The following is a 72,089-nucleotide window of genomic DNA, read 5'->3' on the forward strand; positions in this document are numbered from 1 at the left end:
GAGTTAAAACCTTCCCACTAAATTTTACATGTTGTTCTAATGTTGAGTTGGTTTCAAATTGTCTAATGAAAGGGCAACTGTTGAGTGCCTTCACACATATTTTATCTTGCCATAATCCGTTTCTGTGTGTCCCAAGTCAGAAGTTTTTAATTCCTTGGTGATTGTTTGTTGCTATCTATTTTTTTTTTAAATTTTAAACACAACAAGAGTGCACACGCTGAAATGTCCCGCCTTCTTTCCTAATCATTGACATTATTTTGATAGTCCTAAATATAAAGCCTTACTACACCTATCACGTATACTTTCCAAGCAAATCTGGTCACGGTCGTATAAACCAAACAAAAGATACATGAAAACATGACAATCATTCAATACACTGAATGGCAACTGAACCATGAAAATGAGGTCAAGGTCAGACAACACCTGTCAATTGGACAAGTACACCTTACAGTCCTTCCATAAACAGAATAAACTAGACCTATTGCTTATAGAATCTGAGATAAGGACTTGATCAAGAAAACTTAACCTTGTTCACTGATCCTTGAAATCAGGTCGAGGTCAAGTGAAAACTGTCTGACGAGCATGAGGATCTTGCAAGGTACGCACAGACAAAATATAGTTATTCTGTTAATAATAATAAGAGCAAAATTTACATTACAAAAACCTTTTTTTTTCAAGTAGTTACTGAACAATGAAAATGATGTCAATGACAATGAACATGTGACAGACGGAAACTTCTTAACATGAGGCATCTATATACAAAGTATGAAGCATTAGGTCTTCCACTTTCTAAAATATAAAGCTTTTAAGAAGTAAGCTAATGCCGCCAACGCACTAGCCGCCGCCGCCGCCGTTATCCCTATGTCGAGCTTTCTGCGACAAAAGTTGCAGGCTCGACAAAACGTAAAAACGAATAAAAGTATTGAATGATTGGTATTATATAGATCAACTTACCCGAAACTGGCATATGTAGGTAAGCTATCAAATACATCTTAATCCAAATTTGTACATCCATTTTTTCTATTTTGTAATGTACCAAGGAAGTAAAAAATCAATTCTTAGAACTCTGTCAAAAAAACGATAATTTATAGATAACAAGTATTATTTTATAATGGTATCGGGTAACAACTGGATGTTTATCAAGAATGTGTCAACAATATATGATTTAAATAAATAGTGGGTTAATTTATTGAGAAGTTATCTTCAACTATAAATAATCTTATATCAAAATCACGAGTTGAGGTAACATTTAAATGAACCTAATATTCAAAATGACCAAAAGACGACTATGATGACAACTTCAGGTCATCACACTACGCTCGTCGTGTAAAAATAAGTAGATTTTACTGATTTATATATCTACATAAGACACAAGGAGGTGAATAAACAATAAGCAAATACTTTCGGTATTACTTGATTTATTTCACTTGACTGGGTGGAGTTTAACCAGTTAGCTTATTAAAGACAAGTCCTTCTATATACAGGTGTGTGGGATAATTTCATCAATGATGTGGTCAGTTATTCATCCTATTACATACACTCAGTGATTAGAAATCAATAATTGTAACGGGCATCATAACATATTACAACCATCAAATGCACAATAAACACACATCAGCAACATTTTTAAAATGATGACATGAATGAGTAAAAAAAAGTTCATGTATTTTCTGAAAGGTTTTTTTTTATTATTATTCTATAAGACGTTTTTGACAAAGTAGTAATTGGCGGATAATAGCGGGGGAAAACCATACACATTTTATACAGATATAAGTGCACATACATGTTATTGAACATATTTGTATATAATAAAACATATCAGTTGGGTGCAATTTAATGACCGCTAAGTTATGCATATACGAAAATTGATGAAAGGAAAGTAATCAAGTTATGTGATGCCGTTTTTTACCTTATTCTTTATTCGTTGATTTATTGAGGATTTTTTTAAATTATGTTCTACACCGTTTTTGTCATAGCCAGAATAACATTGAATTAATCAATATTAGCAATGATATTCACATTTTCATTTCGAAAAGGGGGTAAGCAAATTTTTACTAATACTGAAATCATTCAGACGATCATTAATTGCAAAAAATGGCACTAAGAATTTCTTACTACAATTTGAAAATAAAGGAGACATAATTATTTGTCTTGCCCGTGCGTATTTGGATTAAAATGTTAACACTACAAAATATTTGTATAAAAAAAGATTTCCCTAAAGCTTTTAAAAGACATGTGTCTTTCAACAAATAGTTGACAGAAGTAACAGTTCGCATAATTGTATTAAAGCTTACAAATGTCCTCAAGAAAAAAATTTCAAATAAATCTACTATTTGACTACTAATCTTTATAATAGTTTTAATAAATAAATATTGCTCATGACTAGTAACTTGTTTGTTCTCTGTGCATTTTAAATTACATATTTTTAACTTTACTTAAGCAAACATACAAATGCACAATATATTATTAGTCATGAATTAAAAGTAGCTCATTTAAAGTGTTTTTTCTATAACATGGAGATTCTCAATTGGTTTCCAAGGAAGAATACTTCAAAGATATAAGAAGTCGTTCAAATCATCCTTTGAGATGAAAGTTCTCATAGTTCATATTGATTACAAATGTGGGATCTTGATGGATAATGTCAAGAACATAACAAACATAATATGTACATTTATATATTCATTTTGTAATTGTTGTATTTGATAATAGTCCAATGTCTGGACTTAAATTCATCCAAAAAATACCCGTTTACATAAAATACAGCAGAAAAAGTATGTCAAGTCCGTTTTCAGTGTATTATCCAAATACTATTGAGTATAAACACAATGTTGATTTAACAGAAGAAAATGTTATGCGACTCTTGTTTTTGTGTGCTAACTTTGCTATTTAAAAACACATATTGTCTCTAAACAATTGAAAGCCTAATGGTGGAATGTTTAATGGGTACCTGTATTTGGGGTGATCCATTGCCACTGATCTTTTTAGTTCTCTGCATGTTATGTTACATGAGGCTCAGGATATGATGTACGGCTCTTAACTAGTCCAAATAACATATAACAAATTAGTTTTCATTTCGACGAACCATACAACATATGTTTTGACAACGCATTTACAACTGTAATAAAAACGATCAAACGAAACAATCTTAAACAAATAAACTTGTTACGATATAAACGTAATAGAAAAGGAAATGCAGCTTCTTTTGAGCCAAAGTGTTAAAGAATAAAAAGATATATTACACCAGTAACAAACATGAACTATGACAATGTATGACAAATGCGTATTTAAATTCTTTTTCAATTCAAGCATCGTAGATAGATCTTCATAACCAGCACTACAGACCGGTCACCTCAACTGTAAAGCTAGTAAGCAAATTCAATCATTTTGCTATTTTAATTAACTAGTTTACAGTTTTAAACATTAACATATTATTCAATATCTTCATTGTTATCGGTATCGTTATATATCATGTTGTTTTTTGTTCCTGATTTTTTATTTATGTATTTCTAATTTGTATATATCTCCCAATTGATACGATATTCCCGGGCTTGTATTCCCTATCATGATTTCCTCGATAGAGGATTGCTTGTAACATGGAAGCTATAAAACCAAGAGATCCAAATGGTGAAGTTAAAATCCTCCTTTCGTGAATTTTACGGACGCCATCACGAGTTGGTTGGCCGTTATGAAACATCGTTTCATTGATGATATCGGATATTTTCCTTAAGTCGTAACTATACCTTTCCAATACCTTTCCCATTTCACGAATGTGACCTACCGAATTAGACTATTTACCGGATTTGTGATAACATATGCAACACGACGGGTGCCATATGTGGAGCAGGATCTACTTACCCTCCGGGAGCACCTGCGATCACCCCCAGTTTTTGGTGTGGTTCGTGTTGATTAGTATTTACTTGTCTTTGTTGTTTCTTTTGTACTTTTATTTGTCTGTTTGCCTTTTTATTTTTAACCTTGGCGTTGTCAGTTTATTTTCAATCAACGAGTTTGACTATCCCTCTGGTATCTTTCGACCCTCTTGTTGTCTGTGGCTAAACGCATAGGAAATCTTCATTATGCTTATCGTTGTAAACTCATGAGAAGTTGATATGAGATTGAGTATGGTAAAAGTGTATCTTATTAGATTTTTTGATGACGTAGGTTGATAACGTCATGCAAAAACTCACATGTTTCATATACTTTCTTTGTATTATAATAAAGAAGATGTGGTATGATTTCAAATAAGACAACTCTCCACAAGAGACCAAAATGACACAGAAATTACCAACTTTAGGTCACCGTACGGCCTTCAACAATGAGCAAAGCCCTCCCGCATAGTCAGCTATAAAAGGCCCCGAAATGACAATGTAAAACAATTCAAACGAGAAAACTAACGGCCTCATTTATATAAAAAAAAAAAAAGTGAACAAAAAACAGATATGTAACGCATAAACAAACGACAACCACTAAATTACAGGCTCCTGACTTGGGACAGGCGCATATATATTAGTTAGTTAACTGTATATAATATTTCAACTTATACATGTAATCAACTGCGAAAGTATATATTATGTTTAGTAGAAAGAAAAAAAACATCATAATGTACCTGAAAATTGAAGATTGATAAAATAAAAGCAATTTATTTATCTTTTTATAAAATTTATTTAAAGAAATAAAGAAAATGATGACCAAATATAAACAAAATAGCAATCTATAGTCGCCGTCAGGTAAAATTGGCACATTCCCTTTGGTAGAAAATTTTAAAACTACCAAACGCACTATTTCTAGAAGACGTATTTCTATTACTGGAATCTATAATCTTTCCAAAAAACAGTACTGTCCTACCTTTTGTAATTACGATGTAAAATCATGACCTTCACATTATTTAAGAATATTTTAATTGTAAACCACCATCTTGGTTTCTATGAAGATTCGTTCTTTACATAGCATTTGTTACTCTCCGGTAATATCCTTGTCATTGACGTTATACAGTTTCCTGCGCTTTTTGCTTATAAGCAATAAAGATGATGAAAAGTTCCGAGAGACTCAAGAAAATAGAATGCACGTGGAACTCCAAGGCAACTCTTACGGTAATAAAAATGTCGTATTCCCTCATTCAAAATAATCTTGGATTATGTCAAGGTCAGAATAATACAGTGGAATCGTATTAAAAATTAGGACAGTAGTTGTTTTTTGGAAAGATATTTGAATATGCTAATTGAAAAACGTCATCCCGAATGAACGCGGTTTGTAGTTAATATCATTCAAATGCAAGGTGCCAATTTTACACGACGACGACTGTACACACAAGTTGTGACAATATCTGTGATAATGTCTCAACATATTTTCCCATGTCCTGTTCAATCACACCAAATCAATAAAGTACTTTTGCAGATTTTGCGTATAACTCATTAACACTAATTTTGTACTTGTATTGAAAGATTGACGCAGTCATTTGTGATCATTTACCTTTAAGAAACATTATAAAGTAATCATAACTTTATTGCCTATATATGTTGTGATGATAACATGATGATTGCTAAATAATCAACAATACATCGAAAACGAAGAATCGAACTTAAAGACCAGCAAAGGTAACAAACACTGTGGTTACTCGCACCGCACTGCAGTCTTGTATAACCAATGAAGAGATATGCTTATATACATCCAACTATTAAGCATCTACTATCATGTAAAAATGACTCATTTTGATATTACGAGCACATCATATAAAAACATAACATTCTGTGCAATCGTTTAGATATCAACTGTCTGAATTCTTTGTTACTTAAATGCATCCTTATCAAATAAATATGTTTGAAATATTGCCACAATTAATTTCCAATGCCCTATTTCGTTCAGACTCTAGTTTTATTTGACGTCTGTTTGAGTTAACATGGTCTATGATCTCCTTTTGGGTTGATTTTGGAATGGAATTTACGAAAGGTAATGTGTATTAAGACTAGATGTCTAAGTCAACTTAGGCAATTGACGTTTTGTCACGATGTAACTAAGACATTATTTCACATCTCGATAAGGAAAGACAAAACTATAGTATATGTGAGCGAAATGAAATAGTATAACTGTTTTAAATCATATGCATAACCTCTTGTTGAACAATAAGGTCAGATTTCATACTTACTGTATCCATTGGGTTTTTTTGCATGTAAAGTAAAAAATATTCTCTGATTTTTATGTCAATTCCTTTCTTCTAATTGTTTTGGGGGTGGGTGGTTGTTTCTGGATTTGTTTTCAATTTTCACATCCGACCAGTGTTCTTCTGTGCTTATTGTGTGAAGAGTGCCTCGACCGATGCAGGCTAAGAACCCTTGAAAGAAACCTTTAGAGGTTCGGAGGTATCCTTTTGAAATGGTATTTTTTGGTGTCTATCAAACATTTCAAATCTACCATCATTTTACTGTCTTCAAACTGGTCGCCCCCTTATACTGGACCACATATTTTAAGTATTGTTGATTTGTTTTTTAACAGAACATGCAATACATTTTTACTACTATATACGAAGCAACCAAAAATCAATCAACCAACTTTCTTTAATGAACATATGATTGTTGATTGACTGCTAGTAACTTTGATAATTACAAACACTTCAAATAAGTGAGGGCAATCTGTTAAATCTTTTCCTTTCGTAGTTCGTTGGTGACTTAAATGCAAACTGATAGTTAAATGTGCATTTGGAATCTTGCCAATATTGACTTAGCGTGCAATATTTCTTTCACGACAACCTGGAATAAAAATAAGATATTATTTCTTTGCTACGCTGTAAAATTATTTACGTTTACTAGTTTAAAGTCCGGATTTAAGACCTCCATACCCTAGTTTTGATGCATATCTTCTTCATTTATTGGCGTATTCAAAGGTGTTCTTGATTTGCCCATAACCAACTTGCATAAACGCCTTTTGTTTTAAGTTAAAGACACTGTTTAGGGAATTCATTTTGAAGTGTTTTATTTTTAATTGATAACCTTTAGAAATAAGATCGTGTCTAAATTGACCTGCTTTATAAACAACTACAAAATAAAATGTGGATGTTATATCACGAATTAAAAAGAAATGAACAGATTCAGCAAAACTGTCCAACCAAATCTTTGAATTATAGAATTTGATAAAGGTTTTTATCGTTCTGTTGTAACTAAATTTCAAAATGAAGAATTTACCAATTATACATAAATTGCGTTAAACTATATGTGTCATGAACGTACATATCAACATTTCATTATTGAACGTACGCTTACTTTATGTTAAAATGATTGCTATAACTATCATACCATTATTACATTACATTAAATATGAAAGATCCCTTAATCAGGTCGTGTAATAAGTAAGCTTGCACCTGTAATCTTTATGTGACTGTTGCAAAAGAGGGACGAAAGATATCAGAGGGAAAGTCAAACTCGTAGATTGAAAATAAACTGACAACGCCATGGCTTAAAATAAAAACGGAAACAGACAAATAATAGTACAGAAGACACAACATGGAAAACTAAAGACTAGGTAACACGAACCCCACCAAAAACTGGGGGTGATCTCAGGAGCCCCGGAAGGGTAAGCAGATTTCGCAAATGTAATACATGAAACTATTATTGATAAAACTTTAAGAAATAAAAATCTTATTTGAAACAGGATATTACTTTTGTCGTTAAAATATGTGTAACATGTTAGCTACGCTTCATAAGACTTTACAAATATGATTTTATGACATCAAATATTGCATTGCATGGCTAATGTTCGTTTGTGCTTCAACAAAATTTTATTCATAATAGGTAGATTTCAATAGCTGTCGAAATATAAAGATGTACATAAATAAAGAATCATAAAATCGTAATTTAATTTTGAGAAACTCGTGCATACATGTATTTTTATGTACTAAGTATTTTAAGTGGAGAGATTGTACTGATCAAATAAAGTATCATATAGGTTTAACGAAGAGATAGGATTATGTTTGTGAATAATTATTATATGGGTAAAAATTTGAACTTTGTAAGCATGCAATCTATATAAATATATCCTGAGTGAACAGATCATTTTGATCAAGTACACTTTTATAAAGATTTTTAAGGAGATAGCCGTGTCTATGTAAGTATTCAAATATTTTACGGATTGATGTTAAGACTGTTGATACATGCAATTTATTACGTTTTGTTTTAGTTGGCACATTTATAAGACTATAATTCTATATATATTAAAACATAAATAAGAGTGGATTTGTTTTGTAAGGAATTCGTAAAAAGTTTCCATACAATGCATTACAGGCTGGTTTGTCTTCAAATGTATAGCTCAGCAGGATTGTATCAATATACCACTTTCCTAATTTACTCTTTGAATCTCATATTAATTTTACCTTATGTTATGACCACCTCTTTCTAACGATACTCCATATCTTCATTGTTGTAACTATGTTATTATTTTTGTTGGATTTTTTTCGTTTTTGGAGGGGGCTGGTAGGGGGATTTTATTCTGTTTTTATTTCTGTTTTGTTTTTTTAAAAGATGAAAAGCAATATGAAAATTATTTATGTTTAATTAATAATTTTGCCGAGGGAACAGTTATAAGAGTTTAATGCCATTTTTGAAACAGATAACGGGTATTGTAATACTTAGTAGTTATTTTCGTAGGCAATTTTAATATTTTTCTCCTGCCTTTTTCAGAGCCATTCCTTTTTTGTATTTTGTTTTTAACAATTGCAAGTCTTGATAATTCATTTCATATAAGAGGATACGACAATTTCAAAAATAGCTTGAGCCAGTGCTTAAAAATAATACAATAATATGATCAAAATCAGATAGAACTGGTACAAAAAACCAGCCTTTTACACACTATTTATGATAGTTTTCAAATACTATTTATGATAGTGTCGTCTACCTATGATCTTGAGATGAGAAGACACGTTTAATCACGTCAATTGAAGATATTCCTTTGATTTGTTCAGATATTGTTTAAGATTGTACTTGAATATATACAGATCTTTAATCTTTCGTAACCGCAGTCGAGTGTTATCAGGTTATGGTATCTATTACAAGTATTTTGAAGTATGTATAACTTCATTTTCCACGTTGTGTTTTAACAAATGTTATTATAATGTTTACCGCAATCGTATATCAACTATTTTCCTGTAAACCCACACTGTTTTCAAAAATAAACATTAATTAGTTAATATGTTTACCACATAAGGAACATAATTCAATTCAGCTTTCAGTATGAATTTAGATTCCATGCACGCATCTACAGTTTTAAATTTTACTAGAAGTACTGTTTAACAGTTGAAAAAAGATTTTCAAATGCTGTTCTTATTTCCTAGAAGGACCTTTTTGAAATATAATAGAACGTAACTGAGCATTACACAACGTTTAATTGTAGTTGACAATTCAATGAGAATGTAATATCACATTTCACTGACTGCAACCGAGAAGACCCCATGTCCAATGTCTTTCATTATTTTTTTGGGGTTTCATAAACATCTTTTAACCTTGTTACATGTTTATAAGATTCTCTACCAAATATTAATGTTTTTTACCACTATTAACGACCGACCTTATAATATGTGATTGGGTGACTTTAATAGCTGCCATGTCATTAACCTAATAAAAATAATAAAAATATGAAGGTGACATTTTTATAAAAAAAAACATAATTGAGTAAGTATATCTTATTTGACTATGAGTGATTTATTTTATTTTTTTAATACTTTTCATCGTTACAATTTCGTTTCAAATATGAAAATTTGTTCGTAATATGTTTATAATTTCACTTCTGTCGTCATTGTTTCGACAAGCCTGCATGGATGTTTTTGTTGGTACTAAATTCTTAAGAAAATGCCTGTACAAAGTATGGAATATGGCAGTTGTTTTATATTCGTTTGAGCTATTGGTTTTGATTGTGCCATTTGACAAGAGACGTTTAGTTTTGAGCTTTCTCGGATTTCAGATTTTTTTAATTTAACTTTTTTCTTATTGTTCTCTTGTCTTCTCCATCTGTTCCCATTTTTTGCTGTATAATTGATTAAGAATACAAAAAATAACTAGGTTGAACACAAAATTCATCCATTCACTACTGCTGTTTGAAGCCGAAGAAATAAGATCACAATATTTTAACAATTTGAAATATTATAATATGAGCATCAGTGGGTATACCTTACAATATTATCTTTTATACTTAAAAAGCACATGGATAAATGTCCTTTTGATATATAGAAACCATTTACTAACTTATAATGATATCCAATTGATTAGTTGATATAAGCATATATACTGAAAAGGAGTTAGCACACTCTTCTATTTATCTTAACTTTGAGAATGGAAATGGAGAAAGTGTCAAGGAAAAAACAACCAAAAGATTACATAACAGCCGAAGTTATCCAATGGGTCTTCAATGCAGTGAGAAAATCCCGCATCCGGAGGCGTTCTTCGAGTGGCCCATAATCAAAAATGTATACTAGTTCAGTGATAATGGTCGTCATACTAAACTCTTAAATATATAAAAGAAACTATAATTGAAAATCCTACAAGACGAACAAAGGTCAGAGGCTTCTAACTTGGGACAGGCGCAAAAATACATCGGGATTAAACTTGAGATATCAACCCTGAGGCGCCATATACCTCTAGCAAATGAAGAAAAATCATTACATGACAAAAGCAAAGTAAAACTCAGTCTAAAAGAAATCCGAGTCCGATGTCAGAATAGGTTACAAAAGAAACTAAACAAAATGTCAATGATACATGAATTAACAACGGACTTCTAGCAGTTACTGACATGCCAGCCTGTTTGTTTTCATAATTTAGGTCGCAGCCATAATACTTTTTCGTTATTTACCTATCATTATAAAATGACTAAGTTTTTCACTTACGTCACATTTATGTAAATCGGTTAAATCTATTTCTGTCTTAATTCGTTTTTGAATTAAATGCATACTAATCATTGCTTTTAAAATATTTTTGAAATATTGCCAATATCAATAAAGAATGTCATATCTTTTTCACGACAACGTGGGATAATAAGTAGACATTCTTTAATTTAAATTTAAGAACGTCTGTTTGTTTAGAATGCAGTTTAGATAATTCTTTAAACAAGGAATTCGTTCTGGAAACGCTGTCCAAGGTTTCATATTCAGTTTTTACGGAGGTCTAACGAAAAAAAGATATATAAAAACTAGTTGTCTGAGTGCTATTAGACGCAAGTCAAAATATAATTGATATTGTCACCACGTGACAGATTCAATATTTTAAATCTCAATAAGAGAAGACAAAATGCAATATGTCTGTGTGAGGTAGAATAGTAGACCAAGTTGAGTAAACAAAAAACTTCATTTTGACCAGGTAACTTACTTAACACTCATTTTGCATAAGTTGGTCGTTTGCTTTTGAGTTGAAACAGCATTTATATTTATTTGTTTACATTGATTAAAGAGATTATTATCATGTTTAAACCTTAATGATAATTTATTTTTAAAAATCTAAACGGATATGCGATTCAATTTTAAAATACATTATATTTATGTTTTTACTTCTAGCTTTGAACTTAGACTTAGACAAGGGAAAATGAGCACTTCGTCAGATGGAATTCCAACAGAAATGTCTGAAGACGAAAACAAAACACTTCACAGACATATTGATAGAAGGTAAGGAACGAATCAATTATCTATCTGCCAAAACATATGGAAGGCAAACACTTTCGCCGTGATGCTGGAACTAATCTTAATACTGATGTGAACATACATATGTAATGTGCATGTGACTCGAAATACCGTCGTTTCTAAATTTGATAAATATTGGAAACGAGTATAGTGCTAGATGGTTTATTTGGTTATAAAGTTACTCGTGGATTGTTGCATAACAGTATACTTTCTCTAGGGGTAGACTCTCTATAATTATTACCAACGAAAGTGAAAAGCTCATGTTTTTTCAGTTTCCGTTTTCAGTTGTTGTCCTTGTCCTTGTCGTCAGTGACTGTCATCAGTATCTAGGCTGCAAGGGACCCTTGCTCTGGCTGTATTTATCCTTAGGACCATGCTGAGCTCAGGACAAAGCAGTTCTCCTGACAGGAGTACAATGTTAATCATTAGGACTTTATAGAATGAGGGAAATAAATTGTTTATATATTAGTCTGACCGTCTATCACTACACTACTGCACTCAGAACAAAGGAGTAAGAATGCATGTCTGCATTTCCTGTGATATCATTTGTCTCTTTACCAATTCTCTTACAAAAATGATATTTTTGCCATGATAGCTTTTGTTTTAAATGTCGTCGAATTCTATAATCCAACTACATGTTGCTATTGAGAAAATTACCGATTTTCTCGTCAGAAATTCTACACGCATATAAATTGTTACAAATGTGTAAAAAAAACTTCCAATAATATTCCTTAATATAATGCCTCTTGTATAGATAGTGCTATGCCTTCTACATGTTAAGAACCCTTATAACTAAATTTTAAAAATCAAAATGGCAAACACATCAAGGGAATAGAAAATTACTTTCATATTCCTGCATTGTTACAGGCATTTACCTATGTACATGTTGATGGATTAAACCTGTGTGTATAGCTCGCTTAATTTCTCACTTGAAAGACAGTTGCACAAATATCCATCATTTCGATAACGATGTACCGAAAACAAACCGACTCATTAGGTTAATTGTCAAAAATCAGGGTACAGTGGTATGAATTGTTCTTATTTAACCTCAGTTTACGGGTGCCACATGTGGATCAGGGTCTGCTTACCCTTCCGCAGCACATGAGATCACCCCTAGTTTTTGATGGGGTTCGTGTTGCTTATTCCTTAGTTTTCTATGTTGTGTCATGTGTACTATTGTTTTTCTGTTTGTCTTTTTCATTTTTAGCCATGGCGTTGATAGTTTATTTTCGATTTATGAGTTTGCCTGTCCCTCTGGTTTCTTTCGTCCCTGTTTAATCATGATTAACTTCTTTAACTGGACTTACTTTATAATATATCATTTACTTGATCTCACCATGAAAATGCAACAAACGATACAGCATCCACTTTAACGATATTAATGTAAAACGACTAATTTTGATATTCCAGTAAATTGGTTAAATTTTTGTTTGTCTTAACTATTTGTTGACTTAAATGCATATCATTCAAAGCATGTTTGAAATAATGCTAGTATTGATTAAGAATATGATATATCGTTCACGACAACTTGGGATTAAAACAAAAATATAACACCAATATATATTTAAAAAAAATCAATTAGTTTTATTTGACCCATGGTTAGAGTGGCCATGTGGTCATGGTTTTTTTTTATGGTTTCTTGTGATTGTACGAAAGTCAATTTGTGTTGAGACTAGTTGTCGGAGTAGACACATTTCCGCCATTTTCGTCTGTAAATGACAATTGTTTTCCACTTGTTTTGTTGATTGTTAACATTTTGTTTAATGGTTTTTTTATAGAATACCCCTTTTTCAATTTGTCTTAAGAGTTTATTAATTTGTTGGCCATTTACTTTCCTATCTCTTTTTTCTGAATTTAAACACAACAAAATGAAAAATTAAAACTGTGCATTGATTTAAAGAGTCAAAACATAGTACCTCTTAATGTTTAAACACTTTCAATAACATAGTTCAACAGATATCAATGATAATGCGTTTCAACTTAAAAGTACATTATACCTTTGTCTGCATACTTTTCTTTAACTTAAGGATTAGACAAGAGAATGTGAACGTTTCATCGGATGGAACTCCAACAGAGACGTCAGTAGACGAAATCGTTAAACTCGACAGATATAATGAATCAAGGTAATGACGAATCAAGTGTAAAGCTACTAAATCATAAAAAAAAGGAAAAGCTGAAAAAAGCGCCATTGGCTTTCATTTATTTTTAAACTGATGTTTACTTTTCACGCATTGGAAATAATTCGGAAGAGCTCATGTCTGCATCTCTGGGAAAATCATTCTGAGTATTAACCAGCTCGATTGCAGTAAACATCTTTGCATTAATTATGGGTTTAAATTACAGTAAACCAGCTGTTTTCTGTGAGCGAGTTAAATAAAATTTCCAACTTTCACGTTTCGAAACATTTGGCGAATATTAATTGTCACGCTTAGGTTAAACATGGATTTTCTTTTATAATATATCACGAAAATAAGCAAAACGTTATGACATTTTAGGAGCGAAGAATTTTAAATAATAAATCATAGATCATTAAAGAATTGAAAAAAGTCTTGCTTTACATACAAAATAACATAAAAATTATGTGGTTATCTATTTTGTCATAAAAATTGAAATTTCATTACTAAACCAAATTCCTATTGATGCATACCAATAAATGATATGTTTATTTTACCAAGATAATTAAACATGCTATTACGATTTCATATATATATGTTCATTTTTTCACCAAAGGTACGCAAATATTGTTTTTCAAAGTTGGGTATTTTAGAATTGGAAATAAACTATTTTGTCTAGTCAAAATAATTTTAAAACAGCTTACGTTTACAATACATATCTGTAGATACACATTAGACCTTCAAGGCAGCTGTAAGGAAGAATGTGGAAGTGACTATATTGGTGGCCTAACAATAAAAAATAAAACACTACCACGCGATGTAAGTATGTGGGATTTTTTTCAACATATTAATTACCCTCCCTTCCACAGACATGTGGATTATTTAAAAATCATACCATACCATAAGCAATTTCTTAGATACAATTTTATACAATGAATAAATATATACTTAATACTATCTAAACGACATATCTTTAACTCATTATTAACATGAAAACATGGTATAAATAATTGGTTTTAATTCAAAGGTTATCATGTACTTCTTAGATCGCTGTTTTCCATTCTTTCGAAATAAGTCGTTTCCTACACAGGGTTTTATTCAGACAAAGTAAATATTCAATCTTAAAATAATCCAACTATTTCATTTAATATAGACGTTACTGATTTAGAAACACTCATTTTAGTTGAATGCATATTGATTAGTTTTTTATTTGGTAAACGACAAGGACCTAGCACTGTCAGGAAAAACTATCAATTTTTACTTTTATTGTATGTATAATCTCATAACAAATTATTTATAATCTAACACGACAATCAACTTCAACCATATACGCTGAGAATGAATTGATATCCGATGTCATAGGCATATAACGTCGAATATAATTTTGCATCTAATAAATCGCTTCTAACACACACAAAATCTGGAATATTAGTGAATATCGCTATTGGTATACTAAATTCTAAGCGGTATGATAGGCTCATTCCATCAGTTCTCGAATGATTTTTGAATATTTTGTTCAGTTGTATGTTAATTAATTTTGAAATGTTTAGGAAACTAAGGTTCCAACTCTCTCTTAGTTAAGGTTGGAAGAATTTTAGTCTCTGCTCAGATATTTATAAATCCGTGGCTTTCAATTTTTTGGGCTTGAACGTTTCTGATGCAAGGAAATCTAGAACGCTTCGGATTCCCAAATTTATTTTATAGTGGTGTTTTATTTGCTAAATAATTTAAAATTAAAATAAATAAATTAACTTATCAAAGAGATACAATGTAGGGTTATGTTTTGTTTAAATTTGAACTTGATTTTTTTTACGGATGTTACTCCGCAAGATATTTCAGAAGGTCTATAAAACAAAGTCTATAAAACAGGTGATACGTGTGGATCAGCAGTTGCTTACATGTTTGGTTAAATTGCCTTTATCTCTATTTTATGTTGATTGTTTCACTGAATCTTCGTGTTTCTATGTATGAATTTGGGGAATAGGTTAGATATTTGTCGTCTGATCTGTAAGAACATTTTATTTAAAAAAAAAATCGACCTATATTTATTGTGGTTTTTGGTTTATTACTCGCTGTTATGGCATACAAGTTAAGCTTTCTAAACAATTCGCGTTTTCTAGCTTTCTGACAATTTGTTTTAATGTGATATTCAGATATTGGAAGCTTAAAAATGTACCAAATTCTTGTTTCATTCTACATCAATTGTAGTCAAAAATGGTATAACTCTATCACAAGTCAATAAAATCAGTAGGTTTCTGGTGTGAATGATGTAATTTATGATAACGGTCTAAAATTATATGTTAGTGATACAAGTTCATGCTTCATATAACAAGATTCAGTTTTGGTATTTTAATGACTTTTTTCGTGTAAATAATAGCTGTTAAAATGCGGACTGTTAATGTTTTCCAGACGAAACAACTACCTTCTGTTGATGAAAGAAAAAGAGATTCAAGACTGACTTATGAGTCGAACAAAGAAGATAAGGATACAGTTGATATAAAATCCATAAAATTGGTTGTCTCGGATGTCGAGACAATCGGTAATATCACAAATGAGGCGACATCTCAACAGAATTTAACGTCTATTGCTGCATGCTCAGAAAATGTTTTAGAGACGGAGAGTATGAACTACCCTATCAAGAGAAATCCAAATCATGATAGTTCTTACCATACTGATAGTAATGATCATAATCAGACTACCAATGCAAATATGACACCTAACCCACAATCGTTTGAAACGTCAAGGTCACTAAAAAACACGGAACCCAAACCTGCAGAACCACACACACAGGAAAGTCAGGATATTAAACCGATCAACGAAATAACAGATGGCTATCTAAAAACTGCCTTGACATTAGATTCAAGTTTAACAGACCGCCAACAAAGCCTTGTGGAGTCACAACCACATGGAAACCAGAACGTTAATAGAAACAATTTCGTTATAAATGTAGATAAATCAAATGACGTTTCGGAAACAACACAAAACACTTCTAAGATTCCAGATCGTGATGATAATAACCAGTCGTCACAGTCAACAAGAACAACCACAGCACAAATCTTGGAGTCGCAAGAAAGACTGGACTTTGATAAGAACAAAGTGGAAACAGAAATAGAAAACACAGATGACGACATAAACATTAACGAAGATATTTCGGAGAAAAAAGAGTGTAAAGATTACAATCAGAAAGTAGAATCCGGCATCGCACATAGCTCACCAATTACACAGACATCAGAAAAACAAACAAACACGGAAACAAAAATAAAAACAAGAGAGGACAAAACAGAGAGAGAACTTCATTCAAGACCAGAACAGTCTAGTTCATGTATGCATACATCAGGTCAGCAGGATAAACCAATATCTGAAATCAAAGATACATATATGGGAACGCAGGAACACAAAACAACAATGACAACACGACAAATAGCCATCCTCGACTTTATGAGTAAATTCGGTTTAGATACAGTATATCCTCAGAAGATTACACTTGTGGACGTTATGAAAATACGGACACAATCAGAAGAAATCACTCTATCCCAATTACCATGGATGGTTTTAGAAAATTTAATGATGATGAACTCTACCTGTCGTGATAAAATGCTGCAAGATTTTCTTGAGAGAATCTCTAAAGAAAACGATACTGATAAAAATTCCAAAATATGTGTTGACGAGGAAGATAATTGGGCAGAATTAAGTATGTTTGACACTGACACAGAAGACACGCAAATCAATGCGAATCCGCTTGACCTTTTGGTAGCCATATTTCTCTGCAGTTCTCAATCCCTTAGGAATGTTTTAGCAGCAAAATTATTCATGTGCAAACTAGCAATCCCCGTTGTTGTTCCATCTGCAATAAACGAACTGACTCTAACAAACTCTGTTTTCCATACTGTTGTATTAGACGAAACAACACCTAGTAATCTCGTTAGACAAACATTAGCGATAAATTGTCATTGTCACATTGTAAGCTTTGTTCGATTTGGGAGACCATCCATTTCAAAGTCAAAACTAATAAACACCTTACTTTCCGACAGCAACCATGAAACATTCTTTAACGAAAACTGTCCTCTAGGAACTACACCTAAAACAATTAGCCAAGGTATTATAGAAGCTGCTTGGTTCCTTCCATCAAGAGAAACAAAAAACTTTGACAAAATCACCATGTTTTTGAACTTAAGAGGGAATTCTCAGACGGAACAAAAACAGTTGCAATTGCTCTCAAGACTTTCATCTGTTATGGTAATTTTAGTTGATCTAGACACTCTTCAGGACACAAATACGCAAGATACTTTGCATAATTTGCAAACTGTAGTTACTGGTGGAGTTGTTTTGGCTTTAGATGCCTACAAATATGACAGTAGAACGTCTAAAGAAATTTGTCAAAAGTATTCAAAACAGATCCCTGAGCAAAACATGAAAACTAAACTGTGTCCTTTGGCAATGAATAAACAAAATGTGCCCGTATCTGAAGTTAAAAGAATCCTATTGGCGCAATTGTCAGCTGTGCTAAAGAAGACAGATGCGGAACCTCTTTCCACAAGGATAGTTGTAGAAACTGACACAGATTTTAAACGGAATAAAGATTCGGATGACCTTAGAAAAGCAAGAGAAAAGGCTACAGATGTATTAAAACTAATTCCTAAAGAAGTAATCGATGTTAAGAAACTTATAACTCCTTTACAAGGAGAGCCATGGCATATCTGGAGCGAAAATTCTAAAATCATTAACAGAGCATCGAAATGCACCTCCCCTCAAGAAAGGTCATCTTATCAAGAAGAGATGAAAAAACAGCGTCAGTTACAACTTAAAACCGTAGCAAATATGCATGAATTCATGCAGATGACAATAGATATTTTTGAAGAGTTTTTAAATAATGATCACTGTTTTGGTGTGGTCACTGAATGGATGAAACTTATGTTGAATGATCGATCAAGAACCGTGACGTCTAATTGTTTGGCACGCTACCAGTCTGATTGTCAAACACTTGAGTTAGCTAAAGGTGTAAACAAAGATATTAGCGAAGCAGAAGAACAAGTTAAGAAAAGCAAATCAAATCTCAATAGTGCTCCCTTTCGGTTCGAACATTTAATGAGAGAATGCGGACAAATTTTTGAATCAATTGAAACATGTAAAAGTTACGAGGATGGAATGAGTAGTGCAATTGAAATGTTATCAACAACGCTCCCAAAAATTGCAGCGAAACTTCTTTTACTTGGTGAGCCCTTGGAAATTCTTGATGGCGATACCACACACGTTCCATTAATGTGGGTTGAAGCTGTTCTTTATCAAGTCAAACAATTAATACATGATAAAAAACTTTTGTCTATATCCGTTGTTGGCCTCCAAAGTTCCGGAAAATCAACACTACTCAACACACTGTTCGGATTACAATTCGCAGTAAATGCCGGTAGATGTACAAGTGGTGTTTTTATGCAATTAGTTCCTGTAAGCAAGGGGAATTATGGGTTTGACTATATTGTTGTCTTTGATACAGAGGGATTACGTTCTCAAAGGTATGACGGAACAGGCGAATTAAGACATGATAATATGCTCGCTACGTTTGTGATCGGTTTGGGAGATATAACAATAGTCAATGTGAAAGGTGAAAACACTTCAGAAGTCAAAGACATCCTTCAAATTGCAGTTCATGCATTTTTGAGACTAAAGCTTGTCAACAAAAAACTAAATCTTAAGCAAAGCTGTTTATTCATTCATCAAAATGTTTCGGATGCCGGTGCAATTAGTAAAATGCTGGAGGAAAGACAGATATTTGTTCAAAGCTTAGACGAAATGGCAAAAGCAGCTGCCGAACAAGAAGACGTCGCAGATATTCAAACGTTCAGTCAAGTTATTGATTTCGACTGTGAGAAAAATGTTTCGTATTTTTCAGATCTCTGGCTAGGAGATCCACCAATGGCACCTGTAAATCCAGGTTATTGTAAGCGTGTAGGTGAAGTTAGAAATACAATCCTTAGCAATCTTGCATCAAAAAGGAAGACATATTTGACTATTACAGACACAATAACGCGTATAAAAGACATCTGGAATGGAATTTTAAAAGACGACTTTGTATATAGCTTCCGTAACAGTTTGGAACTAAAGGCTTACAACGAAATTGAAAGAGTGTATCATGCAATAGTATGGGAACTTGAAAAGTTTCAGTATGAATTTGTATCGACAGTTACAATGGGCAAACTCAGTCAGGAGTGTATCGATAATTTGGACGCCTCCGCAAATGACTCTCTTCGTACCTTTTCATCAGAATTAGAAACAAAAATGAAAGCTCAAAGAAAACGGTTGGTTTCTTTTATTGAAACAAACAATTTAACGGAAGTCATGATTCAGTGGAAAGAAATGAAACTAAAAAGGATGAATATTATTTCTGAAAACTTGATAATGAAATCCAAAACTGACATGAATAATATAAAAGAGGAAATAAAAGCAAAAATGATTCAACGAAAAGAGAGAGTTAAATACGAAAAACAAATAAATGAACTTGCCCAAAAATTTGCCAGGAACTTACAAGGTATAACGCCGAGTAAAGAAGTAATAAAAGATACGTTTGACCAGAGATGGAGTATCTGGTTGAATGAGTTGAATTTTAAGGACATAAAGAACTCATCTTCAGTCGCAGATCGAATTGAGGCAATGTTATTTGAAGAATTTCAATCTGAGCTGGGTTTCATGCACAGCAGAGGAAATTGCAGTGTTGTTAAAAGGGAAAATTTGAAAGGGAGTATTAAGAGTTATAGCATTTTGGATGAACATATTAGCGTCAGGAACATGTTAAATACAGATGAGCAGGAGTTAGAATCGATTGAGGTGTACAGGGAGCAAGCTGCATCAATAACTGATGATATTTTCCACCAAATAGACAGAAGAATACAGGAACTTCGCAAGCTTGATGTACGATTTGACAACTTGCATGTCCGTGAAATCCTTAACATAATATCTGCGAACTTTAAAGATCATAATGAACATACTTCCAATGACTACAAGTTCAATTTGCACTCTACATATAGAGCTTTTATAATAGAACATGTCGTTCGACATTTAGTAATTGTATTTACAGAGTTAGATCAACAGTACGACTCAAAACATAGTCCTCGAAGTCAAATGGAGGAATATAAACACACAGTCTGGACTCTTTTTACAAATCTTTTTGAACAAAAAACAGAGGACATGATAACTGTTGGCTTTTTTAAAGACGCTATGTTGAAAATTGTGACTGATCATGTTTCTACTCTAGTTCCTATGGATGTAGCAAACAAGGTGATGGTCTCATTTTCTCGGGAAAAGTATACCTTGATGAAAACAATTATGATCGAACTAGCACGAAACAACAATTTTGATGCATACATGGCCTTTGTTAAGGAACCAGCTACTTTTACTAGAAATTGGCTTTCGGACTATTTGTACAAATACATTTTCCATAACAAAACTGATGATATCCACCATTACGGCTTACTTGCAAAGAGCAGAACAACTAAAATATTCGAAACGGTATTAACGGCGATATCTGAAACTACAATACTCTTAGAAGAGAAGGAGAAAGTTTGTTCATCTAAATGGATAAATGTGTTTGTTCGTAAAATGAAAAAATATGATATATTACCAGTTACTGAAGAGATTTTTGTCCATGTACTCGACCGAAATATATCCGATATTTTAAATTTCAAGAAGGTTCTTTTCGAGGAAATGAACAAGGTAGAAAACCAAGTCAACAACACATTTATTGAAACCACAAGCGATAACGTGCAGTGGAAGAAGGACGTTCTTGGTTTAATTATGGAAAAGTTATGGGGCTGTGAGGAAAAGTGTATGTTCTGTGCAGAACCATGTATGATTACTGATAAATACCATGTTACGGAAGGCAGACCACATCAATGTATACAACATCGTCCAAAAGGCATCCGCGGCTTCACTTACGAGTGGAACAAGTCACTTGTAGTAAACTTTTGCAATGAAATAATCCAAACAGAAGCCGACTATGTGGCCTATGACATAGATGAATATAAGGGGAAATCACGACAATATAAAGACTACAAAAAACATTACCCAGACTGGGACATTCAGCCAACACATGACACGTCAAAATACTGGATGTATGTTATGTGCACTTATCAACAGAAACTAACCGACAGATATCGAAGGAAGACACTACCCGATATTCCCGCTATTTGGTACGGTATAACGCTCGAAGAAGCCATAAACAGCTTGTAAAAATGTGTTCACAAAGTGCGTTATATACAAAGCAAGGAACTGCATATAGTGAGAAATATCACTATTATTTTCCCTTATTAGTCATGTTAGTCTTTGACATTTTTTCAAAAAAATTTGCATAATTTATCTTTGTTTAAAAAAAAAACAAATACTTGGCGTGAGCATGGTTTTAACCAGTTCTACAGACAAATTATTCAATCAAATGGTCGCCTCTAATTTCCTGTTTACAAGCTTACGGACCATGAAACTCAAGTTTCAACATTTTAAATAGAAACCCCAAATAAAAAGAATCGAGCTTTAAAACAATTAAGAACTATGTGTATGTCTCAAAATCAATTTCTGTAATGAAATGCAGAGCTAAATACCTACAACTGTTATATTCTAGGTGATTATTTTTTCGATCATTTTTTCTGTATGAAACCAGATGTAATGTACTATATATATTGTGTTTCACAAAAAAAATATTTGACGTGAAGGTTGAGAAGAAAGCAGTGTCACCTTTTATATGCATTAAAGATGTCAACTTAATATATAAAACTCCAAATGAATATGTACTGTTCTTTTTGTAAAATTCGACACTATGTGAGCACAGGAATTTCAACAAATCTGTTTTGCAAGAACAATATTTGTAGAATTTTTTTTTTTTAAATCAATAAAAACATGTGGCAGTATAAAGTATATAGAGCATAACAAGGCTATCAAAACAGTTCTTTGTATGTTCAAGTTTAAAATAACAGTAATCTTTTTTTGCACTGCTTAATATATATTTGATTTTACTTCTTTTGGTCGCTCTTATTTGACTGAGTACCTAGATGTCCAACCGCAGAGTAGGTAACTTATATTAACAGAGTCAAATTTCGGTAATATAAAGATAGTCTATTGCCTAATAGTAATTACTTTTATTGTTTTCACATTTTAGACACACTGTGTAATATGAGATTTCTGATAATTTCTGTATTATATATTTAGATTTTTTTATTCATTATTTGTCAAACTAGGCATATTTAGAATTCAATTTGTTCATAATGATATTTGATTTGCACATTAATTTTTAATTCATTTTTTATTGATGAAATTACATGGTTAGTCGGTTGTCGCATGACCATTGCTAATATTCCCCTTTTACTATGGAAAAACATTATCATTTTTTTATGACACATATTTCGTCATATATATATATATTTATAGCAAAGGAAGATATGTTTATAAAATTACTTTTTTATTGTTATCGATTTTTATCATCGATTGTTACCAAATTGCAAACTAAATGTAGTCTTTACTTTAATCACGAATAATCAATATAGGTTGCATTTGTAAATACAGGTGTTTCACAAGCCACACCACTTTTGGGACGATATGTAATATTCATTGATATGTTAATTTGTTAAAGTACTGGTTCCTAGGTATGATCTCTGTGTTTCATCTCATAGAGATATAACTTTGAAATGTTACAAGTATAGAACAACATGGAATCGCCTTAAATTTAATTCTTGGGAGGTCCAAAAGTGGAGGAACGGTAGCATAGAATTTTAGTATAGTTTAAACTCTTAAAAGTTCAAGGCATATAAATGTTGAAAATATGCTGCACAGGCATATTTTGACCTTTGAAAAACATAAAAGTGAATATCAACTTTCGGGTCTGGGATGTAATTTTTCACGAAACTTCATAGTAAAGGTGGCACAGTTTAAGCCGCAAAGGTAGTTCCTATGGGAAATTACATTTTCTGTTTTTACAGAATTGCAACCTATATGTATGAATTATCTATGTTTTATTTACTATGTAAACGACATATATACTACTAACATAAGAGACTTGCTTTTAGTAACCTAGCTAAGTGTAACCACTTTCCTTAATTAAAATGAACGAACTAAATGCAGAGTAATACATTACCAATATCATATAGTTAAGCTTATCATCATGAGACTCAATATAACATGTATAAACAAAGGCAACAGTAGTATACCGCTGTTTAAAACTCGTAAATATATGGACAAAAAACAAAATTGGGGTAACAAACCAAAACTGAGGGAAGTGCATTAAATATAAGAGGAGAACAACGACACAACATTAAAATGTAACATACACAGATACGGACTAAGCATTATACAAAATCCGATGAGAATAACAAATATAACATCAAAACCAAATACATGAATTTTGGATAGAAAAATACCTTGACACGACTTATAGTAATGTGTTTACACTCAAATATAAGAGAAAACAAACGACACAACGGAAACACAACGTTAAAATGTTACACACACAGAAACGAGCTATAAGCCTGAGGTGCCAATAGAGTGTCTACTGTTGGTCAAAGGATGGTCAACAGAAATACAAAAACGTTCCCGAAGTTTGTCATGATATTTAACATTGATCAATGACGTCATTTACAATCGAAAAAAGGAATTTTTTTTTCAATTTGATTAACGTTTTAACACAAAATGCTTATTAAAATAGTTATTTTATAAACAATCTATATAGTTTTACCTAAAACTTGTATGAACCTGTTTATTGTTTGAACAATCGGATGTGGGGCGCAATAGGACCCATGATATGGGACAATATCCCTAATGCGCCTCTGATTGAAGAACACAAAAGTTGTTTGTAAACAAAAAATATCTCTGTATTGATATTGGACATAAATTTTTTACAAGTGACTGAGCTTAATTTTTTGTGTTTATCTGGAAAGTATAGGACCTTATAATAAATGTGTAAAAACTATGGAGTTATAGTAATAGAGCGTATGTAAACTGTAAGAATTTCAGGAGAGGTATCAAAAGTCAAAGGTACTTGGGGACTGAGCACACTTTTGGCCCTCTCCCTTTTTCAAAATACCGATTTTTATTCCTTCTGTTTTTCTGTATACTATGAACATACATATATACTATAATTACTATAAACGCCGTGAATAGTTAAGAGCCCCCCCCCCCCCCCCCCCCCCCCCAGTAAACCATTGGAATTTATAGTAAATTATAGCAGGTACAATTTATTCATAGTATATGTATGTAGTATACAGAAATATATATCAGTGTCCCTTGTGGATAGAAAACTATTGGTATTGATAGTGAATTGCAAATACACTTTGTTTATAGTATATATGTATAATGATAATATACAGAGAAAAACGTGGAAATAATTGTCCTGTCCCAAGAACTTGTGGAAATTATGGTTATTTTTTAAACAGGCCTAAAGGGCATCGAAAGTCTTTTATATTTCTAAAGTTATAGGTACTTCGGGTCGAGGGAATTATTTTTTAACCCCTCCTCCTTTTTTCCCAAAATTCCCATTTTTTTGTTTTCTATTCATTTCAATATGAACATACGTGTAGTATATTATGAACTTTCATTACTATAAATAAAATGTGTTTGGTTTTTACTATTAATTCTCAGTTTACTATTCAATCCACGACGGTCATTGAAATATTTTATAGACCCTCTCTATTTAATATAATTAGTGACCCGATGAATTTTGTAAAAGATTTTATGACTGGAGAATTTCAGAAAAGGTATCAAAAGTCATGGTATTTTTGGACACGAAAATTGTTATTCTAGCTGGGCTCCTCATTTTTTTCCTCTAAAATTCCCTTTTTTTATTTGTTTTTATATTAATTTCGATAATGTTAGCGTTTATCTGTACATTTTTAACATTCATTACTATAAATAAAGTGTATTTGCTTTTTACTATCAATTCTCAGTTTAAAAATTGATCCACGGCGGTCATTGACATAAAGACCCTCTATATTTAAAAAAAAACTCTGTGACCGCCGATGATAGTTAACTTGAAAATGATAGAAGATAGCAAATACACTTTATTCATAATCTTTGTAGGTTCAAAGTAAGAAAAACGCAAACCGGAAGTCTAGTCTGACTTAAAATTTCGTCCAATGACGGGAAAAATATCCGGACGCATTTTTTTTTTCTCCCGAAATAACCCAAACTATGTTATCATAAGAATGGATGACAAATGCTACTATGCATGGTACCTATAGGACACAGAGGCATGATAGATTAATTTATTGTGGAAGGAAGAGAAGCGACACACAAAATGAGGTCTTCTCGTTTAATAGTATAGAGTATTGTGTGAAAAAAGGGACTTTTTACCATGAAGAGCCGCATCACAAAAGTATTATCGAGGTATGCTAATTTACGGAAAAATGAATCACACTTCGTACCCGAAAATTAAACCACATATGTGAAAATGTTTCAGCTTCGAAACAAGCCATCATATACATACAAGTTTACGATATGGTCTGAGCTACAGAAGAAACGTTACCATTACCGTTCCAGGAGAAACAATTACGCATATTGCCCCATATACCAAGGTATGCAGGCAAGGGCTTCTTACTTCAATTTGTATTACATATGCAGAATGTAGCATGTGGAATTTTCTTTAAGTATATGATAAATGATTTTATTCCCTATAATTATGATTTTAGTAGGTTTTGCATAAAAATATTTTTTCTAATACAGCTTATTCGCCTGAAGAAAATGTATACAACTGCTGTAAAAGGTTAAAAACTAAATTCACCCAGCGCATTTCATTTTAAAATATGGGAATTGTCTGACATATAATTTTTTAACAAAAATCGTATGTTGATTTCTTAATATTCTTTGTTTTTTTGTCGAAATATGGACTTTTTAACAATAGATATTTAATCAAATTTTGCTTCGATCAATATATTATTTACTTGATTTTGAAAAAAATATTGATTTCGTTGAAGAACTATATGTCAAATACCTAAAAAAGATAGTCAAATTCATCTAAAGCCAACTTTTGCCTGAGGGAGTTGAAACCTTAGTTTCATAATAATTTCATAATTTATTAACGGACAATTTTATCAAAGTTTGTTAAATCATGTCAGTACCGAAATACTGACTACTAAGTGGTGATACCGGGGACTGATAGTACACCAGCAGAGGTATCAACCGGATGGTCGAGATCCCCATCAATAAACCATATACTTTCTCCATTGACATGTTTGTGTGTTAACAAAGCACAAGGAATTCATAGATCAATTTTTATTCTTATTACAATACAAAGAATTCAAATTTTCAAAAAAGCATGAAATCTTAATCTTTCATTTATTTATTACTATTCGTATATGTACGAATTGGTTGTAATCACCCCCACTTAAACATATATTTGCTTGTTTGTCAAGCCAACACTATCTGAAGTATTTCTAATTTTTGAACTGACAAAATTACATATCAATCTACTGATACAAATGTACATGAACATTGTTAAAGATTGAAATAAACAATTAATTTCACCATAGGCGACAATGGCAGCCTTTTTCGTGATACAGACTTTAGAAAGTGATTTTTTTTTTAACAAAACCTTGCTAGAATCAAAGAAAAGTTATTGGGACAGTATTTTTTGGACAATAAAATATAGGTTCGCTGTGCTTTTCTTAGCGTATTTTGTACTTATCGTCCATGCCTGTCAATTTTCCCCTTAAAATTACGTGTCATGTCCTAGCGTTGAAAAGTTACCTCAGTGCCGTTAGTGCTACGGAATTTTATTTTTGTTTTGCCTTCTGTATAAAGCAGAGTGCACGAAGTCTTTAATAATAAAACAAATTAACGGGCGCACATACCGACCAATCAGGATTAGATAATACTCTTTATTCTGAATACCATAAAATGGCTGGGCCTATAAATTCAATGGTGTATCCCTTGCATAACGGAAAAGAATTTTTCTTTTATTATACATACAAATAGGTTCAAATTTGTAACTTATGAGATATCTTGCGTTTAATTATTGGGAAAAGAGATATATTTTTATCAGTGCTATTGTTTATTATTTTTGATTGTTAGCTAAGATTATTACCAATCTAACTGTAGTCTCTATGTTCTCGAGAAAATAAGCAGTTTATGCATGTATTTTTAACGTTTTATTTACTTTGTGAATGAAATTTAATAAATTGTTGAGATCTCTCTCCTAAACTTTATTTGTATTCTCGCTTTTCGAGTTATAATTAACTGAATGATATATATAATCCTTGGAGTATGTATATGTATAAGGACTTCGTTTGACAGATGTTACAATCATTCTTGATTTATACTACTTTCTTATAGTTACTTATATTTGATGCCAGTACAGGATCCCTCAAGGTTCCTCTTCACCAGACTCATTATGCAACTGTAATATCTTTTAACTCTATAAATTAAAGTTATAACCATTGGAAACTTTCTTTTATTGTCTTTATTGTAACCATTTTTTATAAATAAAAATGAGCGAAAATACGGATTAAATCATTACATATTTCATTCATTAAGTTCAGCTTGTCCATGATCCCGAGACTACCGTATTGAGACTACAATTAATTCCTATATCAGTTTTTATAAATGTTTTGTCGCATTAAAACAATTTGTTCTTTTTTTTTTTGTGTGTGTAATGTACAGTACAAGTCCAAAAATATACAAAATTTTCAGAAAAATTTCATGTTTACATCATACAAATTTGGCCAATACACATCTATATCCCTACAGGCAAGTCAAGCGATGTTCCGAAATTCAAAAGTGTAAATAGTACCTTTTTGCACCTTGCCTAACCACTCTTTCCTTATCAAAATCAGTTAAAATAAAACATCCAAAAGTTTATTTCAGCTCTCTTCTTTCATTTCCACCCCAAAAAAACTAAGAAGTATATGAGAAAGGGAAAGAAAAAAATAAAGAAAAAATTAAAGGGAACTATATTCGTGTACAAAGAAATGCGGGATCATTAATTGTGGTCCTGGGCCAGACTTGGTATGTTTTATTTAGAGTCGGCAAGGTATACAAACATAGACAAACATAAGCTCTAATGAGCTTTTAACCGACACAAATGTGAATAGCATATAACAATACAGAAAGGTACAGTACATTTGCCTTAAACAACAAACGTAATAAACCTAATATATCAGGTTTCTCTTGTAGTAGATAATTACGCTCTTCTATAAAGTAGAAATGGAGAACGGTCATCTTTACTTTGATAGTCCCCACTACGGGGGCGTGGTACTCCCTCAACCTTGTTTCTGAAGTACTAGTCCGAGATTACTCTGACGTCCAACGGCTGTTTTGCCAGACAAGCTGGGGCCGTGGGACCCCACGGCCCCAGCTTGTCTGGCAAAACAGCCGTTTTGCGTGGCCAGACGGATCTGTGGGATAGTCACAGACATAGACCTACGGAAAACCCAGATGGACAAACTGAAATCGTAACTACTACCCCAACAGCACCCGTTGAGTCTGATTTAGGCCAGCGTATAAAAAGCTCCACGGCCCCAGCTTGTCTGGCAAAACAGCCGTTGGACGTCCGAGTAATCTCGGACTACTGAAGTACACGATAGCTATTCATTCCTTGATAATAATTATCTTCTAAAAGTTGTTATAACTTTAAAAAAAAAGCATATAATAAGACATTTTAGACGTGTTAATTGCTAGTGACATTTTGAAGCTGAATGGCTGGATTTTATCTCAATCGAAGCTGTATCAGTACACATATCAACGATGTAAATTTCCTGCGCCGAAAATGTCAGCGTAAAGAATGTCAATAATTTAACTAAAAGTATCCTTTTCTTCTTTTACACAATTTTGTTTATCTAAATGACAAGGAGGTCATGCGATATCACCGTATGTTCGGTTATATCAAGGTTATCTATCCTGTCAAGTGTACCAATGGTATCTATTTCAGTAGTTTACAGACTTTAGTTAATATCAGAAAACTATATATCTCTAATACTAAAATAACGAGGTCCCATTTGTTAGCCGTCATGGGGTAAAAACGACAAATCAAAGAATTCAACTTTATTTATAGGACAATAGTGTTGATTACAAATTACACCATTCCAGACCCTTTCGTTTTCATTGCCAATACAATACAAGTTCCGTGTCGAATCCGATACCGATACCAATAGTATATTCACCTATGTATTACCTGATCTGCACGTTCCGCATCTGACAGGCGCACCACCAAACGGTGTATTTAGGATTTGCTATATACACTGGTCATAATCACAGGGTTGACACTACTAAATTCCATCATTGTGACTGAGTATATAATGCACCAACTATTGACATTTATACCCTTTTTTATATTTCTAATATAATGTTATAATTTTGATATTCACCCCCCCCCCCCCCCCTGTTGTCCGGTGAAGTATTCTGAAAACTGATTCATTCAAAGAATATCCTAATTAAGTAAACAGGCTTCGGATTTCCACCAATATGATAGATCATATAGAAAACGTGTCCCTTACTGATCTGATTTTATTATAGCTAAAGCATATGGTACAATTTCGCATGTTAAGGGTCTTTTAAAGTTTGTCCCAAGAGGTGATTTCCCTCCTGTAACCACTGGGGTTTTTTCACCAGTGAACATGTTTGAAAGACCAAAAATTGACCTCTAGTAATGTCATGTATATATAGGCAATTGGCAGCCAGTTTGATAAATCCGAACTCCCTAAAGATCATAATTTAGAGAAGAATAATAGTGTTGTTCTCTCCTGCTACAGCTTTTTGTGTACCTTCTGAGCTTATTTCGTTGTCAGCAATATAACAGTACATGTGTTTTTATAGTATCTTATCAAATTAGACATTTTCAGATATTGTCTCTCCTACAAATACAGCTTATTTCTTTGTAACATCAGACTACAATAGTGAATACCTTACCAATAAGACATAAATATCGAAGATGCAGAGGCATTCAAGAACAGCCTCACATCTAGAGTAGTCACCCAACAAACATTTAATTTTAATTTCACATGCAAATTGAGTTTTTAGTGAGCATCCTATTGAATGACTTAATTAGAACTTGCGTGATGGGTCTTAGACCCTTTGCGTTTCAACGATGTAGATGAGGTCATGAACAAATAAAAGATGAAAACTTCGCAAGATATGGCATCTTCAAAGTCAAGAACCTGATGTTCAGTGCCGTGGTTCATAATTGGTTTCTGAGTTGAACTTCTAGTCAGCCAGTGAGGTATTGTTGCTCCTTTATTTAACGCTCCGTGTGATTGGAATCGAGAACATGCTAATGTAATGTGCTGTCTTGTGTGTTTAATATTTGATTTTATGCAAGTTTCATGATGATTTATTTGTCTAGATTGTATGGAACACCAATAGTGTGCATAATAAGACAGTTTTGGCATTCAATAATTGTAATATATGTGTATGTAATAATTTAGAATTATTTCTTTTAATCTGTTATAGAATAAAACCACGACTTCATAGCTCCATTTATGTCTATTTTAAATTCAGCAATATCGAGCATTCATACATTGTACAGCTATTTTGTCTCAAATTCAAATAGTCATGCTATGTCATTTTTTTTTCTTATTGAGACTTGTGCTGAAAACGTATACCTCTGATTGCATATTTAAAGCATGATTTAGAGCGTACTGTTTCCCCGAAGTTTAGAAGTATAAAAAGATACTTTTGATCTTAACAGCAGGTCGAAGATGCTCTTATGCTACATGTAATATCTTAATTTCATACTTTCAGAAATTTTTCACAGGGGATGTAGTGATTCCAAGTCCATAAGCTCTCATCTCACATCAAAACTACACAAATATTTTCCTGACTGACAACATTACAGCCAGGCGTAGGAACCATTTTGTTTAAATATTTACCAGGACTATTTTCTCCTGGTTTTTATTCAGTCTGTTTCAAATTCCCTTTACAAAGGTGTTCTCATTCATGTCATGTGTCTCAGTAAATAATCGATTTATTGATTTGACTAAACCCTTTACATGTTTACAGAAATGTTCTCATGTTTCTCTGTAAATTGAATCTAAATTATCACATAGACAAGAAAAGAGGTATGATAACACATGAGACAACTCTCCATCAGAGATCAAATATATATTGTCCTATAATAGGTTATCGTACGACCTTCAACAATGAGCAAAGTACAAACTGCATAGCAAGCTTTAGCATGTTTAGAGAACCCAGAATGACAAAGTATAAAACACTTGTGTAAAACATTTCAAAAGAGAAAACTAACGCACTTATTTTATATTATGCTGAATATTACAAAATAGTCAACGAAAAACAAATATAAATGCAGCAATAATTGACAACCAAATGTATCTACATGTAATTACTGTGTCTAATGTAAATCTGTGAATTACGAAGACGAATTTAATTTTTACCACAAACATCAATCATGGAGCTTATAATCCCCTGTATATATGTTCGCGTGTGTCTTTGTAAAATTTCCAAGCCTACTAAACCCTTTACCACATACATCACTTTGTGAGGTTCATCGCCTGTATGTATTCTCATGTGTCTTTGTAAATTTCCAAGCCTACTAAACCCTTTACCACATACATCACTTTGTTAGGTTCATCGCCTGTATGTACTCTCATGTGTCTTTGTAAATTCCCAAGCCTACTAAACCCTTTACCACATACATCACTTTGTTAGGTTCATCGCCTGTATGTATTCTCATGTGTCTTTGTAGATTTCCAAGCCTACTAAACCCTTTACCACATACATCAATTTTTGAGGTTCAACGCCTGTATGTATTCTTATGTGTCTTTGTAGATTTCCAAGCCTACTAAACCCTTTACCACATACATCAATTTTTGAGGTTCAACGCCTGTTTGTATTCTTATGGGTCTTTGTAGATTTCCAAGCCTACTAAACCCTTTACCACATACATCAATTTTTGAGGTTCAACGCCTGTATGTATTCTTATGTGTCTTTGTAGATTTCCAAGCCTACTAAACCCTTTACCACATACATCAATGTTTGAGGTTCAACGCCTGTATGTATTCTTATGTGTCTTTGTAGATTTCCAAGCCTACTAAACCCTTTACCACATACATCAATTTTTGAGGTTCAACGCCTGTATGTATTCTTATGTGTCTTTGTAGATTTCCAAGCTTACTAAACCCTTTACCACATACATCAATTTTTGAGGTTCATCGCCTGTATGTATTCTCCGAATGTGTTCTCATGTGATTCGTGAAATTCCGAAGTCGACTTACTCGTTTACCACATACATCACAGTTTACTGTTGAGTTTTATCACCTGTATGTGTTTTCATGGGACGTTGTTGATTACTAACTAACGATGAATAATCTTTTACAACACAGATAAGTATTGAGTTTTCTCACCATTATAGTTGTGTGTTCTCATGCGTTTCTTTAATTCACCCTCTACAAAATACATCAGTCATAAAGTGTGTTTACCTGAATGTGTTCTCATGTGTATTTGTAAATAATCAAGCCGACTAAACAATTTACCACATACATCACACTCATGAGGTTTATCACCTGTATGTATGATCATGTGACGTTTTAAATGACTGTGACGTTTAAACTTTTTGTAACATACATTACAGCCATGCGGTTTATCACCAGTATGTGTTTCCATGTGTTTCTTTAAATATGCACGCTGACTAAACCGTTTACCGCATACATCACAGACATGATAATTTTCACCTGTATGTGTTTTCATGTGTTTCTTTAAATATGCACGCTGACTAAACCGTTTACCGCATACATCACACTCATGAGGTTTATCACCTGTATGTATTGTCATGTGAAGTTTTAAATTACTAGGACGTTTAAACTTTTTGTAACATACATTACAGCCATGCGGTTTATCACCAGTATGTGTTTCCATGTGTTTCTTTAAATATGCACGCTGACTAAACCGTTTACCGCAAACATCACAGACATGATCATTTTCACCTGTATGTGTTTTCATGTGTTTCTTTAAATATGTACGCTGACTAAACAATTTACCACATACATCACACTCATGAGGTTTATCACCTGTATGTATTGTCATGTGAAGTTTTAAATTACTAGGACGTTTAAACTTTTTGTAACATACATTACAGCCATGCGGTTTATCATCAGCATGTGTCTTCATGTGTGTCTTTAAATATGTACGCTGACTAAACCGTTTACCACATACATTACAGTCATGCGGTTTATCACCAGTATGTGTATTCATGTGTTTCTGTAAATATGTATGCTTACTAAACCGTTTACCACATACATCACAGCCATAGTGTTTATGACTTCCATGTATTCTTATGTGTCTTTGTAATTGTCCAATTAGACGAAATCTTTTACCACATACATCACAATCATGATATGTGTCCTCTGTGTGTGTTCTCGTATGAATCTGCAAATTATAATGCTGATTAAACCCCTTTCCACAAATATCACAGTCATAAGGTGTCTCACCTGTGTGTATTCTCATGTGTCTACGTAACAGACCAAGCAGACTAAACCCTTTACCACATACATCACAGCTATGAGGTTTATGTCCCGTATGTGTTCCCATGTGAAGCTGTAAATTACCACGCTGACTGCAAACTTTACCACATACATCGCACTCATGGTATTTATCACCTGTGTGTATTCTCATGTGTCTCTTTAAACTACTACGCTGGCTAAACCCTTTACCACATACATTACAGTTATGAGGTTTATCTCCCGTATGTACTCTCATGTGAATCTGTAAACTACTACGCTGTCTAAATCCTTTACCACATACATCACAGCTATGAGGTTTATCTCCCGTATGTGTTCTCGTGTGTATTCTCGTGTGAATCTGTAAATTACCACGCTGACTGAACACTTCATCACATACACCACATTCATGAGGTGTATCACCGGAATATGTTTTGATGCCCTTTTTTACATTACTGACTTGACTTAACTTTTTACCGCATTTTTTACATTTATAAGTTTTATCTCCAGCATGTCCAGTATGCGTTTTCGTGTGTCTCATTATGTGTCTCTTCAGATTACTAAAGTCGTTGGACCATGAACTTGGGATATAGAACCTGAAAATAGTCGACAAACTCAGATGTACTGAGAAAGTACTAATAATGCAACTTTATAGAAAATAGTATGGTATATGATTATTAGTTCCTATTAAAAACTAAGATATGCAGAAAACTGAACGTTGAAAATTTGTGATTTTAATTAAAGCAACCGTACACTGGTCGTTCTCAACAAAAATTAAATTCAATCAATCAATTTCGTGACGTCCTACATTCCGAGATAAGTTTACATACATATCATCGTAGTGTTTGACAAGAAAATGAACCTCGTAATTTTTTTTTATCCAAGGACATATTTGACTTCAAATCACATTCACAAGGATTATCTCCCGAATGTGTTCTCGTGTGATTCTTGATTCATGAGAGGGGGGTACTTCCTTTATTTTTGATGGTATGAGTGTGCCGCAAAACAGGGTCGCTTTTTCGGTTACACGCCATTATTCCGACGGCCCATTAGTCTGACAGCCCATTGGTCCGACAACCCATTAGTCCGACAACCCAATAGTCCGACAACGCATTGCTCCGACAGCCCAATACTCCGACAACCAATAAGTCCGGCACTTATCAAGTTAAGTACCAGGGTATCAGGGTAAAATAAAATGTGTCTGTCTGTTTTATTACGTTTAGATATGTAATAACATATTTTAAGAAATAACTCCGTATATATAACATAAGGCTAAGGTATTTCGAATACTTTCTATATACTCAATTCGAAATCTGTATATAGAATATAACAGAAAAGAATATTTCATTTTCCAAATTCAAGAATCTTTAAAGAGCATATAAATCAAGAACAACCATTGATGGTACGAGCTACTGATGATACCCCCGCCCAAACATTTCGGTAGACAGGAAGTTTTTGAGTTGTGAATCTGAAAAAGCATCACACAGTATAACTGACTTTTATAAACCTTGAAACCAAATTTCAGAAATCATTGTTTTGTCGTTCCTGAGAAAAATGTGGTTTGGCTGTCATGTAATGAGTAATGAATTTGAAAACGCATCACACGATATAGCCGACTTCAATAAACCTTTCAGAAATCCTTGTAATGTAGTTCATGAAAAACATGCAACGAAAATATTTATGGGACGGACGGACGAACTGACGGTTGGACGGTTGGGCGGACGGACAGACAGAGGTAAAATAGTATACCTCCACTTTTTCGGAGCGGCAGTCTAATGATTGGGTCAAGATTAAGACTTTACAATACTAATATGATATAATTATCTTTATAGCACTATAAGCCTCAGTCACAATCGGAGCCAAAACAAAATAGAAAAAACAACTAACACATTGATATCAAATAACAGTCAGTATCAAGACATGTACTCCATAATTCAACAGAACTAACACTGTAATCATTATTTTCCCCCGTAATAGTAAAGTTTTCTTGTGTTAACATCGAAAATTTATCATATTTATTTAACTTTTTAAAGTTCTTACATGTGCTAGAAATATGGTGAAAGAGTTCCTCCCTCAAATTATTATGAAGTGAGCATTGGATTGAAAAATGACTCTCATCCTCAACTTTATCAGCTGTACAATACAGTTTTTTTAGTATCTAGCATTTTCAATTCTTAATGTAATGGAAGAGCACCGATTCTGAATTAAAATATGAACTACCTTTCTTAAAATCAATAATATCTAAATATTTTGTTCGTCTTGAAAACAATCTTTAAATGAAAAATGAGTGTCAAGTTTCCAACAACACATATTTGTACTAAGTTTTTAAAATTAGACAATTTGACAAAGACACAAGCGGGGCAAGAATGTCACACATTATCTTAGAGTTTTTACTAGTTTGTTATTGGCTTTTATATTGCACTCATTCAATTTGAGCAGTCAAAATGCGTTCACTGTATATTTCTATGACATATACATTTACTGACCCGATATCTCTTTTTCTTATGAATATATTTAGATAGAAGTTGCCGAAATATTCATGTCCGTCATATTTGTTTTTCGTAATAAGTTTTGTTGTAAATCATCATTCCTGCATCTCCACCAACCATAATAAAAGAGATATTTTTCTAGATTTTAAAATAAGCTCAGGGTATAAAATCGGTATCCCTACAAATATATTGAGTTTCATCTCTCAGAAGACTATGTCTGATCGATCGCTATTGGAAATGCTGTGTACTGTCTCCGTATTTCGTGGATTCACATTCCCGAACATGTTACCGTATTCATAATTGGAATTGCTCATCTTTTCTGAGCACATATTTTGTCCTATTTGTCTTCTTATATCTAAGGATCTGGGTATGTATTTGTCTCTTTGTTTTTCTCATTTTTACATTAGTCCATTATTTCTGCGACAAAATTAATTTAAATAAAACTCAGATGAGTGACACAAGGAGAGAAAGTGTTGCGACCAAAGAGGGCGGATAGTGTTATCCAACTCCGATATATTTATTTATGTAGTTAATATTGGGGGAAACATCACTTTCCTAGTAGGCGAAAAGGGGGAACCGAAGATGTAGTTAAAGAAGGTAGATCAAGACACACATGCAAAACATAGCGAACTAGAACAGCACGGATAGTGGACACACAAACAACGAAATATAAAAGATAAATAAAGTATATTGTACCTAGACACGTAAAACGAAAGTGGGACAAGGGTAAGGAATGAGCAGTTACTATAAGCATGTGTATCAACTCCAATATACCGAGACAAATATCCCGCATGGAAAGAATAATTGTAATCAAGACGAACAACCACACATATCATAGAGAACGAAGTTGGTCTTTTTAGAGAAATTTACCCATACACATAAGAAAAACGCATTGTCGGAATAATGGGCTGTCGGAGTAAAGGGTTGTCGGAATAATGGGCTGTCGGAGTAATGGGCTGTCGGAATAGTGGGCTGTCGGAGTACTGGGCTGTCGGAATAATGGCTGTCGGACTAATGGGATGTCACCGCTTTTTCATGCCCTGCTGGTTAGAACAGGGTCCCTTTTTCATGTCTGTTGGTTAGAACAGGGTCGCTTTTTCATGCCCTGCTTGTGAGAACACAATCTTTTTTTAAAACAAAGTATTTGTCTAGAACAAGATCGCTTATTTAACTGTTTAAGATAAGTCTAGAACCCGGGTCTAGAACAGGGTATACTTTTTCTGAGCATGTCTAGAACAGGGTGTGTTTTTCGATATTTCTGTTTAGAACAGGGTATGTTTTTCAATGTTTTCTGGTTAGAACAGGGTATGATTTGGCAAGTGCTGTCGGCACAGTTATACCCAAAATGATATTCAGTAACAACCTCCTCCCCCCGGGCTTCAAACCAACGAATCACATGTGTGAATCAATTGTAATCTGTCATCATATAAACACATATTTAAGTAAAACATTGAAACTGAATAATAGAAATTGTAAGTACAACTTACTTGACTGTACGAAAGTTTTCATTGATCAAAAGAAGACTGAAGATCGAGTTTCTAGGACTAACCAGAGAAAAACGAACATCCCCGTGAAACTGAAAGGTCAATACCTAGTTCAATTAGTTATATATGAATCGTCGTTTTATATCGGCGCACACTTACCTGGGGCATACATAAATAATTATACGGACACCTAATATTTCTGGGATAAGAAAAAAAAAACGTTTGTCACTAAAATTAAGGAAGAAAAACATAAAAGGAGAGCACAAATATTTTTTAATAAATCTAAAATTCACAATTATTTTTTAATAAAGCTAAAGATTCAGCTGTTAGTCTCCAAGTTTCTGATCCATAGAAAAGTATCGATTTTATATTTGAGTTGAAGATCCTTATTTTGGTGTTTGTTCTGAGTGCTTTAATTGCTCCTCCAGACTGGTTTAAGGATTTCAATTTTTTGGCTTGTTGAGCTTTTCTTTTTCTTGATTGAATGTCCTCATCTGTCCCTCCTGATGTACTGATGACAAATATGTAAACTCTCGGACATCTTCAATTTTAGCATATCTCACTTTGGTGTTTACCCTCATAGATTTTGTCTTTTTTTATTTATGTACAGTCCTACTTGTTTTGCAGTTGTTTCAAGGTTGGTGGCTTTGGTTTGTGAGTCATGGCGATGGTACAGCTGGCAGATATCGTCTGCAGAGTCAAGGTCTTCGAGGCATGACTGTAATATCCATTTGATACCCAGATGAGTATACATGCCCGACATTTATTTCTTTGTAAATCTTTTCAGACCGACCAACCAGGATTTTTAATATACCAAAAATCCGCCAAAAAAAAAAATTATAAAAAAATGGCCGAATGAAGAGGCTTTAATACGAAAAGAGAATAATGGTTAAAACAAAGATTTGTATAGTACTAAAACTATTACTATACAAAATTAATCCTTGTTTAAACCTAAAAAAGGATGAAAGTCTAATTTGGGGAATTTAGGATGTGTTAAGGTGAAAAAAACAGGGAATCCCCCCAGAAGGACATTTCAAACCAAAAAAAATTATGTTTTTTTTTTTTGTGACTGTTGTAATTTATACTACTTTTCCACAGGCACTCGTCTCAGAAAAAAAATCCTATATACCGTTATGTATATAAAGGTATATAGGAAAATCAATTCTGAGACGAGTGCCTGTGTACTTTTCCCTTCAAAAATGCAATTGGTTTAGTGTGTCCTTATAACATAAAAAAAACAACTTGTAACATGTAGCATCGCTAAATTGTACCGATATAGCTCTTAATAAGAGATTTATAGAGCATAGAACTACAAATAAAAGAATGTTTTGAAGACAGGGTTCGAATCTCACTCATATCTTTTGCTTTTTTTGTGTGTTATTATATTAAATTTTAATGTTTCTATCATATTTTTTCGGATGTTTGCTTAATTCATAGAATCATTCTGGTTCTTTTTGTCTATATAGTATTCTAGTATATCATTTTATTAAAGACAAAATAATGTATCGCTTATTGCTTATAGTGTGCATTCATATGACTGTCTTGACTAACTTTCTATTCATGTGTTTACATTTATAACATATATGCAAGGACCAACTACCGTCAAACTGGTGTAGGTACCTGTACATAACCAATAACACGAGAATAGATACTATAACAATGAAGCGTTGCGAGTGTAATATACACATTATAACTTAAAATAATGCCATTGTATACAAGTTTCAAAACAACACAAACATCAGAAAATAAAACAACACTACAGAACAAAATCAATTACACTACAAATCGGGATTGTAGGTAAAACCTCAAGAAGCTGTTGCATCTTTATCACAACGAAGGGCCGATTTCGTTAAAATGCCAGAAAAGGCCATATAACATGTTTTAGCAACACAAGGTGTTCTATGGCCAACTGATGCAAGATGTTCTCCGGTTAAAATATATATTATCTTATTTTATAGACGATAAAACCTTAAAAGACCAGGACAAATACAGATATGCATATGTTCAGAATGAGAAAAACAGCATCCCATTTGAATTTGTTCGATAATATTTGGCTTCTTGACAAGTAACGTGGTATGGTACCTTATGCGCATTAAGGGTAACAATTAAACAATATCAATATAAAAAAATCAATAGTCTTGGTCTTGGTTTTGTAGGAATACGTATTCAAAGTATGAAAATAGATGATGTGACGTATTTTCATGGACTATAATTAGCATCTATCGAGCTATTTAAAACAATGATTTACCTATCTTATCGAATGAAAAGAATTCACGGGAAAATGGCTCTAGCTCTTTAAGAAAATAAAAAAAATGGTCTGTTGAGAGGCTTTACCATGTTTACCATATGACACCTGCCAGCTAGACATTTACACCTTACAATCATTACATACACCAAATATAGTAGACCTATTGCAACAGTATAAGAAAAACATACCAAAACACAAAAACTTAACAATAACCACTGAACCATGAAAATGAGGTCAAGGACATTGGATATGTGCGCATGACTGACGGAAACTTCGTTACATGAGGCATCTTTATACAAAGTATGAAGCATCCAGGTCTTCCACCTTCTAAAATATACAGTTTTTAAGAAGTTAGCTAACGCCGTCGGATCATTATCTCTGTGTGGAGCTTTCTACGACAAAGGTCGTTTATGATAATACCAGGTAAGGTTGAACTTGAAAACAATAGGTTAGCGAAGGTTATTACAGAAAAAATGCATAAGCAAGGTTTATCATATTCGACATGTTGTCAATCCTTTAACAGTGGCAGGAAACACAAAAGACAAACTTCGTTATAAATATGATGATGTTAGCACAGCTCGAAACATCTTTAATAAAGGTCTGACTTCTGTTTTTCCTATCATTTTGAAGAGTGCCTATCATCATATGGAAATTTGTTATTCAGATTGAAAATATTTAGGTTTTAAGTGGTAAAATAAGTACTATGTGTTTAATGTATTACCCCCCCCCCCCCCCCTTTGGTTTGCCAACAAGTTGATACGAGTGTTGCAAAGCAAGTAAAAAAGGTAAGTCGGATCTTGAAAGTTTTGTTTTGTTATAGTACATGAAAAATGTATTTGGGAAACGGCGAAAATATTTACGTGACTCGGGTTTGATTTGAATTTGATCGAAGGTCTAATAGGATTAAGTGAAAAAAAAAGAGTCGTAAAATTGAAGGAATGCTTATTAATAAACAGTTTGTTTTTGCAAATAGGATGCAATATGAACGTTTTTGGAGAAAGATCGGTTTTTAGCTTCTATAGTATGTCATATTATTTTTGCACAAGCAGTAATTGGAGATGAAATTCGTTTAAGAACTCGGTTTTTGTACGATTGCATTTTAGCAAAACCCAGTTGGAATTCTTTGGTGGTATTGAATAGGATGGCAATTGCCGAGTTTTAGTTTTGGTTAAAAAAAATATAGACAAGTTCAATGAAAATGGTTCTGAACTGAGTCAGTTGACAGACGTTACATCTAAAAATGTAACTTCAGATGTTTTGTGATGCCTCAGATGTAGGCTATGGTGGTCATTTGACCCTCGATTTAACAAATGAATCAGATCAGAGGCGGTAGGCAGGGTTTTAATGATCAGTTAAATAAACACAGATAATAGAAATGTATCACATATACTTAAAGTAGAAGTAAAAACCACTGTTTTCAGGAAGAAGCTATGTTTGTCAACACAGGCTTGCTCTGTTTGATGGGATGAAGGAAACACAAACACACAAATATGTATAAATTGAAAACTGTTTTTTATTATTAAAACGACAAATTAAAATGAAAAAAAAATAATGAATTCGTCCTTTTGATGCGTACTTTTTGACATCACTTAAATTTATATTTTAAATCTTTAAACTTGAGAATGTTCCCGTATACATATACGGCCAACTTTGTTGGAAAGAGTTTAAATCTCTGAATCTTTATCTTTTCTAAATTTACCAATAGTGAAATTAAGAAAAGTATGTTATACATCAATGTACATCAAGTCAATATCGAATCACTGACTTCTTTCTATCAAATCTGCAAATAAACGTGATACTCATTACAAGATGAACTGTTTATATTACTTTATAGTTATTGTAAAGACGTTGTCAACGAGGATGATTTCAAACGAAGGAACAACATATCAGATATCACACAATAATAGTCTCTGTTTTTCATTTTTGTTAAGGGGCCTCGGTGGTCGAGTGGTCTCAGTAGTTTCTACTGTAATCACTAGTCAGTCAACATCGAGGTTGTGAGTTCGAACCCCCCTTGTTCACCTGCACTCGAATCTAATCTTAATTGACTAGGATTGTCAGTTTTCCTTTCGAAGGTCGGTGTTTTTCTCCGGGCACTCTGGTTTCCTCTACAAATAAAAAACTAACCGCCAGAAAATAGCCTAAATGCAGTACTTAAAAGTTTTGTTAAAACACCAAAAAATCAAAAAAGCAGCATTAACATATTTAAATTCGTTTGTAGTTACTATAAACGGAATTCCGAATTATTCATCGTCTTGTCGAGAATATCTTTACAAACTTCGATTTTTTTTTAATGTATGGCATCAATATTGAAGTATACAGTAGTAAAGCAATCTTAATTATTTTAAGTTGCTTTCATTAAAGTCTAGACATATTCATTCATTTCATCTGCAAGAGGTTAGTTTCCTCTGGTACATTTGTAAAAGTTTCACATCGAAATAGTAATTGTTTATATTAAAGTTCCACGAAAGCCTCAACCTTTCCCAAATCTTTGCGAGAAAAACATTTTTGTTGCTCACTATAAACACTTTATATCGGTAGGTACAGACTTGTGATGTTTAGATACCTGACTACCTGGCCTTGCGGTCCTAAAACTTTCTAGTCCGTTTTTTGTACTCGAAAATCAACCAATCAAAATGCTGGATTTCATGTTTCGAGCATGATTTTTGTGCTCCATGCACTGAGCAAAGTTTTATGACTTCAACCCCTGATAAGCTATAAAAAATGACTGTGCTTTGTTTTTTCTTCAAAGTATTTTTTTTTTTTTTAAGAAACGACTACAAAAACACTCATAGCATTTGAAAAATAATTATGCACACAACTACTGAAATTATTTTCAACACCAACTTTCAACGTGTTTCACATAGTTCTTAATATCACAAATACACACCCGTGATATCGCGGGTCCGTGACTGAATTAAAGTATATAACTATGCCTAAGCCTTATTTTAGTAATTGGTAAGGTCATCTGATAAGTCATGTCGATTATAAGATACACAGTTTTCTCTGCTTTCAAATCTTTCTGTTTGAACCCGTCGACCTGGAACTTATCAATTATTGGAAATCTTAATTATTTCGAATACAAAAGGTCCTGGCTATCCATGCCAGGAATGGAGTATTTTTTAATCAACAGCATTGTCCTATATTAGTTATCTTAGAAAGTCTTGCTGATTGCTTAATTAAACTACAATAGGGAACAATTTGGCAATGATTGAATTTAGTAGTGTCAGTCCTTTGATTATGACCCGTGTATATAGCAAAATCCTAAATACACCGTTTGATGGTCCGCCTGTCAAATGCGGAACGTACAGATAAGGTAATAGCTGAATATACTATTTGTATCGGTTTCGGATTCGACCCGGAACTTGTTAATTATTGGCAATATTAATTATGCTGAAAACAAAAGGGTCTGGAGTGGTGTAATTTTTAATCTACACCATTGTCCTATATTAGTTATATATAGAGTTGAATTCTTTGATTTGTCGTTTTTACCCGATGACGGCTGACAAATTGGACCTCGTAATTTTAGTATTATAGATACAGTTTTTCGAAATCTACTTATTGTACACAACTTAGTACTCGAGCACGCTATTGTGCTGTGAACTTTGACCGAAACATCCTATTGTATTTTCGTGCGTAGAAAGAATTAAAATTCATTTTTGCTCAGGTAAAACAATATCAAAAATATAGAACTTCAAGAATGATTTCAAGTTCATTATCGACTTTTAATCTTTTGTTGATAATTTATACTGGACGAGCTGCTGATATTTCCAAATACATTTAAAGTCAGTAGAAAACATAAATTGAGGTTTGTACGCGATAGTTTTATGTGCAAAGCCATATTTCAAATTAATTTTACACGAAACTTCTTGCCAAGTCAGGAATATGGCCATTTTTATATTTTAGTTCGTTTCTGTGTGTTTTACCTTTTGTTGGTGTGTTTCTGTTGTGTCGTAGTTCTACACTTATATTTGATGTGTTACCCTCAGTTTTAGTTTGTAGTCCCGATTTGTTTTTTTCTCAATCAATTTATGAATTTCGAACCGGTGTATACTACAGTACTGTTGCCTTTACCTAACCTTTATGTACTCATTGGTTTCTACATTAGCAAAGAACTGAAAATATTACCTTTGTTTATTTTTTTTTAAATTTTATGATGACCATCTACCACAACGTGTTCTTGTGAATTTGTAAAAAGTAGATTCCTCGAAGAGAAACTGAAAAACATTGGAGATTCAATTATCTTCTTGGTTAACGACATAGGTACAACAGATGCAAATTAATTTTTGTCACAATTTTTTAAAACATGAATTGCTGGTCTCAAAGGTTTCCTATTAAATGGAAATTGGAAAAAAAGGCATGAACAAGTAAAGCGAGTATCTGTAAAAAAAAAACAACTTTGAGATAGATACGTCTTGTAAAAGAGGGACGAAAAATACCAAAGGGACAGTCAAACTCATAAATCGAAAATAAACTGACATCGCCATGACTAAAAATGAAAAAGACAAACATTAAATCTTATCGCCCGACCGAGTATTTGGCATAATTTCAAATGTTTCAAATAGTTTTAATAAATTTATTTTATCATAATGCATATAAAGGCAAAAAAAAAGAAAGAACACGAAAGAAAATATATAACTGTAATGAATAGTACTAGTATTGATAAGAAAATAAATTGTGGGATAAAAAGACGACAGCACATGTCAACGAACATATCCCCTATAGCACAAAGAAGTAACCAAATTACAGGAAACAGGATATAGGAGGGGCCATGGGTAAAGCATATAGTTATACATAATATGATGATTAGTACAGCTATTATTTTGGGAATGCATGTTTCCACTATTGAACTTGGTTTTGGCAGTTTTCTGTAGTTGGTTTTAAAACCCAAGTGTTCTTTAAATTTTCCTATTGGATGTGAATCTAGAAGATTGAACTCAGTGTAAAATCCTTTCAGGTCATCTAGCATTTTCTTATAGCTTAATGAAGCTTGCTGGAAGGTTTCCAATTTGATAGAGCTATAAAGGTTTTTTTGTTTTTGACCATGCCCAAACGAGCTATCAGGAAATTGAGTGCATAAACAAGGATTTCCAAAGAAGTAATGAGGAAGGTTTTTACTTTCTATACATAGACCCAGAAAAAAGAGAAAATATCCTAAGGCATCTTTTAACCCAGATAGTGATATATGGTCGCTTGGCGTTGTAAGAAAAGTAACGCAGTAGAAACAAATAGTCTTTAAATGTTGAGAAGCAGCAACCGATCTTATCTGATTTGTTTTATGCTGATTGGCGACATAAGATTTCAGCAAACGACAAGCAGTCATAAGGAAGCTTTTGCTGTTGTTTTGTCTACAAACATCAAGAATATGTTTTTCATATCCAGACGTACATTCTCTCCATGAACAAACACTGTCAAACTTTGATGAGGCTTCTATGCTGCGATGTGCCCACTTCATTACAGCATAAACTTGACAGTTCATGTTTTCAATTCCAAATCCATGGGGTAAATTTGCAGTATGTGGGTTGGGAACACGATCATTCCGTAAATGAAATGCTGGGACAAAATCAATATCAAGACTTTGTCTTTATTGGACTTTATTGTCACATGAATTCCTTGTACCGATCTGATGTCGTCACAAAGATCAGTAATATCTTTCTCTTTGTTAAGCGTTATGTTGATATCGAATGTAGGGGGTTTTAACGTACGACGAAGAAAATAAGGACTGTGTATATCATGTAATTGGTCATTAATCACTTTTCGCGTTTTGTCAATTAAAGATTTGAAAACTTTCTCCTTCAAGTTTTTTTTGTGTTTAAGAAGTACTCCCCATTTGCAATCTTTTTAAATATTTCAGTCATTTCTATTCAAGAATGTTCAGCATTAATGACACAAGTTTAATCAAGCCAAGAATTTCCTCAGAGGAATAATATCTTGCCAATTCTTTCGACACTATCATTCCAATTATATCAAATAGACGTATGCAATCAGACTTTTAATCATCGTTGACCTTCAACCCATCCTTCGAACTACCAAATCGGATTAAGTCGTCATTGATAATAAATCCTTCATTTGCAAATTTCTTGACGTTTTTCATTACGCACCTAAATGTTTCATCGGTTGTTTCGCAGTGTTTCCACTCTGTGTCGTTTTTATTTATACTACTCGAATTAATGCAGCCAATTCCTGTTCATGTGGACCCAAAGCAAAAACTAGTAGTTGCAAAAGCAAAGCAACAGCGCTTTTATTGCTGTTCCTCATCTCAAAGTCACATTGAGGCCTTCAATACGGAGTTATTTGGTTTAACTTGGATAAAAAATAATAGTTTTTAAGCAAATTCAATATATTAAGTTAATTTCTCAATAATAAACTCGATATTATCTAGCTTCGTTCAATGCATATTTGTTCAACACTCTATAACAACTCTTAATTATTATATTTTATACTAATAATTTCCTAGTTTTTACTTATAACTTAAGTCATATTGTGATGATTACGTTAAAATTCATCTCTAAACCCTACTATCAGAGTGTTCATAAAAAGAAAAACAAAAACAAAACAAATACAAAGTTGACAAATATAGAATTTACAAATGCACTCTATAAATTGTTTAAAGTAGCTCTGCCTCAGAAGGAAACAAATTGTGTTTACTTCATCATCTTAGTAATGTTTACAGTCACTATTTAATATAAGAGAAATGACAAGCTAAAAATGATTATATTGGAAATTTCGGTATCGACATGGACCAACAACAAATTCTATATTGTTCTGTCGGAATTTGTCTATGATTTCATAGACTTGCCAACAGATTTGAACATACTGACAATATTGCAGTGGAAAGCTTATAAACCTTATGAGTATAAGTTCATTTTCAACGGTTATTTTAAGGTATAAGTTCGGTTTTCATTTGAAAACCATTGAATGTGTGATGTTATATGAGAATTTGGTTTTGCGTGTCCGAACAAGTAACAATATCTTAGACCAATCTGTTTAATGACTTTACTAACTTTAAGATGTAGTTAATTAATCAATTTAGATAAATGCACTCAATTTGATGACAGGTCGGATGAGATGGGGGGAAAAGGAACCCTTCTGAATGTGAATGGCCTCACACATGCGACTTTTATTCCAACAAATTGTCATATTGTCAGGTATTCAGTAATTGTATTAGCAGACAACATAATGATTGCGTAATGTATGATTAAAATGGATATTGAACAGTCATCAGAGGTGGATTTAGAGAAGGGCCCAGGGGGGCCGCCCCCCCCCCTTTTTGAGAAAAAATTGGTTGCTTATATAGGGAATCACTGAAGCGTTACTGGAGCGGGGCCCCCTCTTAGCGCAGTCAGTGGGCCCCCACTTATGAAAATTTCTAGATCCGCCAGTGGTCATTTTAGGTAAATATTTCCGGAACCATTCATCCACAACAGGTAGATCAAGTAGGTTCATGTAGTAAGAATATATACTACAATAGATTGACATTGTCGACTAATATTTGATTTTTTATCATTAGTTTTCCAACCATGAGGAAAACCTAGGCTCAACGAACTTTTTCTGTTTCACATTGACTATGCATTTGTTTAAGTGAATCAACAATGTACAAATATCGTTTTTCATCCTTCTATTTAACCTTGGTGCATTACTATATATTGAGTTCTTTATTCTCATTTGATATATTCAAAGGAACAAAGTGGTTTATTCATTTTGTTATATATATGTGTATACACAAGTAATAAACATATATTAAAAAAAATGAATAAAACACTTTATAAATTGCATGCGTGCGAGTCACTTTTCTGGATTAACCTGCATCAGGAACTTTCATAAAATAAATTTGAATATACGTCTCTGGATAAATCATTTGCTTCAAATGTTGGATGCATATTTAGCCATATATAATGACTGAATTCTGACTATTTCGAAAATAATTTTTTGAAAAGCTTAAGTTATTTGTTTTAATAAAAATCAATTGTTATGTCACAAAAGAGAGCGTTAGATAACAGAAGGACATTCAAACTTATAAAAAGAACGACAACGCCATGGCTAAAAAAGAAACAGACAATCAGACAAACAATAATACACAAGATACAACTTAAAAAAATTAATACTAAGCAACACGAACCCCACCAAAAACTGGGGATGATATCATGTGCTCCGGAAGGGTAAGCAGATCCTGCTCCATATATGGTACCCGTCGTGTTGCTCATGTTATCACAAACCCGTTAAATAGTCTAATTCGGTATGTCACATTCGTGAAAAAAGAACTGGATTGTAGTTACGACATTAGGAACTCATCCGATATCATCTGTGAAAGGATATGTCATTATGGTCAACTCGTGATGGCCTCCGTAAAATTTACGAAGGGGAAATTTCATCTTCACCATTTGGAACTCTTATGTTACAACTTTTAATGTATTTTTATTTTTGGCCATGGCGTTGTCAGTTTGTTTTCGATCTATGAGTTTGACTGTCCCTCTGGTATCTGTCGTCCCTCTTTTACACATTTAGTGGCATTGTCGCCAATATTTATAACGACACAGAAAGAAGTATTTAACTTGCAGCATCAACTACTTTGCCAGATTATTGATGCTTTAATCTGTTCATTACTTTAACAAATGATTACCGGGAATACGATTTTGAACCCGAAATGATGCATCACCTGGTTTATGTCATCTTGTGCAGTTTTTAGTTTAATGCATGCCCTGTTATATCTTATCTATTGGGAGAGCTATACCCTAGCTGGAATGTTGCTTAAATAGTTGTTGTTTATGTCAAACACACTTAAATTTGATATTGTAAAGGATACAATGTCTTTCCTAATCACATGCGATTTTCTTTGCTCTTTTGTGTATCATCTGTGTTTCTTTTGTTTCATTGATCTACAGAAACTGTTGGTATCGTCTTCCATTTTTAACAATGATGAGATAATTATTTTTGTTTTGTTGTGTAATGAAATTACAACGGTTCTGAAAAAAAACCATGATATATTTACATTCTCAATTGCCTTTTGAAGCGGTGAAAAGATGGCTGCTGTTTATGTTCTTGTATAGCAATACAGGTCATGCACGTTATTTGTTCAATATACAACTCGAAGGGTCCGCCAAAGCAGATCCTATCTAATTAGTGTACATGCATCATACATATATTTAAATTTACGTGCTTAATTGTTATAATTAGATTGATATAACCCGTGTCCCTCTGGTATCTTTCGCCCATCTTGTACAACCAAACTTCTCTCACAAATCTCTGTATCCATGTAAGAATTTGGGATCTTTTAATTAGTTTGTGGTTCTAAATCCCTTTCTGAATAATTTACAAGATAAACATAAATAATGGTGTAGGATTGTTCTAATTATTAGGGTTATGCTGTTTATATAGCCTGTAAATTCAAATGTATGTCTAATGTATGTAAACAAATTAAAAGTATTGGGGATAGGTGATCTCAGTTGATCGAACAGTGATATCAGATCCTTCTCCACTGGTGGAAATCTTCATGTTGCTCGTGGTAAGTACAAAGCTCGCCATGTCACAATCGGGAAAAAAAAGAACCAGATAATGTGATTACGACTACATGTCAATAATCTGTTTGATTTATAATTACGTATTGGTATTCGAATATGATTTCTTACTTGGAACTTACACCTAGATAATTCACTTGTCTACTTAACGTCCTTTTCTGTCGAAGTTGAATTTATGCATTGTATACTATATACAAATATACCATGCACAATGCATGATGCATTTGAGGCAAACAAATAGACAGGTTTTCTAATTTGATAATATAATTTTTATGTTTATTTATCGATATTGTGTTGATTTCTTAGCACGAGCAACAAATCCTGCATTAATTATAAAATTAAAAAGATGTGGTTTGATTCCAAATGAGACAACTATCCACTAAAGTTAAGATAAACCTCATAAAGAAATAGCAAAAATGTAATAATAAAAACTATTAATAGGCAGTTCTCTCACAAGCAAACAACCCATCACTATCAAAATTATATTAGTTGTGTTCGTATCAAATGTATTAGATGTCTTCGTATCAAATATATTAGATGTCTTCGTATCAAATGTATTAGATGTCTTCGTATCAAATATGTTAGTTGTGTTCGTATCTTTCTGTTTATTTTTGGACTGCTTTTATGTATTATATATACCTTGCGGGCGTAAGCCAAAAAGGTGTATTGAATGTACACCAAGTTATAAGAAAAGTCGAAACAGGTTTGTAGTTACAATGGTTTGTAGTTACAATGCATATATACTGAAATATCAAAATTTCGACCATATTAATTCCCTCCAAAAGCACAATACCAACGTGAAATATCTCCCTTAAATGCCTTCATGTTTTTAAGAATCGTTTTTCTTCAACCTAATATCAACAAATAAAATAGTTGTCCGCAATTAAACCATTGTTGTTTTTTTTTTTGGGGGGGGGGGGGGTTGTAGATAGCAGTGTTTGAGGAACTTGTACGAGTTAACATGATTGACTTTTGATTTAAGCTGGATAGTAGCAAATTTATTACATCGAATATTTCTCTCTTCTATAAGTTTTTATTATTTTTATCCACTACAATATTATTCAAATGACAGGATATGCATTAATGCTGACTTCTTGAAAAATACATTTGTCGGAAATTTCACAATACGAATATTTTTCGACCGGCAAAAGCAGACATTACAGCTCATCAGTCTCGTTTTTGGGTGTAGTTAATAATTTTAGATTTTATGGTTAATGTCACTCCACTATAATAATGATCCGTTAATGGAAAGATTTTGAACAGAAAATACCATGCCAGGGACTTTGAAACACTTAAGCTAAAAGAACACTGGGAGTACTCTCAAATCGTACTTTCTTGTTAATTTGACCTGTTTATACTATTTGTAATGCTTTTTTGTTATTAACTGTTTACTTATTCAGGGTTATATCTTGTCTATATACCAGCTTTGATCAGTGTTTGGTATTACTATAAATTTTCACTTCTTCGTACAATGAACATCAAAATTATTTATTTTGTAAAAAAAACTCCTTTCTCAATTTTAACTGTATGCTTAACAACCAAATTATTTTCATTTACCTGTGTACAATATTATTGTAAATGGCGGATTTTTGTTCAATGTATTGTTGTTTTTCTGAAATAGTTTAACATTTCACAGCGGTATAATACTGTTACTTTAATTATTCATCCCTTATTTTATTGATTTTGTATTTGCATAGTAACATAGATCAATTTTATTCGTTCAGTGTATGTTCTCTTATGTTAATATGTCTTTTCAATTGATATTTTATAGTGTGTCTTTCTTTGTTGTGATGTTACACTATTGTTTCAGATAAGATTGAAAGGTTGGTAGCATTACTCGTTTCTGTTTTTTTTTAATATAGATTAGACCGTTGGTTTTCCCTTTTAAATGGTTATACTAGTAATTTTTGGGGCTCTTTATAGCTTGCTGTTCTGTGTGAGCCAATGCTCCGTGTTGAAGACCGTACTTTGATCTATAATGGTTTACTTTTATTAATTGTGACTCGGATCGATAGTTGTCTCATTGGCACTCATACCACATCGTCTTATATATATTTACTTTTTAATTAATTTAATAATTCCATATCATACAGTATATACATAAAAAAAGAAGATATGATTGGCTGCACAAGAGACCAAATGACACAGCAATAATCAACTGTAGGTCACAGCAGGGCCTTCAACTAAGTTCTTTTGGTATGCCTTGTGATGACTCTAATAGGTAACAACAAATCATTAATAAAAAATCAAAAAGATTGTCCTTATGTTAATTTAACGTAGGCTATGTCTGATCAGTAAACAAAGATATGATAAAATTACCTCACGGACAATTAATGGTGGGGGTTTTCCTTTTCAATACAGTCTCAGGAATCTTAATTTTTAGATTTTTGAGTTTTAAAGTAAATTAAGGTTGAACCATATCGAAAATAAATATATTTATAATTGTTATATCAATTTATAGATATTAAGCGCACTTTCTCTAGAACATTCTTTGGTGTGTCCAGCCAGACGAAAACCATGTGAATCAATTGCTATACAGGCATTATTGCTTGACAGTTATTTTACGGTTATTGAAACCAAGATCTCCAGTCACTTCGACACGAATACTTTATCTACAGCAAATACGAATAAAAGGGCAATATCTTAAGTCATGAAGAAAAAAAGCAAATAACTGAAGGGAAAACTTGGAAATATATCATTTCCCGGATATGGTGGCATAAAAATAATCATTTCAAATTTAATATCATTTTCAACAAACACATAACATTTTTGCGCTTGATACATGTATGAGGGCATATACTATGCCCTATTAGAGTATAAAATGACAAAAGATAACATAGAAAAAGTCCATAACATGAAAGTGAACAAGTTAAATGAATGATATTGATCAAGCAAAAGAAATAACAAAAGAGAACAAGAGAGAATGTAGGTAATTGTAATAGCTATGATGAAAAGTAATAGTATTGTATAGGAAATAAATGTTTTTAACTTGAGAATAAGTATAGGTAAGTAAATGCATAATTTCCATACCGAATATAATGTACTAGTAATTGGTTCAAATAAAATGACAAAAGATAACATAGAAAAAGTCCAAAACATGAAAGTGAACAAGTCAAATGAATAACAACGAGGAAGCAAAAGAAATAACAGAACAGCAAGAGAACAAGAGAGAATGTAGGTAATTGTAATAGCTATGATGAAAAGTAATAGTATTATAAAGCAAATAAATGCTTTTAATTTGAGAATAAGAATAGTTAAGCAAATGCATAATTTCCATACTGAATATAATTTACTAGTAACTAGTTCAAATTTTGGCTTTCTGTAGTTGTGTTTCAAACCCAAATGTTCTTTGAATTGTCCTATGCGATAAGTATCTAGCTGACAAGACTCAGTATAAAGTCCTTTCAAATCATTTAGCATATTTGTATAGCTTAATGAAGCTTGGCTAAAAGTTTTCAATTTAACAGAGCTATACAGGTTCTTCTGTTTTTGACCATGCCCAAACGAGCTATGAGGAAAGTGAATGCATAACCATGGATTCCCAAAGAAGAAATGAGGCAGGTTTTTGCTTTCTATACATAAACCCAGAAAATAGAGAAAATATCCTAAAGCCTCTTTCAACCCAGATAGTGAATTATGGTCGCTTGGCGTTGTAAGAAAAGCAACGCAGTAGAAACAAATAGTCTTTAAATGTTGAGAAGCAGCAACCGATCTTATCTGATTTGTTTTATGCTGATTGGCTACATACGATTTCAGCAAACGACAAGCAGTCATAAGGAAGCGTTTGCTGTTATTTTGGCTACAAACATCAAGAATATGTTTTTCATATCCAGACGTACATTCTCTCCATAAACAATCACTGTCAAACTTTGATGAGGCTTCTGTGCTGCGATGTGCCCACTTCATTACAGCATAAACTTGACAGTTCATGTTTTCAATTCCAAATCCATGGGGTAAATGTGCAGTATGCGGGTTGGGAACACGATCATTCCGTAAATGAAATGCTGGGACAAAATCAATATCAAGACTTTGTTTTTTATTGGACACATGCATTCCTTGTACCGATCTGATATCATCACGAAGAACAGTAATAGCTTTCTCTTTGTTAAGCGTAATGTTGATATCGAATGTAGGGGGTTTTGAAGTACGACGAAGAAAATAAGGACTGTGTATATCATGTAATTGGTCATTAATCACTTTTCGCGATTTGTCAATTAAAGATTTGAAAACTTTCTCCTGCAAGTTTTTAGTGTTTAAGAAGTACTCCCCATTTGCAAACTTTTTGAATATTTCAGTATTTTCTATCCAGGAAAATCTTCTAATAAGATATTCAGCATTAATGACACGAAGTTTCATCATGCCGATAATTTCCTCAGACGTATCATCTCTTGCCGACTCTTTCGATACTATCATTTCACTTATATCAAATAAAAGTATGCAATCAAACTCTAAAGCATCGTTGACCTTCAAACCATCCCTCGAACTACCAAATCGGATTGAGTCATCCTTGATAATAAGTCCTTCAAAATCTTCATTTGCAAATTTCTTGACGTTTTTCATTACGCACCCCACTATTTCATCGGTTGTTTCGCAGTGTTTCTCCCATTCGGTTTCATTGATATTCATACATCTCAAAAACCTGCTTTCACGTATCAATGCATCCAAATCCTGTTCATAAGGACCCAAAGCAAATACTGGTGGCCGCCAGCTGTTCATTTGTACTCCTATCAGGTTCATAACTGTCAGCTTTTTCTTAAATAGATAATGATAATATATACACTCGAATGATCGCCATAACTATTTATCAAGATTTTTTTTTTAAATCTATAATATTAGTAGTATCAATTTATTTTGTACGAACATAAGATATTGGCTTTCAATCCATGATACAAAATCGGTATATGCACAACAGAACAGCATACGAATTACAGTTCTTCCTTACAAAGTCATAATTAGACCTTCAAAACGGAGCTATTTTATTTATTTTGGATTGAAACAATAGTTTTTACGAATATTCGATTGTTTAATTTAGTCTCTCAAAAATAAATTCATATTTATCTAGATATTCTTATGTGATTTTCGCTGAATATATCGTTTTGATAATAAAAGATCCATATTTTGACGTTATGTCATGACGCGAATTGTGGCATCGTTACACTGCGTCGTCGGTTGCCAGAATTTTGTCTATTAATTTTGCAGAGTTGACAAATACGAAAAATAAGTAAAGGCGTATATAGAATTTCGTTTTGCGTGTTTGGACAAGTAAGTAATATCTTAAACCACTTTATGTAATTTAGTTTTTTGCATATAAAATGAACGTAAAGTTACATTGTTGAATTTCATTGTTGAAGTTACATTTCCTGTTTACAAAACTTTGAATTTTTCGAAAAACTAAGGATTTTCTTATTCCAGACATAGAATACCTTAGCCGTATTTGGCACAACTTTTTGGAATTTTTGATCCTCAATGCTCTTCAACTTTGTACTTGTTTGGCTTTATAAATATTTCTATTTGAGCGTCACTGATGAGTCTTATGTAGACAAAACACGCGCCTGGCGTACTAAATTATAATCCTGGTACATTTGATAACTATTGAATCAATTTAGTTAAATGCACTCAATTTGATGACAGGTTGGTATATTTGAAAATTGGAAATGCTCCCTAATGTAAATGGCCTTATAAATGCGACTTTAATTCCAACAAATTGTCAGGTATCCTTTGTTTGTATTAACCTAATGATTGCATACAGTATGGTTTAAATGGATACTTAACAGTCGTATTCAGAACCATTCATCCACTTCACAGGTAGATCAAATAAGTTCATTTAGTAGGAATATACACTAAAATAAATTGACATTGTCGACAATTGTTTGATTTTTTTGTCATTAGCTTTCCAACCAAGAAAAAAACCTATTCTCGTCGAACATTTCTGTTTTTATATTGATGCATAATTATGTTTGGGCGAACCAACACTGTACACATATCGTTTATATCGCCTTTATTCTCCAGATGCAGACGCCGGTAAATCTTGTTAAAAACCTTTAATTATTAAGTGAGAGAGCACCATTTGAATGGCGGAAATTTAAATTTAAAAATAATACTAGCTTCTTTAATTTTTTTCTAGGAACGTCCTGTATGACTTCTCCCTCATATGAATGAAAAAAACGAAATAATACACATGTATATGTCGACTTGGATATGCATATATATACATTTGTTATAAATGACTATGAAAGACGTAAACATGATAAATACTTAACTATATCTTTTTTAAATGATTTATCCAAACTAAAAAAAAAGATAAAATGTAAAACGTCCATTTGAATTTACAATTATTGTGGATTTGACAAACACATGTAGGAAAAGGAATGTATTTTAGATTTTATTGAAAAACTGTATTTCATCAAAAAGAATTTCCAGAATACAATATAATACTACTGGCAATTTTATCCGTTTTAATTGTTGAGAATGTAGTCGTCCTCTACAATACAAATACGATTATATTTGGAATTACTTGATACGTTTATCTTACCTTGACTTTAGCTGGTATCCATAGTTTGATATTTACTGTATTGATATCGCTAACGGTGACATATCTATATATACATATATCAATTTTCGAAAAAAATCAAACAGATAGTTTATTTAAATGCAGTCATCGTAAGATGTGCAGTGAACTATGGACATATTTATTCAAACATATGTCTCTGGATAACTCACGGCAATATTTCCCATATGTTATTTACACAATTGTTATCAAAGGTACCAGTATCATAATTTAATACGCCAGACGCGCGTTTCGTCTACATAAGACTTATTAGTGACGCGCATATCAAAATAGTTATAAAGTTAAATAAGTATAAAGTCGAAGAGCATAGAGGACCCTAAATTCCATAAAAGTTGTGCCAAATACGAATACGGTAATCTATTCCTGGAATAAGAAAATCCTTAGTTTTTCGAAAAGTCTAAATTTTGTTTCGTATTAGGTTTGAGAAACATTTTTTTTTTTTTGTGTTTTACTTTTGTCTTTTACATTGTTTTGTGTTTTGCTACTGCTTTTATAGAAAGGGGGGGTGCCGTGACATAGATTATTTTAACGATAAACATCAGCTACATGTATATGGGGTCAGTAAATTCTATATGAGGTGAGAGCGAAGCTCGAATCCCCATATGGAATTTACTGACCCCATATATACCGTATTACGTCAATAGCACACTATATGTAACGAATGTATCTTACCGTCTATCTGACCGTGTGAAATTAAGACTAGTCATTCTCAAAATGAGCAAAGTCTCCAATACTGTTAGCATTAAGACAATACTTCCATTGATCCTACAAAAACAGATGCCAACAATAACGACTTGTAAGGTTTAAATGTGTTTTATGAATTTATTTCAATCTTAATCATCAATTTCTTCGTCTGTTGGAAGTTTTAAGATTTTTTCTCAGTTCCGTTTTGTTTTTATAAAGGGACATAACACCATTACTCACAGTGTATGAAATAAGCCCCGCCCCTTCTTACCTAATATGGAATATAAAGGGACGTAACTCCACTACTAACCGTGTATGAGATAAGCCCCGCCTCCCTACTAACCTAATATCAAATATACACGGTTTGCACGCGGACGCTTTCAACCAATCATATTCCTGGAAATGTATAGGAGGTAAGATAATGTATAATACATGAATACAACAGCAATCCAACAACACACAATTGTTCATCAGTATGGTACCAGATGTAATGGAACTGTAGAGAAACACAGTCTACATTGCAGTTAATCACTTGGGAAAGACTGTATTTTTTTTCTTTCAACACTGCCGAAGAAGCGATTAAAGTGATTACACCCAGACAGATTACTAGTATTACAGAACAAACAAAACTGCATATTGTAAACAGCCTCTTTTGATAGCGACAAAAATCTTTCAAAAAGAGTCTGACTATAATTGCTGATTTTAAACCATATATAATCACTTAAGAAGGTGTGTTTTTTTTTCTTCTTTCTCTTGTTTTTCTCTTCATTTAGTTTTCGCTTATTTGGCTGTGTCTCCAAAAGATTAGTTAGACTTACATAGAGCGTGCAAGGATGTCTGTGTTAATTTTCCAAATTGGTTTGAGTAAGTTCTTTTATTTTGCGTTTAACTTGCATTGACTATCCGAAGGCATAGAAGCACTCCGAATTCGGACCCGGTGACACAAGAACATACCTGAAAGTAGTACATATTTAAAACAAAATAGTTCCTACGGATAGGTGTAAATATAAAACTTTGACGACTATGTTTTAGTTATTAAGGTATCAAATGAAAGGTGAAGCACTTGTGATCCTTGTAGTACACATATTGACTGACAGTTCTGAGTAATACAAAAATGTATGAACGAATTCTAAAATTGAGTGCATATTTTGCCTGTTTCTCAATAATGAAGTACCTGGTTTGGTGTGTCTAAAGTTCCGGTAACCAGTACAGTCTGATGTTTAAATAATGGTATATATATATATTGATCCCGCCCCATAACATGTTTGGAAGTAAAAGGACTACCCTGGATAGGAATTAGGACCAATAACAGTTGCTGTGCCTGTCCCAAGTCAAGTAGTTGTCCTTTGTTGCTGTATATCATTATTTTTTTTCATTCATTGTTTTGTTCATAAATCGTTAGATTTCCCGTTTAAATTGTTGTGCATTTGTCATTTCGGGACCTTTTATAGGTGACTATGCAGTATGTGTTTTGCTCATTGCTGAAGCTTGTACAGTGACCTAAAGTTGTAAATTGCTATGCCAGTTGGTCTCTGGTGGAGAGTTGTCTGATTGGTCATCATGCATACCACATCTTCTTAATATTATGTATCTCTCTTAATCATGAAAAAACGTGCACCAATGTTTCATAAAACTCTTTGACGGTATGGCAAGGTTATGTACTACCGGTATTTTAATTATTGCATTGAATTGCACACACATATTATAGATTTATGAGGGTCTGGATGGGATTTACTGAATAGAGAATAATAGGTAAAACGTGTAAAATAAATGGCTATCAAAATAAAGAATAGAACAAAATACGCCAAAACATTTAGAATAATGAATGACAGGGTGTTGAAATATTCAGATTAGAGAATAATGGGCTGGATTTATGAAGAACAGAAGAAAAAAATAGGTGTATAAAAATATAGAAGAAAACAGAAAAGAAAGACCCCCATCAAGACCCTCAAATATGTCTTCCTCTACTGTTTATGGCGTTGCCGTAGTGGATTTTCTCAGAAGTACAGTGACTGATATTAGAGTGTAGGACACACGACAGAATATTATTCTTTACTAAACTAAAGTAAACAAAACACGATGAAACCAACTAACACAATGGCTTTAATATTCGTGAAATATTTGCTGCTTGACTTTAAGTAAAAAACATTCAAATCATACATCGCCATATTTGCTACAAAAACATAATTGGCAGTACTATCAGATTTATATGCTACGACTTTTTTTTCAGTCATCAGCCCACATGAAAAAAAAAGTGACGCACGAATAAAAGGAGATGTTTTGTATACGTCAATGAGACAGCAACCGAACTACAGTAATAACCGAAAGACATCTAGAGGGAGACATGTAGACTTCAACAAAAGACAAGAGTTATAACATTATATCTTATGAGTGCTATAAGATTCATATTTTTTCAGCCAGCAATGTACACGTAAAATTTAGTGTATATGAGTAAAAGGAGATGTGAGATATACGTCAATGAAACAGCAACTAAACTACACAAATAACCGCAGCCATCTCACGGAGACGTGTAAAATCTTCAACAGAAGACAGGTGTCATAACCTTATGTCTCATGCGTGCTATCAGATTTGATATTCTTTTGTTTCAGCCAACAGTGTACTCGGAAAATCAATTGTGAAATAAAAATAAATTAACTCGTTGGTGCGCGTATACATAAAAACTACGACACATAGACAGAACACAACACAAACACAATATGTCTCGCTCTTAGTTGTTTCGATTTCATGAGATATAAAAGATATAAATGAAGTAAACAGAAACAATCAACGATCTGCTATTACCAAGTCACTTTCTTAATAAGGAGGGGGGGGGGGAGATTTTTTTTTGGGGGGGGGGATTACGATATGACATGAGACCACTAACGAATGTCGTTCCCCACTGCTGCAAAATCACGTTTGGGAAAATGATGTATTTCAGGGTTATACTTTAGTTAAATGTATTTAAATCTAAACCATCCCACTTTCATTTATCATACAATGTGTAAAGAGGAGAGAAGAGTGTTAAGCCGTCTACGATTTACCCCGTACGCACAATGAACGTACGGGTAATACTCACGCCCGTTGAGGGTAGAGTTTTACCAACAGGACTAGACCGTAATTTTTTTTTTTTTATCTTTATGGACTAGACCGTAATAAAACTGTGTACTACACTGAGGTTGGCTTATCAAATGTGCTTTGGAAACTTATTTGTAAATATTATTTGTTTTGAAAGGTATGATAAAAGAAAATATTTCCAAGTTTTGCAAAATTTGTGTTTTTTATCAAGAAAAATTCATGATGAAAACTCAATAAATGATTGATCTGTTGTTTAGAATTTTTTGGGACTTTTTAATTTTAATCTGTAATGATCAAAAGTTCAATAATTACGATTAATGCCAAAAGCCTTATAAACGTATATTATACGTATATAAACGATTCAGATTTTTTTCAATACCTTCTCTGAGAAAACTATAGCGAATTGTGTACTATATGAAGATTTAAAACCCTTTACATAGTATGCTAACCTCTGAAAGAAGCTGCTTGTTTTGTTTCGTATTAGGTTTGAGAAACATTTTTTTTTTTGTGTTTTGCTTTTGTCTTTTACATTGTTTTGTGTTTTGCTACTGCTTTTATAGAAAAGGGGGGTGCCGTGACATAGATTATTTTAACGATAAACATCAGCTATAAAGTGCGTCAATATTTTTAATGTTCAGTAACCATTTTGTGACACATAAAACATAGAAAATGAATAAAAGGAGACGCAATGTATAATACATGAATACAACAGCAATCCAACAACACACAATTGTTCATCATTATGGTACCAGATGTAATGGAACTGTAGAGAAACAGTCTACATTGCAGTTAATCACTTAGGAAAGACTGTATTTTTTTTCTTTCAACACTGCCGAAGAAGCGATTAAAGTGATTACACCCAGACAGATTACCAGTATCACAGAACAAACAAAACTGCATATTGTAAACAGCCTCTTTTGAGAGCCACACAAATCTTTCAAAAAGAGTCTGACTATAATTGCTGATTTTAAACCATATATAATCACTTAAGAAGGTGTGTTTTTTTTCTTCTTTCTTTTGTTTTTCTCTTCATTTAGTTTTCGCTTATTTGACTGTGTCTCCAAAAGATTAGTTAGACTTACATAGAGCGTGCAAGGATGTCTGTGCTAATTTTGCAAAATGGTTTGAGTAAATTCTTTTATTTTGCGTTTAACTTGCATTGACTATCCGAAGGCATAGAAGCACTCCGAATTCGGACCCAGTGACACAAGAACATACCTGAAAGTAGTACATATTTAAAGCAAAATAGTTCCTACGGATAGGTGTAAATATAAAACTTTGACGACTATGTTTTAGTTATTAAGGTATCACATGAAAGGTGAAGCACTTGTGATCCTTGTAGTACAAATATTGACTGACAGTTCTGAGTAATACAAAAATGTATGAACGAATTCTAAAATTGAGTGCATATTTTGCCTGTTTCTCAATAATGAAGTACCTGGTTTTGGTATGTCTAAAGTTCCGGTAAGCAGTACAGTCTGATGTTTAAATAATGGTATAAATATTGATCCCGCCCCATAACATGTTTGGAAGTAAAAAAGACTAACCTGGATAGGAATTAGGACCAATAAAAGGTGGTGTGCCTGTCCCAAGTCAAGTAGTTGTCCTTTGTTGCTGTATATCATTTTTTTTTTCATTCATTGTTTTGTTCATAAATCGTTAGATTTCCCGTTTAAATTGTTGTGCATTTGTCATTTCGGGACCTTTTATAGCTGACTATGCAGTATGTGTTTTGCTCATTGTTGAAGCTTGTACAGTGACCTAAAGTTGTAAATCTCTATGCCAGTTGATCTCTGGTGGAGAGTTGTCTGATTGGTCATCATTCATACCACATCTTCTTATTATTATGTATCTCTCTTAATCATGAAAAAACGTGCAAAAATGTTTCATAAAACTCTTTGACGGTATGGCAAGGTTATGTACTACCGGTATTTTAATTATTGCATTGCAATGCACACACATATTATAGATTTACATGTATGAGGGTCTGGGTGGGATTTACTGAATAGAGAATAATAGGTGAAACGTGCAAAATAAATGGCTATCAAAATAAAGAATAGAAAAACATACGCCAAAACATTTAGAATAATGAATGACAGGGTGTTGAAATATTAAGAATAGAGAATAAAGGGCTGGATTTATGAAGAACAGAAGAAAAACAGGTGTATAAAAATATAGAAGAAAACAGATTAGAAAGACCCCCATCAAGACCCTCAAATATGTCTTCCTCTACAGTTTTTGGCGTTGCCGTAGTGGATTTTCTAAGAAGTACAGTGACTGATATTAGAGTAGGATACACGACAGAATATTATTCTTTACTAAACTAAAGTAAACAAAACACGATGAAACCAACTAACACAATGGCTTTAATACTCGTGAAATATTTGCTGCTTGGCTTTAAGTAAAAAATACTCAAATCATACATCGCAAAATTTGCTACAAAAACATAATTGCAGTGCTATCAGATTTATATGTTACGATTTTTTGTTCAATCATCAGCCCACATGGAAAAAATGTGACGCACGAATAAAAGGAGATGTTTTGTATACGTCAATGAGACAGCAACCGAACTACAGTAAGACATCTAGAGGGAGACGTGTAGACTTCAACAAAAGACAAGAGTTATAACATTATATCTTACGAGTGCTATCAGATTCATATTTTTTCAGCCAGCAATGTAGACGTAAAATTTAGTGTATATGAGTGAAAGGAGATGTGAGGTATACATCAATGAGACAGCAACTAAACTACGCAAATAATTGCAGCCATCTCACGGAGACGTGTAAAATCTTCAACAGAAGACAGGTATCATAACCTTATGTCTCATACGTGCTCTCAGATCTGATATTCTTTTTTTTCAGCCAACAGTGTACTCGGAAAATCAATTGTGAAATAAAAATAAATTAACTCGTTGGTGCGCGTATACATAAAAACTACGACACATAGACAGAACACAACACAAACACAATATACACATATCCTCAGTGATTGATATAATCTTGCATCCAGTTCATGTTAAGTTATGGGCATAGAAAACTCTAGAGGAAAGAACCGAATACAAGATAATATCTTAACGTTTCAGAATCCAAAATGTGGACTACCATGCACAATGCAATGCAAAAGAGCTCACTGGATATAGTGCACAGTTGTTTTTCAGTTATAAAACTACTCTGGAGCTCATAAAATGAAGCATTATAATCAACATTATTGTCATCCGAGATATATAATCTTATTTTTACCATTGTAATGAAAAAGCAAACACAAACATGCCAATACACTTGCCCTAATTGACCGTTCCCTAGAAAATCGATAAAGCGAAGGTTTGTTTTGTCAACATGATCCCATGGTAATGCTCATGTTTTTCTAATGTTGTCTCGTGCTCATCAACCCAAAATGCATACATGTAATACCAATATTGAAATATAAATATAAAAACATATCCACATTTTGGTACTGATGAGTGGGAGAGGGGGGAACTTATCAAGAACCTCATCAACCCAAACAGGCAATATGTATTGCCTGACCAAACATATAGCCCTTAAACCAACCACCACTTGGATATTGAAAGAATGAGGATGTATCACATGTACTTCCGCCAAAGATATCAACCAATGAGGTTATACACATATCCTCAGTGATTGATATAATCTTGCATCCAGTTCATGTTAAGTTATGGGCATAGAATACTCTATAGTCCATACAGCATATTTGCAGGCCAATCTCAAAATACACCACTAGCAAGGCTTTCCCTTAAGGAATAGTATGCCCAATACTCAAAACAAATTCAACACTTTTATTAAATATTATTCCTTTTAAAATTACTTTAAAACACTTCTAAACATTTAAAGATGCATGTAAACAGTTCTTTATAAATCGTTCATAATTCAATAAATTCTCATGAATTTGACCACATACGGACATTTAAAAGTTGAGTTAAGGCAATGAACTCATACATTTTGTCATTATTCTAATAACATCTTCAGCATGTGGAAGGCTTGTAAGCAAAGGGACTTAAACTCCAAGTGTAAACTATGCTGGCTTGTCTCTTTCTTTACTGTTGTTGAATCAAACACACTCTTTACTTCATAATCAGGAACATTGACAATTGTATTTCCACTCGTTTCTTCACATGTCTGCTGAAAATATATTAACCAATAACAAATTGTTTATTTGTACTAAAGACAGCATTAGTCACACTTTGAAAAGGAAAAATCCCTTTGCCTACAATCCACGTGGAAAACCACTAGGGATTCAGTGTCCCTCGAACTGTAGACAAAGAAATTTAAATTAAAAAATTCAACCATTATACATAAAATTTAAGTATACATTTGTACTAGTATACAAAATCATTCAACATTATATTTATTTATTAATTTAGATAAAACAAAACAAAACAAAAATATTGCAACCATTATTTAATCTCCCATGACAAAAAGATTTTTGTGACATATTTCAACACATCAATGAAATTAAATATACATCCAATAGAAAACATGAAATTACGGAAAAATTATTAGCATTACTTTTAAATAGGTTCATGAGCATTTGAACATAAAGCTGCTTCCATCACAGATTTTTTTTTAATACCGTGCCATATTGGCATCTTCTGCCTTTCTCAACACAGACATACATAATTTAGTGTAGTATCAATATTTTCCCCATTCATTATTTTCCTATTTTCAGAAATCAAAACATTACTTCAATTGCAATTTGTTCTCACCATATTCTGATTAGAAAAAATCCTTTCCTTTTAAAAAGGTTGTTTGAACTCATTGACATGAATCATCGTGCAATGTCATATTACTTCTCCTTCATTCGTCACCCTGTCAAAGCTGTAGGTAACACCATCTGAAAACAAAAACATTCTATTCAATTCTATGTACAATCAAACAGACCGCTGAACGCGGACCTCGACGAAGACACCTTATAATTCAATACACATCACTCCGATAAAAAACATGAATATCAAGTGACATGTCACACTAAATTATTCCACTTTCTCAATAATTCTATTCTTTTCTAACAAAGTCTTTAAATAGCATTTCTATCAGTATGTACGATGTAACAATAAATGAAAAGTCCACAACACAGTCAAAAGTAACAAAAGAAACTATTTACCCTATAAATAATTTATTATTCTCCTTTCAACTACAATTTTCCAAAATGGCCAGAGCCCCCACTTCCACATATATTTTATATAGCGGTAGCACTTTACCCTGCGTTTAACCGGCGCACGGCATAACAAATATCTGACCATGTGCACCTGGTTGATAACAACTACCTAAAGTATAAATCCCAAAACATTTTGCCACCAAGGTCAAACATTACCATCTAGTTATATCAAGAAAAAAGTAAAAACACAAAAATACTGAACTCCGAGGAAAATTCAAAAAGGAAAATCAAAAATCAAAAGGCAAAATCAAAAGTCCAAAAACATCAAACGAATGGATAACAACTGTCATATTCCTGACTTGGTACAGGCATTTTCTAATGTAGAAAATGGTGGATTGAACCTGGTTTTATAGCTAGCTAAACCTCTCACTTTTATGACAGTCGCATCAAATTCCATTACATTGTCAACGATGCATGAACAAAACAAACATACTCAAAGAGTAAAAATGTCAACAATAGGGGTACAACAGTCAATATTGTGTTATCATCTTAATATCACTACATAAACAACAAATGTAACAAAGTAGCACAAAAAGGCATACATCAAATTTAACATTCTCATTTTGCTTATCTTATACGGCTGAATTTATCTATGTAAAGTCTACCCATAAATGAAAGAAGGTTTTCATTACTGGTGTAAAATTGCGCGTTTGAAATTCGCACAGGTAGACATAAAAATAATTTTGTCGTATGACGGCATACATAAATGCAGACTCACGTAAAGTAGATATAACAAAAAACAGACTTACAGCAAAAATAATAAATAAAATAATGGTGTGGTTCAAAGTATGACGGGACACATAAGTACAGTTTCACGTCAAATACGGCTGAATTTATCTATGTAAAGTCTACCCATAAATGATAGAAGGTTTTCATTACTGGTGTAAAATTGCGCGTTTGAAATTCGCACAGGTAGACATAAAAATAATTTTGTCGTATGACGGCATACATAAATGCAGACTCACGTAAAGTAGATATAACAAAAACCAGATTTAACAGTAAAAGTAATAATAATAAATAAAATAATGGTGTGGTTCAAAGTATGACGGGATACATAAGTACAGTTTCACGTCAAATGTATATCATAAAAAACAGACTAAACAGAAAAAGTAGTCTTATTGAATAAAATAGTTTAGTCATTCATAGTATGTCAAGATCCTTAAGTAAAAGTAATATCAATAAATGAAATAATTTTGCCGTTCAAAGTATGTGGTTTTACGTAACCACAGAGTCACTTCAAATGAATATCTAAAAAAGACATATAAAAGAATACTATAATACGTAATTAAGATGATAACAAACGTCAGTACGCAAAATCTATACTTCAAGACCATCTTGTATTATTTGTGAAGTTGATACGGAATATTTATCAACAAGTTCTGGGTATCTTCCGATGAACTTTTTTAGAAAAAGGACGAGACGTTCTTTGACATACCCCTGGTTCATCAATTTTCTGCTCAGACACTGGTGACGTTTTACAAAGTCTGAATAGGAGCTGCAAGCTCTTGAATACCTTATAAGTTGGGAAATGTATATTCCATATGCAGGTGAAGTTGGTATATTACTACTAAGGTGGGGGAAATTGATAATTTCAAAATTAAAATCGTCTCGTTTGTCATAGATTCTGGTACTGAGATGACTGTGTATGTCAAATTCGAGGTATAAGTCTAAAAATGAGGCAGAGGAAGCCGTGTCTGTGGTCTCTTTAATTTCTAGTTCTGGTGGGTATATTAATGGAATCCAATCAGAAAAGTTCGGATTGTTAATGGAAAGAACATCATCAATATATCTGAAAGTGAAATTAAATAACCTGGCTTCTTTGATCTTCTTGTTTTTGACAAGTGTCTGAAGGAACTCCGATTCATATGAAAATAAGAAGAGGTCGGCAAGGAGAGGCGCACAGTTCGTTCCCATAGGAATGCCGACAATTTGTTGGAAAAGTCTACCTCCAAATTCAACAAATATGTTGTCAATAAGAAACTCCAGCATACTGATCACTTGTTCCTCTGTGTAGTATGTTTTACCCTTTTGTTCCTTATTAACAAAATATGCCTTATGGTATCCCAAAGTGATAAATTTATAGCGTATGCTACCATTTTTATGATGAAAAGCATTGTGAATTATTTCTTTTAGACGGGTTTTCAATTTCACATGGGCAATGGTTGTATACAAGGTTGAAAAATCAAAAGTTTTAATAGAACTTATTTCAGAAAAAGACCGAGATTTAAAATTATCCAGAAGTTCTTTAGAGTTTTTCAGAATCCACATATGGTTAATACCACTACGTGAGTAAACAGTTTCACAGTATATCTGAAGACCCTCTTTAACTGCGGACAGAATTTTAGTCAATCTAATGGACAATTCTTTAGTAGAACAAGCAGATGAGCCGGCAATGTACCGTTGTTTGTACGGAATTTTGTGAAGTTTAGGTATCCAATACAAACAAGGTAAGTCCTCCGATTTGTTGTTCAATGCAATGTTCATAGAAGCCATGAAGGACTTATGATTCGCCAAAATCTCATCCTTGTCAAATGATATGTTTTTGTATGTGGGATTACCTGAGTGTTCATTTATTCCTAATTCTTTTATAAGACACTCGTAGTAATACGATTTACATACAAAGACAATATTATTTGAAGCTTTGTCCGCAGGAACAACAACATACTTATCTTGAAGAGATGATAGACATTTCACAGCCTCTTTGTCACTGAAAATGGACTTAGGTCGATCATTCACACAGTTTTTCAACTTATGAATGCGACGTTTTATCAGAGACCTGATTGTTTTGACCCATTCTGACAAAGTGTCCAGTTGCACTTCTTCTCGCTTAGCCCATGCTCTGGCGTAGTTCTCAATGGAATCCATAATTATTTTGAAGTTATGGTTCCAATTGATGTGTTGGGGTTCTCTAAACTTAGGACCACGAGAAATCACCTTTCGGAGATTTTCATGTTGAATTATGTTTAGATCCCCAGTAATAACATGGCCAGAGGGGCTGTAATTGTAAGGCGAGTTGGAACAGTCACATGTCAGAGGTTTATTTAGGTATTGTTCTAAATCAAGGTCCTGTAATGCTTGTTTATAGTTAAATATTTTGGGTGCAATGGTTTTGGTGTAACTGTAGGATACAATAGGAACAGACTGATTTTGAAAATAAATAGGAATTTTAGATGTTACCTCCTTGTGATGTAGAACGTTGCTGATGTTGATTGCATCAATTCCTCTATTGTTAAAGTGAACAGGAAGGAATTTCCTCTTTTCCTCATGTAAAGGTTCCAATCTTACTGGTTTAAAGAGACGGAAAAGAGCTACATCACAAATTATACTGACAAGTCTGTATATTGGAGAAAATGTATTAGTACCTCCTTTGTCAAGTGCATAATCTCTCAAACATTTTAGAAAATTAACCGGCAGTGAAAAAAGAATAGTTCTAATGTAATGTAACCCTAACGGATGATGCAGATGAGAAAGAAGGTCATCAAAGCTTCCAGAGGCCGATCTCGATTTGGAAGACTTTTTTACATTAGGCCGATGGTAACGTTTTTGTCCATGACTACGTTGGTTTCGTAAGGTAGTATTAAACAAACTCATTACATTAACATCACTGCAGGCTGGACTTGACAAATTTCCTACTCCTTTGACATTATCATTGCAACCATATGGCATTGCAGTACCTAGTTCCCTTATCCAGAAATTATACATAAGAAGCCGCCAAGGCGAATATAAATGACCACCAAGGTCTTGACGCCCCCAAGGCTAGTATTTTTAATTCATTGTTGCCATCAAGGCAAATGTAAAAAAAAAAAAAAAAAAAAATCATAAAAATGACCACCTAGTTCTATTGCCACCAAGGCATATACAAATGACCACCTAGGTCTATTGCCACCATTGCATATATACATAAATGACCACCTAGGTCTTTTGCCACCAAGGCATATATAAATGACCACCAAGGTCTTAAAGCCACCAAGGCTATATTGCCACCAAGGCAAATGTAAGTAAAAGTTAAAGAATATAGTTACTTTGCCGACAACACGTGGAGCACGACCTTCCCACAGCTTGGATATTGAAAGAATGAGGATGTATCACATGTACTTCCGCCAAAGATATCAACCAATGAGGTTATGTCTCGCTCGTAGTTGTTTTGATTTCATGAGATATAAAATATATAAATGAAGTAAACAGAAACAATCAACGATCTGCTATTACCAAGTCACTTTCTTAATAACGGGGGAGGGGGGGGGGGGAATTTCTTCTTTTTTTTTTTGGGGGGGGGGGGGTGAATTACGATATGACATTAGACCACTAACGAATGGCGTTCCCCACTGCTGCAAAATCACGTTTTGGAAAATGATGTATTTCAGGGTTACACTTTAGTTAAATGTATTTATTTCTAAACCATCCCACTTTCCTTTATCATACAATGTGTAAAGAGGAGAGAAGAGTGTTGAGCCGTCTACAATTTACCACGTACGCACAATGAACGTACGGGTAATACTCACACCCGTTGAGGGTAGAGTTTTACCAACAGCACTAGACCGTAATTTATTTTTTAATTTATTTTGACCGTAATCAAACTGTGTACTAGACTGCGGTTGGCTTATCAAATGTGCTTTGGGAACTTATTTGTAAATATTATTTGTTTAAAAAGGTATGATAAAAGAAAATATTTCAAAGTTTTGCAAAATTTGTGTTTTTTATCAAAATAAATTCATGATGAAAACTCAATAAATGATTGATCTGTTGTTTAGAATTTTTTGGGACTTTTTAATTTTAATCTGTACTGATCAAAAGTTCAAAAATTACGAAAAATGCCAAAAGCCTTACAAACGTATATAATACGTATATAAAACGATTCAGATTTTTTCAATACCTTCTCTGAGGAAACTATAGCGAATTGTGTACTATATAAAGATTTAAAACCCGTTACATAGTATGCTAACCTCTGAAAGAAGCAGCTTGTTTTGTTTCGTATTAGGTTTGAGAAACACTTTTTTTTGTGTTTTGATTTTGTCTTTTACATTGTTTTGTGTTGTGCTACTGCTTTTATAGAAAAGGGGGGTGCCGTGACATAGATTATTTTAACGATAAACATCAGCTATAAAGTGAGTCAATATTTTTAATGTTGAGTAACCATTTTGTGACACATAAAACATAGAATATGAATAAAAGGAGACGCAATGTATAATACATGAATACAACAGCAATCCAACAACACACAATTGTTCATCATTATGGTACCAGATGTAATGGAACTGTAGAGAAACAGTCTACATTGCAGTGAATCACTTAGGAAAGACTGTATTTTTTTTCTTTCAACACTGCCGAAGAAGCGATTAAAGTGATTACACCCAGACAGATTACTAGTATTACAAAACAAACAAAATTGCATATTGTAAACAGCCTCTTTTGAGAGCCACAAAAATCTTTCAAAAAGAGTCTGACTATAATTGCTGATTTTAAACCATATATAATCACTTAAGAAGGTGTGTGGATTTTTTTCTTCTTTCTTTTGTTTTTCTCTTCATTTAGTGTTCGCTTATTTGACTGTGTCTCCAAAAGATTAGTTAGACTTACATAGAGCGTGCAAGGATGTCTGTGCTAATTTTGCAAAAAGGTTTGAGTAAATTCTTTTATTTTGCGTTTAACAAGCATTGACTATCCGAAGGCATAGGAGCACTCCGAATTCGGACCCGGTGACACAAGAACATACCTGAAAGTAGTACATATTTAAAACAAAATAGTTCCTACGGATAGGTGTAAATATAAAACTTTGACGACTATGTTTTAGTTATTAAGGTATCAAATGAAAGGTGAAGCACTTGTGATCCTTGTAGTACACATATTGACTGACAGTTCTGAGTAATACAAAAATGTATGAACTAATTCTAAAATTGAGTGCATATTTTGCCTGTTTCTCAATAATGAAGTACCTGGTTTGGTGTGTCTAAAGTTCCAGTAACCAGTACAGTCTGATGTTTAAATAATGGTATGTATATTGATCCCGCCCCATAACATGTTTGGAAGTGAAAAAGACTAACCTGGATAGGAATTAGGACCAATAAAAGGTGGTGTGCCTGTCCCAAGTCAAGTAGTTGTCGTTTGTTGCTGTATAATATCATTTTTGATTTTCATTCATTGTTTTGTTCATAAATCGTTAGATTTCCCGTTTAAATTGTTGTGCATTTGTCATTTCGGGACCTTTTATAGCTGACTATGCAGTATGTGTTTTGCTCATTGTTGAAGCTTGTACAGTGACCTAAAGTTGTAAATTGCTATGCCAGTTGGTCTCTGGTGGAGAGTTGTCTGATTGGTCATCATGCATACCACATCTTCTTATTATTACATGTATCTCTCTTAATCATGAAAAAACGTGCACCAATGTTTCAAAAAACTCTTTGACGGAATGGCAAGGTTATGTACTACCGGTATTTTAATTATTGCATTGCAATGCACACACATATTATAGATTTATGAGGGTCTGGATGGGATTTACTGAATAGAGAATAATAGGTGAAACGTGCAAAATAAATGGCTATCCAAATAAAGAATAGAAAAAAATACGCCAAAACATTTAGAATAATGAATGACAGGGTGTTGAAATATTAAGAATAGAGAATAATGGGCTGGATTTATGAAGAACAGAAGAAAAAAATAGGTGTATAAAAATATAGAAGAAAAC

General features: G+C 33.0%; 3 protein-coding genes across 4 annotated transcripts; 1 reads left to right on the plus strand and 2 right to left on the minus strand.

Annotated features, from left to right (window-relative positions):
- Positions 1-7,744: 7,744 nt before the first annotated feature.
- On the plus strand, positions 7,745-23,950 carry LOC139486064 (interferon-induced very large GTPase 1-like). The gene is made up of 5 exons (XM_071270754.1): positions 7,745-8,094; positions 11,537-11,632; positions 13,675-13,770; positions 14,487-14,580; positions 16,171-23,950. Exons 2-5 carry the CDS (start codon positions 11,553-11,555, stop codon positions 21,979-21,981), a joined length of 6,081 nt encoding a protein of 2,026 aa, XP_071126855.1. The 5' UTR covers positions 7,745-8,094; positions 11,537-11,552; the 3' UTR covers positions 21,982-23,950.
- An 8,003-nt stretch (positions 23,951-31,953) lies between these two features.
- Positions 31,954-38,270, minus strand: LOC139486065 (zinc finger protein 271-like). Of its 2 annotated transcripts, XM_071270756.1 has the most exons (3): positions 38,149-38,270; positions 34,164-34,768; positions 31,954-33,122 (listed from the first exon to the last, which is right to left on the minus strand). In XM_071270756.1, exons 2-3 carry the CDS (start codon positions 34,711-34,713, stop codon positions 33,049-33,051), a joined length of 624 nt encoding a protein of 207 aa, XP_071126857.1. In that variant the 5' UTR covers positions 34,714-34,768; positions 38,149-38,270; the 3' UTR covers positions 31,954-33,048. The 2 variants fall into 2 exon arrangements, with proteins under 2 accessions (XP_071126857.1, XP_071126856.1); XM_071270755.1 differs by having other exon boundaries at positions 31,954-34,768.
- A 14,152-nt stretch (positions 38,271-52,422) lies between these two features.
- LOC139487080 (uncharacterized) lies at positions 52,423-56,529 on the minus strand. The gene is made up of 2 exons (XM_071272085.1): positions 56,441-56,529; positions 52,423-54,660 (listed from the first exon to the last, which is right to left on the minus strand). Exon 2 carries the CDS (start codon positions 54,643-54,645, stop codon positions 52,708-52,710), a length of 1,938 nt encoding a protein of 645 aa, XP_071128186.1. The 5' UTR covers positions 54,646-54,660; positions 56,441-56,529; the 3' UTR covers positions 52,423-52,707.
- Between the last annotated feature and the right edge of the window lie 15,560 nt (positions 56,530-72,089).

This window comes from Mytilus edulis, chromosome 8 (assembly GCF_963676685.1).
Source record: "Mytilus edulis chromosome 8, xbMytEdul2.2, whole genome shotgun sequence".
Taxonomy (NCBI): domain Eukaryota; kingdom Metazoa; phylum Mollusca; class Bivalvia; order Mytilida; family Mytilidae; genus Mytilus; species Mytilus edulis.

Excerpts from the sequence above, each read along its gene's own strand:
- LOC139486064 (XM_071270754.1), top strand. The coding sequence starts at position 11,553 with ATGAGCACTTCGTCAGATGGAATTCCAACAGAAATGTCTGAAGACGAA. Across the intron at positions 11,633-13,674 it reads CACAGACATATTGATAGAAG|GATTAGACAAGAGAATGTGA; the intron begins GTAAGGAACGAA and ends CTTTAACTTAAG. Across the intron at positions 13,771-14,486 it reads GACAGATATAATGAATCAAG|ATACACATTAGACCTTCAAG; the intron begins GTAATGACGAAT and ends ACATATCTGTAG.
- LOC139486065 (XM_071270755.1), bottom strand. The coding sequence starts at position 34,713 with ATGAGACACACGAAAACGCATACTGGACATGCTGGAGATAAAACTTAT.
- LOC139487080 (XM_071272085.1), bottom strand. The coding sequence starts at position 54,645 with ATGAACCTGATAGGAGTACAAATGAACAGCTGGCGGCCACCAGTATTT.